Source organism: Polypterus senegalus, chromosome 1 (genome assembly GCF_016835505.1).
Source record: "Polypterus senegalus isolate Bchr_013 chromosome 1, ASM1683550v1, whole genome shotgun sequence".
Taxonomy (NCBI): domain Eukaryota; kingdom Metazoa; phylum Chordata; class Cladistia; order Polypteriformes; family Polypteridae; genus Polypterus; species Polypterus senegalus.
The window spans coordinates 320985757-321050570 of record NC_053154.1 but is presented as its reverse complement, the minus strand read 5'-3'; the positions used below and the strand labels follow the sequence as shown (position 1 = coordinate 321050570).

General features: G+C 42.7%; 1 protein-coding gene across 1 annotated transcript; it reads right to left on the bottom strand.

Moving 5' to 3' along the window:
* Nucleotides 1–14982: 14982 nt before the first annotated feature.
* Nucleotides 14983–50442, bottom strand: kcnk18 (potassium channel, subfamily K, member 18). Its single transcript, XM_039737081.1, has 3 exons — nucleotides 49809–50442; nucleotides 45252–45398; nucleotides 14983–19430 (listed from the first exon to the last, which is right to left on the bottom strand). Exons 1-3 carry the CDS (start codon nucleotides 50032–50034, stop codon nucleotides 18628–18630), a joined length of 1176 nt encoding a protein of 391 aa, XP_039593015.1. The 5' UTR covers nucleotides 50035–50442; the 3' UTR covers nucleotides 14983–18627.
* Between the last annotated feature and the right edge of the window lie 14372 nt (nucleotides 50443–64814).

The following is a 64814-nucleotide window of genomic DNA, read 5'->3' as shown; positions in this document are numbered from 1 at the left end:
GCATTTAGCTGGATTTGAGCAGACAGTATGTCTCTGAACACCTCAGAATTCATTCGGCTGCTTCTGTCCTGTGTCACATCATCAATAAACACTAGTGTCCCAGTGCCACTGGCAGCCATGCATGCCCAAGCCATCACACTGCCTGACTCCACCGTGTTTTACAGATGATGTGCTATGCTTTGGATAATGAGCTGTTCCGCGTCTTCTCCATACTTTTTTCTTGCCTTTATCATTCTGGTAGAGGTTGATCTTGGTTTCATCTGTCCAAAGAATGTTTTTCCAGAACTGTGCTGGCTTTTTTAGATGTTCTTTAGCAAAGTCCAATCTAGCCTTTCTATTCTTGAGGCTTATGAGTGGCTTGCACCTTGCAGTGCACCCTCTGTATTTACTTTCATGCAGTCTTCTTTATGGTAGATTTGGATATCGATATGCCTACTCCCTGGAGAGTGTTGTTCACTTGGTTGGCTGTTGTGAAGGGGTTTCTCTTCACCATGGAAATGATTCGGCGATCATCCACCACTGTTGTCTTCCGTGGACGTCCAGGTCTTTTTGTGTTGCTGAGTTCACCAGTGCTTGCTTTCTTTCTCAGGATGTACCAAACTGTAGATTTTGCCACTCGTAATATTGTAGCAATTTCTCGGAAGGGTTTTTTCTGTTTTTGCAGCTTAAGGATGGCTTCTTTCACCTGCATGGAGAGCTCCTTTGACCGCATGTTGTCTGTTCACAGCAAAATCTTCCACATGCAACCACCACACCTCAAATCAACTCCATGCCTTTTATCTGCTTAATTGATAATGACATAACAACGGACTTGAACACACCTGCCCATGAAATAGCCTTTGAGTCAATTGTCCAATTACGTCTGAGCCCCTGAAATGAAGGGGTTGTGTTAAAAAATGCTTTAGTTGCCTCACATTTTTATGCAATCGTTTTGTTCAACCAACTGAATTAAAGCTGAAAGTCTGCACTTCAACTGCATCTGAGTTGTTTCATTTAAAATTCATTGTGGTAATGTACAGAACCAAAATTAGAAAATTTGTCTCTGTCCAAATATTTATGGACCTAACTGTAATTGCAGGGTGAATTGCAGAGGTCTTGAAAAAGAAAGAAGGGCCAACTCTGCAAATATGGACACTCTGTGCATAAACTTCATGTCATTGTCAACAAAAGCCTTTGAAACTTATGAAATGCTTGTAATTCTACTTCAGTGTACCACAGAAACATCTGACTAAAAGATCTGAAAACACTGAAGCAGCAAACTTTGTGAAAACCAATACTTGTGTCACTTTCAAAACTTTTGGCCAGGACTATAGTCTTGCTGCTTACTAAAGTCATTTTCGTTCATTTTTATCCCTCCTCAAACAGCACTTAACACTCCAAAATGACAAAGTGAAAACAGGATGTTAGGAATTTTTGCAAATTTATTCAAAATACACAACAGTAATATCCCATTGACACAAGTAAATAGACTCGTTACTCAGTACTTGATTGAAGTGAAGTGTCTTTGTTGGCAGTTCCAGCATGGAGCATCAGACTCTTAGATATGCTGATCTTCTGTCCTTCTTCTAAGCAAACTCTGTCAAGCTGGAAAGAGACCATCGGTGGACAACTATTTTTATATCTTTCCAGAGATGGGCCACTAAAGAACATTCACCGAGTTGGCCACTCCTGTGTTGTGTTAGCTTTGTCCAGATAGGAGGTGAATCTTCAGCCAAGTCTGTGGTCCTGAGTGCTCCGGAGCAAGTTTACATTAAGGATATGTCCATACTTTGGTCAGTTCAGTTTTCTCTCAACTCTGACCAGTCTCTCAGCTGCTAATGCTGACAACACCATGCTACCCATTGTGATGGTATGACACTGGTGATGAGTAGTGCCAGGTTTCCTCCAGATGTGACAACAACAACATTTATCTCTAAAGCACGTCTTCATACAGATGATGTAGCTCAAAGTGCATTACAACATGAAGAAAGAGAAAAAAGACAAAATATATAAGAAATAAAATTAGGCAATGCTAATTAACAAAGAATAAAGTAAGGTCTGATGGCCAGAAGGACAGAAAAAACAAACAAAAAACTTGAGAGTCCTGGAGAAAAAAATACAATTCTAGGGGTTCCGAGGCCACAAGACCACCCAGCACCCACAACATAAATGATCTCAATCAGTCCTCATGGTTTTCAGGTTTCACGTGATAGAATTAGATCACAATGGTCGTGTGGACCTCTAACTTTCAATCCATCAATGTAAGGACTGCATGGTGCCCTGATCAGGAGGTGGTGGCTCAGATCATCACCACAGAAAACCGGAAAAAGAACAGCAGAGAAACTAGGGGTTAGTAAGGATTGTGGAGCCATGATAAAAACAATAATTCAATGCATATCCAGAATATCAGGGTTACACTAAAATGAAGCTGTGAGAAAGCCATGTTACAATAACAGATTTTTAAGTATTTTTCAATGTGCTCCACCGTATTACCCTGGCAAATTTCTCTCGGTAAACTATTCCAGATTTTAGGTGCATAACAGCAGAGGGCCGGCTCACCAGTTCTTTTAAGTTTAGTTCTTGGAATTTAAGCAGACCCTCATTTGAAGATCTGAGGTTACGATTTGGAGTGTAAGGTGACAGGCATTCTGAAATATAAGATGGAGTGAGATTATTTAAAGCTTTGTACACCATAAGCAGGATTTTAAAGTCAATTCTGAATGGCACAGGTAACCAGTGTAGTGACATCAGAACTGGGGTGATGTGCTTGGAATTTTCTTTTCCTAGTGTGAACGATAGGGGGCGCTCTCGCTCCCTTGAACCCCTGTCCACGACTCCAGACACCAGGTAAAAGTCCAAATGTTGACTTTATTTTTCTTCCACAGTGCACAAAGCACACTTTCCACCACAATACTCAAATAAATCACAATAATAACAAATAACCAATCCTCCAGCTCCCCGACGCGTTGCCACTCTTCCACCCAGCTCAGCTCATTGTCTGGGAGTTCCCATAGTCCTTTTATACTCCCTGACCCGGAGGTGTTTCTGCCCAACAGTCCACAAGTCCTTCCGGGTCAGGGTAAATAGTCCTTTTCTTCAACCCGGAAGTCCGTCGCTCTTCCTATGACGAACCTCCGGGTCACAGGGCACGAAGAAGCCCTCGGTCCTCCCTGCAGCTCCCTCCTGTGGCCCACACGGCATCCAGCAGGGCTTTGCATAAAAACTCCATTGTCCATGAAGCCCTGCTGGTCTTCTGGGGACCTCCATGCTGCAAGGAGGGCTCCACCTGGTGGCTTGGGGGTATTGGCCGGGATAAATGGCCGGCCATCCTTCACACTAGTTAAGATTCTGGCAGCTGCATTCTGCACTCGTTGTAACCGATTGATGTCTTTTTTGGGTGGTCCTGAGAAGAGTGCGTTACAGTAATCTAGTCTACTGAAAACAAAAGCGTGGACTCATTTTTCAGTATCTTGCAAAGTTATATGGGGTCTAACTTTTGTTATATTTCTTAAGTGAAAAAAATGCCGTCCTTATAATGTGATTAATACGTAATTTAAAATTTAGGTTAGAGTCAATAATTACCCCTAAATTCTTTACCTCTTTTTTGACGTTTAAGCCTAATGGATCAAGTTCATGTCTAATACCCTCATTATATCCATTTTTGCCAATCATTAAGATTTCTGTTTTCTCCTTATTTAGTTTGAGAAAATGACCACTCATCCATTCAGAAACACACGTAAGATATCATCAGGCGCTATTGATAAATACAGTTGGGTGTCATCAGCATAGCTGTGGTAGCTCACGCTATGTCTTGAAATAATTTGACCTGATGGAAGCATGGAGATCGAAAAGAGCAGCGGGTCCAGGAGAGATCCTTGTGGACCACCATATAGAATATCAGGGGTCTTTGAAGTATAATCACCACAATTAACAAAGAATTTTCTACCTGTTAAGTAAGACTCAAACCAATTTAAGATGGTGCCAGAGAGGCCCACCCATTGACTAAGGTGATTTCTAAGAATATTGTGATCAATGGTATCAAATGCGGCACGCAGATCTAAGAGGATGAGAACAGATCAACGGCCTCTGTCCGCATTTACCTGCAAGTCATTTACTACTTTAACGAGTGCAGTTTCCGTGCTGTGATTTGTTCGAAAACCCGACTGAAACTTGTCAAGAATAGAAGGTTTATTCAGGTGATCATTTAGCTGCGTGATGACTACCTTTTTTATGGTTTTACTTAAGAATGGCAGGTTAGAAATGGGTCTAAAATTTTCAAAAACAGAGGAGTCTGGATTATTTGTTTTGAGCAGGGGTTTAACAACAGCAGCCTTAAGACAGTCTGGGAAGACCCCCATATCTAATGATGAGTTTACTATGTCCAGAACACTATCATTTAGCACGTCAGATATTTCTTTGAAAAGACTTGTTGGTATTGGGTCAAGGACACAGGTGGATGGTCTCGGTTGAAATTTTTTTTTTATATTGATCAGGTAAATGTATCCTGTTGAATGAATTTAATTCGCTTAAAATGGAATACTGGGGATCAATGGGATCAGCATTGGGTGAATGTACTATATTATTTCTAATATCATTCATTTTGTGATTAAAAAATATAGCAAAAGCCTCACAAGTGTTACAGGAAGTTTTTTGGAGGTATTCCATTGACTGAATTGGGTTCAGCAAGCGATCAATAGTAGAAAATAAAATTCTTGGATTCCTAGCATTGTTATTTATAATTTTAGAGAAATAGCACCGCCTCTCAAGACGGACAGTGTCGTCGTATTCTTTTATTGACGATTAGAATTGAAGCAAAAGAGTTCAATCTTGGTTTCATCGGACCAGAGAATCTCGTTTCCCAAAGTCTGAAAGTCCTTTAGGTGTATTTTTTCACACTCCAAGTGGGATCTCATATGTTCTCTGGCTACTCTGCCTTAACGCCCAGATTAGTGGAGTGTTGCGGTGATGGTTGCCCTTCTGGACGTTTGTTTCATCTCCACACTGGTTCTCAGGAGCTCGGCCAGAGTGACTATTGAGTTGTCCGTCACCTCTCTTACCAAGGCCCTTCTTCTCTAATTGCTCATTTTGACTGGGTAGCCAGCTCCTGGAAATGTCGTGGCTGCTCCAAACGTTTTCCATTTAAGAATTATGGAGGCCACTGAGCTATTGGGAGCTTTTGTAGCCTTTGCCCAATCTGTGTCCTAACATAATCCTGTCTCTAATCTCTGCAGGTAATTCCTTCCACCCGATGACTTGGATTTTGCTCAGCTCTGGGGTCTTCTATTGGACAGCGGTGTGCTTTTCCTAATCTTGTCCAGTCAATTGAATTGACCACAGATGGACTCCAAACAAGGTGCAGAAACATCTCAATGATGATCAATAGAATGGGATGGACCCGAGCTACATGTCAAGTGTCATATCAAAGGGTCTGAAAACTTCTGTCAAAGGCATATTTTGTGTTTTTTCTTTTTAATAAATTTGGAAAAAAATTCTAAAATCCTGTCTTTATGTCGCCATTCTAGGGTACTGAGTGTTATTTCATGGGGGGGAGGAAATTAAATGATTTTAACACGGGGTTTCAGTGTAACACAATGTGAAAAGCGTAAAGGGATATAAACATTTTCTGATGGCGCTGTATCTAACTACAGGAAGCCTAATGGAGAACCTCACGTTTTGGAAGTACAGTTGAATTTATTTGTATAATCTAGGGGTGTGCAATTGGCTGAATCTATGAGTCCAAGCAGACCCCGTATGAACGACTGTGGCCAGGACCACCATCCAGACCAGGGTCAGTTTCTGCTTTGCATCACACACTAGCTCAGTAGATTCTGATTCACTATAAGAAACAAATGAGTTGACAGTTCATGGAGCTTTACGTTACAATCTGGCAGATGTCAACCAGAGTGGAGCAGATGATATTATTTATCTGGGCGTTCAGAAAGCATTTGATAAGGTGCCACATGAGAGGGTGGGCATCAAACTAAAAAACAGTGGGAGTTCAGGGTGATGTTGTTAGATGGGTGCAAAATTGGCTCAGACACGGGAAGTAGAGGGTGATGGTGTGAGGAACCTCATCAGAATTGAGTGATGTTAAGAGAGGTGACCAGCAGGGGGCAGTGCTAGGGGCCGCTGCTATTGTTAATAAATATAAATGACTAGCAAAATACCTGCGCTTCGCAGCGGAGAAGTAGTATGTTAAAGGAGTTATGAAAAAGAAAAGGAAACATTTTAAAAATAACGTAACATGATTGTCAATGTAATTGTTTTGTCAATGTTATGAGTGTTGCTGTCATCAAGGATTTGATTATCATTATTTCTTTCAATCAGGTTCGTATTTGGAGGACATGTTGTGTTCAAGTTACATTCCGTGTTTGTCAACCATCGTAAAGATGACAGGTTTCATTCATCGAAGTGTTCACTACCCAAATCGCTATGCGAGTATTTAGCAACAGCGTCTCTATTAAGTTGTGGATTTGCCTGCGAGTATTTGGCGGCAGCGTCAAAGTTGTTTTCGTCAAGCTGCATAAGAAAATGTACCGCGATGTCTGACACGCCTCCTTTTTACTGTTTTCTCACAGCTTGGATTAATGTTCATCTTGTATAATCACTGTTTAATAAGTTATAGAATACATTTTATTTTTTTCCCTTGCACTCAGTGAATGAAGCCAATGGGTAATCATATATATATATATACAGTGGTGTGAAAAGCTATTTGCCCCCTTCCTGATTTCTTATTCTTTTGCCTGTTTGTCACACAAAATGTTTCTGATCATCAAACACATTTAACCATTAGTCAAATATAACACAAGTAAACACAAAATGCAGTTTTTAAATGATGGTTTTATTATTTAGGAGAAAAAATCCAAACCTACATGGCCCTGTGTGAAAAAGTAATTGCCCCCTTGTTCAAAAATCACCTTACTGTGGTGTATCACACCTGAGTTCAATTTCCTGATTACTGCCACACCTGTTTCAATCAAGAAATCACTTAAATAGGAGCTGCCTGACACAGAGAAGTAGACCAAAAGCACCTCAAAAGCTAGACATCATGCCAAGATCCAAAGAAATTCAGGAACAAATGAGAACAGAAGTAACTGAGATCTATCAGTCTGGTAAAGGTTATAAAGCCATTTCTAAAGCTTTGGGACTCCAGCGAACCACAGTGAGAGCCATTATCCACAAATGGCAAAAACATGGAACAGTGGTGAACCTTCCCAGGAGTGGCCGGCCGACCAAAATTACCCCAAGAGCGCAGAGACGACTCATCCAAGAGGTCACAAAAGAACCCAGGACAACGTCTAAAGAACTGCAGGCCTCACTTGCCTCCATTAGGGCCAGTGTTCACGACTCCACCATAAGAAAGAGACTGGGCAAAAATGGCCTGCATGGCAGATTTCCAAGACGCAAACCACTGTTAAGCTAAAAGAACATTAGGGCTCGTCTCAATTTTGCTAAGAAACATCTCAATGATTGCTAAGACTTTTGGGAAAATACCTTGTGGACTGATGAGACAAAAGTTGAACTTTTGGAAGGCAAATGTCCGTTACATCTGGCGTAAAAGGAACACAGCATTTCAGAAAAAGAACATCATACCAACAGTAAAATATGGTGGTGGTAGTATGATGGTCTGGGGTTGTTTTGCTGCTTCAGGACCTGGAAGGCTTGCTGTGATAGATGGAACCATGAATTCTACTGTCTACCAAAAATTCCTGAAGGAGAATGTCCGGCCATCTGTTTGTCAACTCAAGCTGAAGCGATCTTGGGTGCTGCAACAGGACAATGACCCAAAACACACCAGCAAATCCACCTCTGAATGGCTGAAGAAAAACAAAATGAAGACTTTGGAGTGGCCTAGTCAAAGTCCTGACCTGAATCCAATTGAGATGCTATGGCATGACCTTAAAAAGCCGGTTCATGCTAGAAAACCCTCAAATAAAGCTGAATTACAACAATTCTGCAAAGATGAGTGGGCCAAAATTCCTCCAGAGAGCTGTAAAAGACTCATTGCAAGTTATCGCAAACGCTTGATTGCAGTTATTGCTGCTAAGGGTGGCCCAACCAGTTATTAGATTTAGGGGGCAATTACTTTTTCACACAGGGCCATGTAGGTTTGGATATTTTTTTCTCCCTAAATAATAAAAACCATCATTTAAAAACTTCTTTTTGTGTTTACTTGTGTTATATTTGACTAATGGTTAAATGTGTTTGATGATCAGAAACATTTTGTGTGACAAACACGCAAAAGAATAAGAAATCAGGAAGGGGGCAAATAGTTTTTCACACCACTGTATATATATATGATTACCCATTGGCTTCATTCACTGAGTGCAAGGGAAAAAAATCTAAGAGGGTCCACCAGCAGCAAAGGTCTACTGACAGAAAGAGACAGAAAGGTCAACTGTAACATAAATAACCTTATTGTTATATGTGGTGCTGTGTTTTATACAAAACGCGGAAGTGGGATGCCTGAAGCTCCTCCAACCAACGAGTAATTTGACACACCGGATCTTTGGGACACTGATGGACACTTGTATTATACTGTTGTGGTGGATGGCTGGGGTTCTTGTCCCGCTGGGACGCCTGGAGGATGGAAGGACCGGGAGAGAGTCAATACCTCCGCCAAAACAAGAGAGTGTAGCCACCCTGGTTTGCATCGTGTCTTGGAAGCTCAACTCTGTTGGGACACATGGCCACAGCCAGGGGGCACTTGGACGATTCCAGACCCATGGACTGAAGCACTTCCGCCACACCAGGAAGTGCTGCAGGAAGATCATCAAGGAGGACCTGTAGCACATACGGGTGCAAAATAAAAGGGGCCGCCTCACTCCATTCTGAGAGCCGGAGTCGAGAGGTGGAGGACAGAGCTGGCAAAGGGAGGAGTGGAGGTGGGAGAAGAATAGAGAAAAAAAAGAAAGAGAGAGAGAAAAGGAGAGCAACTGCTGTGAGCAGTTGTAGTGATTTGTGTGGCGCTGTAAAGCCTTAAAGTAGAAATTAAAAGTGTGTGCTTTCAGGACTTGTGAGTTGGTATCTGTCTGTGTCGAGGCTCTTTCACACTGTGCAACCATTAGAAAGTTTCCATTCAAACAAAGACAGAAGGTGAAAGAGACCAAGAAGTGAGGTGGACAGGAGGAGGACTGCAGGGACTTTCACAACTCAACTTGATGTAAATTTTGGGGAAATTAGGTGAATACACCAGAAGAAAAATTCCTGCAAAAAACACGTTACATTGCTGTTGGCCCTTGCAATTTGCAGATCTGTCTGTTTGCGGGTAATGATAGATAGATAGATAGATAGATAGATAGATAGATAGATAGATAGATAGATAGATAGATAGATAGATAGATAGATAGATAGATAGATAGATAGATAGATAGATAGATAGATAGACTTTATTAATCCAAAGGGGAAATTCACATACTCCAGCAGCAGTATACTGATAAAAAACAATATTAAAGAGCAATAAAAGCACAGTGCAAGTTAAAAAATGCAAGGAGAGAGTGTGAGGCAGGTATAACAGACAATAACTTTGTATAATGTTAACGTTTACCCCCCCAGGTGGAACTGAAGAGTCACAAAGTGTGGCGGAGGAACGATCTCCTCAGTCTGTCAGTGGAGCAGGATGGTGACAGCAGTCTGACGTGAAGCTGCTCCTCTGTCTGGAGATGATCCTGTTCAGTGGATTCTCCTTAATTGACAGTAGTCTGCTCAGCGCCCGTCGCTCTGCCATGGATGTCAAACTGTCCAGCTCCGTGTCTACAATAGAGCCTGCCTTCCTCACCAGTTTGTCCAGGCGTGAGGCGTCCTTCTTTATGCTGCCTCCCCAGCACACCACCGCGTAGAAGAGGGCGCTCGCCACAACCGTCTGGTAGAACATCTGCAGCATCTTATTGCATATGTTGAAAGATGCCAGCCTTCTAAGGAAGTATAGTCATAAGTATAAAGTTAAAGTAAAATAAAGTATAAAGGAAGTATACAATTATCATTTTACTTTAGTGTTTTATACATATGGTGTATATATACTATACAATATAAAGACTGCACTGCATTGTCCAGAATGTGTTAATAACGTTTATGCTCAACAGATTTAAGAGATGAGGTGTGGTGCCCACTTATTCAAGGATTTCCACATTAGGGGTTAGGGGCGCAGGGTAAGTGTATCGCAATGGATTACTATTAGTCAAAACACAGTAATACAATAAAAGGGTAAAACAATTATTTTTAAATGTCAAATACACCTACACTCATGTTTAAGCAGTGGTTTAGCTGTTAATATTAATTGTTTCAATGCATTGCTGTACAGTCACCATAGAACGGAATTCTGAATTTGATCTGAACTAGTGTGTTGCTGAGGTGTCACCCGTTGCATGGCTGCACTCAGGTCCTAATCTGGGATCCTGAGTTCGATTGTCTTGCGGTGGGTGCGGCAATGCGCTGTATCAGCGCATGCTCCTAACCTCTCTCTCATTCTCTCTCTCTCTCGAGCATATTTGCATAAGGAACGCCCACTTTGCAACAACGCCTTAAATCGCTCCTGACGGCCCCTGTGCCTTTGGGGCAACAAAAACTTATAGATGGCAAAATAAAAAAGTTTTCTTTTGTTTGCTGAAGGTGTTTTGAGGTTATGAAAGCTGATTTACTTATGTATTTGATAAACTGGTGAACCTGCAGCACACCCTATAGTACAAAAGCAACCTTTCCTTCTTCATCGCAGAGCATGACACAACTTTACTAAACACAGAAATTAGATTAATATATAAAAGTGTAAAAATCAGTTAGTTTGTGTTTTAAATAAGTTTTGTTGGTTAAATGATTGGCAAGTGCATTAATAGACATTTAACTGTTAGTTTACAGACAAGTTTATTTTTTACAGTTTTTGTACAGTTCAGTACATGAACATACACTACTAGGCTGAAGAACATTTTCAATAAGGACGTTTTAGTAAAGTTACAGTTAAAGTACTGGCTACGGTGTTAAAGTTCTATTTAGTGATGGGTATTTTTATTTAAATTTACTTAACCGATTATTTCGACCTAACCGTTTAAAGTGAATCAGCTTTTGTGTTTCATTTGATTCATTTTTAAGAACAGCTTATACTGTACCTGGTGGATATGTGTGTGTATTGGGTCCCCTCTGATCGCATCACAAATTAATAATTTTCTAATTCGTACATTACGTTCATGTATATGTGTGTACATAAATATAAAATTAATGTTATGGCTTGTTAATTTATATTTAATTCATTATCTATAAATATGATTACTTATATAGAAATATATAACATATATTGCGGTGGGCTGGCGCCTTGCCCAGGGGGGTTTATTTCCTGCCTTGTGCCCTGTGTTGGCTGGGATTGGCTCCAGCAGAGCCCCGTAACACTGTAGTTAGGATATAACGGGTTGGATAATGGATGGATATATAACATATATTTAACATAGTAAGTAATACGCCATTGCCCTGTTTCCATAAACAAAGCATGAAAAACATATTTCAGATACATAATTAAAATAAGCTGTCATATTACAGAATCACATGTGAATAAGAAATATGCCAATCGTAATGATTTGTTCATGAATCAAATTATGGAATCGTTATACTAACTCTCGGGTAGTGACTCGTTCGCAAATCTACAGGGTGGTCCAGATCTAATTATGCTGATCCAGATCGTCTGGATGACTTTGCTTTATGCGGGGACGATTCCAGTTCGGCGCGAAGACGATTCTTCATGTCGTCAGTTCGCACACTTCTCGATGGTCCGGGATTTTTTGGGTCATTTTCTATGTAATAAACTTAATAAGTTATAGCGTAATGAAAATTGCATAATTAGATCAGGACCATCCTATAATGAGTCGAGACTCGAGAATCGCGCGGTTCTTGCGCATGCGTTTTACACTTTCGACGGCGGGCAGCGGCAGTGAAACGGAAGACGATGACGCCGTCACGCAGGACACGCATGCGCTTTAACGCCTGTAGACCTGTTGAGCTCCACTAAATCGATGCGTTCGTGCTCACGAACTGATTCATGTGATTCACTGAAAAGAAACGTTCAAAAAAAGAGTGAGTCGTTCACGAATCTCCCGTAGATTACTACAGCTGACATGTAAAAAAATCACGAAATGAATGTAAAGTATTTTGCAAATGTGTAATAAATGTAATTTGACAGGAGTATGCTGCTATATCGCATTAGTTTTGTGGCCCAGTTTACAGGGAAGTCGTCGAACGCTATTGTTTTTATTCTAATATAAAGTAATATGATACAATAACATACTGTGAAAGTAATGCAACTAGTAGCCAGTGATATACTGTAAATGTACAGTCAAAGTTTGTTACAGATTTTTTTTCATTAAGTTCTTTTTTCCCCTTTAACACATCAGTGAGCTCATTAAGGCGACGATATTCTCATATCGTTTAATGTCTTCTGTTCACATTTCTTCTGACGAGTGGTCACAATTGGCAAAGTTCTGCAGTCATTTCAAAATGTATAACATAATAAAAATCTCAAAGCCGCCTAATACAATTCAGACCCATTGGTGACGGCAGCACTGAGCTCAAGGCGGAGACCAACCCTGGACGGGATGCCAACTCATCACAGAGCTCAGGGTGAATTACTAATCAAATAAACAGAACACGGCATCACGCATGTTAAAAACGGCAAAATCATTGGCTTTGAAGCATTGCTAGAGTTTTGAACGTACTCGGATATAGCACGTTTCACAATGACGATGAAGTTGCTTTGCCATTCCAGATATGAGCCTCTTCATTACAGTCAGTCCTTTGTCTGATTTACAGCAATGTTCGATTCGTTTATTTGGTCCTGTTTTTAAATGCTTCCTTGTATTAACGTAACTCCCATATGATACATTTGTAGGTTAGTTTGGTTTTCCAGTATTTCTGGTGTTGTTTATTCTCCTGTGAAATCTTGTTTGAAGCTAAGTGGCTTTCCATAATGTGCCCACCGATCAATCTTTATTTTATTTAGCGCCTTTAAGAGCATGCACCGCTACTGGGCTAATAGGATTACAATAGAATGTCAATTATTAGCAGTTGAACATCCGCCCCTCTTAGTTCAAGTCATGATCAGGGTTACAATTGAATAGTGCGATAAAAAATAAAGAAAAGGTAGAATAATATCTTTGTTAGACGGAAATGGCATAAATTGCCTGGCACATACAAGAATGACTCCGTTTTGAAACACTTTTATGAATGGACTCCCCGTGATGGACTGCTTACATTTAGCGCAGTGTGGCCCCCTAGTGGTGTCGATACGGAACTTTGAAATACAATGGCTCTACCTCGGTTTACCTCTTTGAACCTAGAATGACACATCCAACCTTCCAGTGCTCAGACTGTAGAATTTTTCAGATATTAAAAGTGAAGTATCTTCAAATAATGGTGAGTAGAAAGACCCCTGTATGAATGGCATTGTGTCACGTCACCTACGATATCCGAAAACAGAAGTAGTGGCGAAGCAAGTGCTTTTAACCTGGGTGGGCATCAAGCTTGTTAGTGAGTAATTCTTAGTGACCTGACTCCCTCATTTAAATGCACACCCACTACACAACTCACAAAAAAATCTCAAGGATTTAACATCTGATTGAAAAGGATGGGCGTCTGATGTTAGGACTTACGCAGATCGGTTGTTTTCTTGAATGTTAAGCCTGAACGTTGCAAATCGTGAAAGGCCACTGAGATGTCGTCACTTTTACTTTTTCCATTGTCATCTGTCACTCAATACTGAAGTTTTTCTTCCCATCTGTCCGTGTTATTTTTGTAGTCGCGTCCTTCATCGGGTGATCCCCCTTGATCGGATGTCCCCCTTGTCAACTTGTTCTTTTTTGAAGCAAAAACGTGCAGTAGACTTGAAGTAAAGGGATCTCTTTCTCGCTATTTTGTGTATTCGTTTGTACCAGACACACGTGGAGCAGTAATCCTGACATAAATAAATACATGCATACATACATACATAAATGGAATGACCCATCCTGGGTCCAGACACGCCAGAGATAACGCTCCTCAGTTGGCCGAGGGTCGTCCGAGTGGGCGGGGATACCTAGAGAAGCTGGCCAATTAAAGCAGCTGTAGGGCGAAAGGCGGGTTTTCTGTTGCCGTGGCGCGGACGCAGCACATGTAGAAACACTCTCTCCAAAAAATGACATTACTGTATTTTATGGTTCACCGACAAAAGCGCGATGTATTTTATATGTTACTTACCTCTTGCGTTTTTACTGTGACGTCCATAAATAATTTCTAATCTCATATTTTCATGGGGCGGTATGGTGGCGCAGTGGGTAGCGCTGCTGCCTCACAGGAGACCTGGGTTCGCTTCCAGGGTCCTCCCTGCGTGGAGTTTGCATGTTCTCCCCGTGTCTGCGTGGGTTTCCTCCCACAGTCCAAAGACATGCAGGTTAGGCGCATTGGCGATCCTAAATTGTCCCTAGTGTGTGCCCTGCGGTGGGCTGGCACCCTGCCTGGGGTTTGTTCCTGCCTTGTGCCCTGTGTTGCCTGGGATTGGCTCCAGCGTGACCCTGTAGTTAGGATATAGCGGGTTGGATAATGGATGGATATTTTCATGGAGAACAAAGATAAAAAAAATGTATAATGTTGTAGTGCCCCAGGGTCCTGACTTGAAAGGGGCACACTCCTGTTGTGAATACCTAAGCTTGCTATTAAACAGTCCCATGAGTAGTAGGTGGGCGAGGGGTGTGTGTGCTTAGAGAGCACTTCTTATACATCCCCAGGATGTTAAGTCCATCAGCCAGGATGTGGACCCTGGGCATGGGTTGGCTCACGGAGAGATGGAACAGTATGGCATACGGGTTGCCTCTGAACCCCAGTGAAGTAAGATGGAGCCGTGTGGGATGTATAACAGCTGGAAGCACTTGTCACCACCAAAGATCTGAGTGGCATGGTGGAAGGGGTGCTGAAGGCGCCAGCAGTTCCTTTCATAGCCACTCATTAGTAGTTAATTCCATTCCCTTGTCTCCTGCACTGTTACACTGGTGGCAAAAGTGGGATTTGCCTCTTTTTCAATGCATGGCCACCTGCAAGCCTTAGATGAGTTGGGAGACTGTGTGGCAGAAGGCTTGTCTCTCACCCTGGCAGAGTGGAATGATGTAATGCTGTTGGCATAATGTGCGGGCACAAGGCGCAGCATACATGGAGCCACAAAAGACCTCTGTGGTGGGGAGGAGCAGTTGAGGAAGGCAGTAGTGGGTCCCCGAGCTCTAAAAACTATTATTCAGAACTAACTACCACAATCTTTCAACAAAGTGCTAAATCGAGTCCTCTGTCCCCAGTATACCCTGGTCATTACGGTATTGGAAAATGTGCCAATTAATAAATAAGAAAAACAGTTATATGCGAGCATAAATAATTACATTTTTTTTTTCTTGCTATGTACTTATTTAGTTGTTCCTTCGTGTTTTTATTTCAATGACACCGCATGCAACATGAAATCCACAGTGAAATGAAAACTGCCACCTTCACTCGTCAAAGTTGAGTGGGCGGGCTCTAGCCAGTTCAGGGTTTTTATTTATTTCAATATTTATTAAATTATGTCTGAAATATTCCTCAACAGGATGCGTGTTTAGCCATTTTCTCAACAGGCAGCATGTATGGCAGTAGTTTTGTGGCGATTAACATGTGCCCTTTTAAAACTTTAGAGCTGCATTATTTATTATATATTTTAATATTATTATTTTTTTGTTATTTATACGAGGCTTTATATTAGGGTGCACGAGAATGATGTTAAATATTTTTTTTGTCCTGTCTGTAAGACCCCATTAGGACTTGAGCTGGGAGAACAGCATGGCAGAAGGTTGTTGAGAGGAAGGACGTAATACTGGTGGCATAATGTGGGTGTGGCCAAAGGTTAACGCCCTCCCTGCTCTCCTGCTGACTCCGCCCCTGAGCAGAAATATGCAACCAAATGTCCTGTGCCTATAAAATAAAAACGTTACAGTGTTAGTCTCTATTACTGAACTCCTGTATGTCCGCGAGTGTGACACATCTATGCCTGTGAAACGTTATGAGAGGCACTATATGAAAATCACAAAATTGTCAGTTCGCTCCCTAGTACTGAATTTGTATGTCGTCTTCTATCTGCTGTGGTTCAGGTATGGAAAATGCAAATATAAACCATGTTGGTGTAGTGGTCACCATGAAAGGCGCTATATAAAGGCACAATGCCACTTTTGAGTGCACCCATTAAACAAATTAATACTGAACTAGTAGACCTGTGATGGTCGGTCTTTATTTGCACTGCTCTGATCAAATGGTAGACTGCCACCCCATTTTGACAGCCCCCTGCTTTATGCCCATTCTTGCTAGTTCACAATTAGGCCTTCTGTGACCTTTAAAAAGTGCAAACTCTGAAAATGAATTTATTTTAATTAAAAAAAAAATATGGATAAAAGGGAATTTAAAATATTAACACAGAAATCTCACACTAGTAAGACTGGAGTATGAGGTGCAAAGCAGGATCCAATATGGGAACTGGCATCATAGTGACCATTGCTAGACTCGTATGCAGCAGTCAGGGGGGCACTGAGCTCTGAGAGAAAAGGACGTGAAGATATTTAGGGGCGTACATGCAAATTCCACACAAAAACCTACTTGAATCATAAACACATCCACCCAGCCATCTACCTGCAGACCCCCCTAGTCACTGTGGATTATCCCGACAGCATCATCAGGTAGTAAACATGGATGCCAGTCCACTGGAGGGTCTTCTCATGAAACACGCACTCAAACAGGGCCAGTTTTCAGTCTCCAGTTACCTTAACCTGCAGATCCTTGGGTTGGGGGGCAAGGGGAACTGTAGTACCCTTAGAAAATGCTTACAGATACAGTTAGAACATGCATAGTCCATACAGACAATATCTGGGCATAGAATTTCAATCCAGGATGCTGAATTTGTGAGGCACCTTAAATAATTATGTTTTAATTATATAGCTCCTTTCATTTTTGACACTTTGTTAAGCTAACAATCCATTGATTTTTCTACAGCCTGTTTCATTCAGGGAGCCAGGGTGCAGGAGCAAGTCAGGGACTCATCCAGAAGGTGGTACCAAGCCCATCACAGGGCACCAACCAACCCACACTCACTCACTCACCCCCAGAGAGTTTAGAATGACCCAATATTAGGGTAATGTCGGGCAGCCGTGGGAAACCAGGTCAACATGGGGAGAACGTGTGACGTCGACACACAAGGGATGGACGCTGACACAGAAGCCACGTGTGGCAAAGTTAAGGCGAGTAAACCATTATGGAGGTGCGTAGCTCTGAATGGGAAAAGGCAAGGTGCTCTATAAATTCACCAACATCAGTTCCCATTATGGCACTTTGTGTTCTCCTGTGGGAATGTTCTAGTATTGTCTCCATTGGTGCCAACTTAACTTCGTACTTTTTCCCTGAAGGTGCCACTTGCAGATACAGATGGGCAAGGTAACCTAGTAACTGGCATTCCTAACCCAAGGGCTCTGGGCTCAACTCATAGCCCACTTATTATCAGTATTGGAAAGAATGGTACAGTGGTGTGTGCTTCAACCCTTTAACACTAGAGACATGGATTCAATTCATAGCCTACTCAGAGTTTTTATGGGGTAGTGTGGCATGGCAGCATAGTGGCGAGCACTTCGAGAGACCTGAGTTATAGCCTACTCTGGAGAAGTGTACCTTGATTAGCATGGCTTTCTGCTAACTCCAGGGTTCTTAGTTTAATTTATAGCCCATTTAATGTCTGTTTAAGGAAGGGTGGCAAAGTGGCAGTTGCCCCCGATTCCCAAATCCTAAGTTGTGGGTTCAATTCATGGCCTACTGAAGCTTTGTATTTGTGATGTAAGGCATAGTGGTTAGCACCACCAGCAGGTAACACCAGGGATGTGGGCTCTATTCCTGTCCCACTCATTGTCAGCAATGGTAGGATGGCATAGTGGTTCTCCCCTGTGCCTCCTAATGCTAGAGACTTGGGTTCAATTCATGGCCTACTCACTCTTTGTATGGGGATGTGTGCCTTGGTGGCATAGCAGGTAGCACTCCTGCCTCCCAAATTCCAGACATCTGAGTTCTAATCCTGGCCCACTCACAGTATGGAGAGAGTGGCATGGTAGTTAAGCTCATAACTCTCCAGACCTTGAGTCTTTACAAACGCCTCAAGTCATAGGTGGGTTTCCTCCTCCATCTCTGTTTTCAACCCTCCATCCAAAAGACAAGCTTTTAAACTGTGAGTAAATGTGTGAGTGTGCCCTGTGAGTGACTGGCATCCTGTCTATGGCTGGTGTCCTGCCGTGCTCCTGTCAACCCCTAGTAATGAAAGACTGTGTTCAGGATAGAACTGAGATATGCATCTGTCGCCCCCTAAAGGCCAGATTTGGTATCACAAATATCATACACTCAATAAACAGCAGCTCAAGAAAACTCATCCTGCCATCCCAGGATGCTGGCACAAGACTAATAGGACGCCCCATTCGTATGCGTCTGTCTGCCATGCTTGCTTCATTCAGATCCCTGAGGTCATTTTTGTCACTCGCTCGGCCACATGCGCTGCGTCACTCCACAAACAGCTGACCGTGCAGCAAGCAGTGAACAGTCATCCATGGAAGTCGATGTGCAGAAGCTGAGAAAACACAAAACTCGCCCGTTGCATTGATGTTACTCAGGGTTCTTCACCTTTCCACCGCTGATGAGTTGAATCAGCTTCCTGTAGCAGCTGACTATTCTGGACTGGCCCAGTTTGAACGCCATGGACATGATGGCCATGCCGACAATGATGAAAAAGGAGGTGACCATGAAGTAGTTGGGATGGTTGGGCACAATGTCTCCAAAACCAATTGTGGTCAATGTGATAAAACAAAAGTAAAAGGCACTAAAGAAGGTCCACTGATCTTCCCAGAGACGGAGAATACTCGCCTCCAGAAAAATGTACGTGAGGATGACCACCACGATGAGGGTCACCGGCACATCCAACTTGTCCAGCTCCTCTCCTATTCCTGTAAAATCCCACATAGAAAAGGGAGAAGGCTTATGCAGGCGGTCCAGCTCGGGGCAGGAAGTGCTCCTCATCAGCTTGCCCACCGGAATGTTCTCCCTGGCGATGATCTTGTCAAAGATCTCGGCATTCTTCAGCTGCAGAGACTTCCTCTTGATGGTAGACTGCGTGCTCAGGACCTGCGTGATGCTCATCGGCTCCTTGATGGCCACCATGTCCCTGGTGAAGCAGTATGCACGGGACGGCATGTTCTCTTGAGGCTTTTGTTGGGATGGACACAGCTTTGGGAGTAAGGGCTTGTTCTTCGAGTAAAGCTTCCTGAGGCGGTTGTAGGATCGGGAGAAGATGACCGCCAGCACGTCTCCGACGTCTGCGATGACAAAGAGCATGAGCGGGATACCGATCATGGCGTACACCATGCAGGCCACTTTCCCAGCTCCTGTGATTGGGTAGATATGGCCGTAACCTGGTGAGAAACATGGAAGGGCATTAGTTATTGGACATGTGGCACAGATACAATAAAAGACAGTGACCGAGGGCCATCATGCTGAATGTTAACAAGCATTGGTTCCACATTGACTAATGTCAAACTGATTTAGAATTATCTCATTACAACCTCTGATCTCTTGATCAAACAAATAAACCTTATTTTATATGGCGCCTTTTCACCATCCCAAGAACACAGGCCTACTACAATAGCCTTTGTACAATTATCAGATTTAATAGGCCACCCCATAACCCTGAGGTGGATACTGGACTGGGAGCCTTGTGGTCTGAAGTCTGGTCCTTAGGCACTAAGCCACGTGGTCGGACCACACAGGACGGTTTGCATTTCGATATCCTGCCAGGCCCAAAGCCGCTTTCAACCCTTTTTTTTTTTTCTGGAAAGTGGCCCCACCCCTGTTGCCTAGCAACAGCTACCACAACACAGTCACAGCACCGGCTGATCTGAACCTCGTTTGGAGTCCAAGATATTGTTGGTTGTCTTCAAGACATTCCTCAGGTTGCTTTCATGTTCTGTGTTTCTCAGACGGGCACAATGGGTACTGCTGCTGTTCTTCCGGGATCAAATCATGACTTGGGCACTGCCTGCGTGTGATGATGTGGGTCTTGCTCCATGCTCCCATCTCACTTTTGGGAGCCTCTTGAAGCCAACACTGTCTGTAATGTAACTGGATGAGCTGGACAATGAGGACACCAAACGGAGCAAGGGGAAGGTATACATAAAACCAAACAAAGAGTCCAAATAAATAGTGCAGTTTTTCCAAAGTCAATAAATAAGCAATCCATAAAAAACAGGCAAAATCCAGACAAGGCTAGAACGAGACTAAAACCTACAGCAGACATTTGGGGTCACACCAGCCAAGCACAGCACCTTCCCAGACTCTCCAGCTCACCCAAGGTTTACTCAACGGGAGAAACTTCAGCTGCCGCGGTCCTCACACTACCGACCCCCATCTTGGCTGAATAGGGCGGACTCCTCCATGATCAAACCCACTCTTCTATAGTCAATGGGCACGATCCGTCCCTGTAGCGCTTATCCTTCCCTCGACGTGGGACCCTTGACCATGCCAACCTCTTTCAACAACTAGCTGGCTCGTCCACTCACTTTCATTGCCCCAATGCCTTTCTCTCTCTCTTTCTGTTATTTACGTCTCTTTTTTTCCTCTTCTGTTCTCTTGTGCCGGCCCGTTCTTATACGGCTCTGTGGGCACAGTACGTCAATCACGCACCGCAGGGAGCCGATTGAGAAATTGAGAACGATTGCACCCTCACATGCAGGTGTGACTCGCCCCAATTACCTCAACAACTCCCCGCGGCTGCACGATCGCGCCCACAGAGACTGACGTGGCCAAATGGATTATTTAAAAAGCCACCATTCTTTCATAGCCACGGACCCGCTACACTCTGTGGATTTCTCTATGCACTCCCAAATTGGTTTCTTACCGGTCAGTTTGGGTGTGTATATGGACTGGCCCTATGACAGACTGGCACCCCTTTCAGGTTAGGTCAACTGCCACCTCTACAGTTGAAGTCAGAGGTTTCCATCCACTTAGGGCGAATTCTTTAAAACTCACTTTATAACCCTTCCAGAGATTTTATGCTAACAAACTATAAATTTGGCATATCCTTTAAGATATCACCTGTCCTGTTGCTGGTCCTGTTTGTGTTAGTGAGTGTGGGTGCATGTATGACAAGGCTGTGTGGTAGACTGGCACCCAATCAACATCACGTTAACTGACAATCTACGTAAATGAGCCCATAGGTGTGGGTGTTACAGGGCCCGGTGATGGACTGGTACCCCATCTAGGTTAGGTTAACTGGCAGTTCTAAATGAAAAATTGTCCATAGGTGAGTGAGCGGACCCTTCAGTGGATTGGAACCCCACCAGTTAGGCTAAATGGTGACTCTAAACCAGGGGTCTCAAACACCGGTCCTGGAGGGTCCCAGTGGCTGCAAGTTTTCATTCTAACCGTTTTCTTAATTAGTGACCTGTTTTTGCTGCTAATTAACTTCTTTTGAATTCATTTTAATTGACCTGTTTTTTAACAGTTTGTTCCCTTGAATGTCTTCATCGTTCCTCTGAATTGCTTCATTTCTTTCTTTAAATGGTACCCAAACAGAAATGAAATGTGACGTGAGTGAGCCGACGAAAGACCAACTAAATCAGGGCCTCAAACTCCAACCAATTTCACTCCAACCAGTTGCTTAATTAGGCTCTGATTCTTGTTGTTAATTAAACCCGTTCTTTAATTCCATGGCTTATTGTGCAATAGCAGACATTTCTGAAATTATTGATTTTCTCTTTTCTACGTGAACTGTTGGCTAACTAAAAAGATTACAGTATGCAAGCTTTCGAGGCAACTCAGGCCCCTTCTTCAGGCAAGATGTAATCCTACATCTTGCCTGAAGAAGGGGCCTGAGTTGCCTCGAAAACTTGCATACTGTAATCTTTTTAGTTAGCCAATAAAAGGTGTCATTTTGCTTGGCTTTTCTCTACATTCATAATGGCTAACACGGTACAACAACCTAGTACTACGTGAACTGTTAAAATGTTTTAGGGACCTGAGCACATCAACATTCCCGAGACCTTCATTCTTCTTTATTTTCAGATATTGTATGATGGACACAGTTTGCTCCGCCTCATCTCTGCGTGGCCGGCAACTTCATTTATGTTGGCCAACCCGGAGGTACTTCTGCTCTTCTGCCAACATGGTCTCTAAGCACTTCCAGGTAAGGCAGAAATCTCATGATATATAGCTCCTCAGTCCTTGCAGCACACTCTGGAGGCACCCACGGTACCCAACAGGGCTGAGGTAAAGAACTCCAAGTCCCATGATGCCCTGTGGGAATCCAGAGTACAGCTGAAACTGCTATCGAGCATTCTTCTCGGGCAGTGCCCTAAAGAAGATGCCTTCCCCCATCCTCCCACTTCTTGGGCATCCCAGGCAGATTGGGCTGCCAGCCGTCCCTCCCACGGTAGGCTGAAATAGTATGGACATGCGATGAGGAGAGACAATGAATATGTGGGCAAAAGAGTGATGGGAATGAAGTCCAGGGTAAGAGAAATTAAGGGTGGATGGACAGAAGAAAACAGGCAAGAAGGCACAGGACCAAGCTCTATGGAGAAGGCCAATCAAGCACATCAACCCCACATAGAAGTGTGAAAAGATGAAGAGGAAAAAGAAGACAAAAATCACAATTTCATTAAAAATAGCCCAAAATGAAGGGTCACATCCAAACCAATTTTTCACAGATAAAGGATTTAAAAATAACCTAACTGGGCATGAAACCAACCAAACTGGAAACTACTGTACATCGTCCTGTACATCGTGCTGTATTGCGCCTGCACCAAATCAAAATCCCTGCCATCTTTGTAACACGTGTTCTAGGGCTGATTTCTTCTTTGGGACAAAGCCAGTATGTACAGATGTGGACAAATGTGTTGGTCCCCTTACCTCTCATTATAAAAGTGACGTATGCCCCCAGAAAAAGTGATGTAATGAAAAGCCATTGTCCCCTGTGTACCTGTATGCCTTTGATATGTCACGGAGTAAAGCAGAGCAAGTGTGACAAGAGATCAAGTTTTGCTTATTCTACAAAGAGATTCTAAAATGGCCTGGTCACTTGTGTTGAGACTCCGAGAAAAGATCACAAATAATTGGACTGGAGTAATTTTTCAAAATAGCTGTTTTCTTGAATTCGTATTCCAGAAGTCTCCAATTGTGCAATCAGTCATTCAGCCTATTTAAATGGAGAAAAGCCGTCACTCTGCCTTTTGCTGTCATTGTGTGTCCCACACTGAGCATAGACCAGAGAAAGCAAAGGAGAGAGTCGTCTGAGCAAAGCTAACTAACTGTGTCAGAAGAAAAGCGGAGACATTTGGTCACCTTCACGTGGCCAGCCTGCAGATCTGAATGTAAAGTTGAATATGAAGAAAGCTGATAGACAGCAAAGTCCTAGTCAGCACTCGGGGGGCACAAATGAGCTATTTATAACGAGATCAGATAAAAATGAACTGCAAAAAGGATGAGGCTTCAGCCTCAATTATATTTAGAACTCTACTGACTAACAGCTGTGTCTTGGTCAGAACATAACACGTGCCTTCTGATGTTGTTTTAACCCAGGCCTTGATCACAGAGGAGCACAAGAATTTTTATTTTTATTTTGAGCTCCTTACACTCTTGGATTTCTGGGATAAAGTCCATCTGCCCTGGAGAAGCTGGTTATGAGGATAGATAGATGGATGGATGGTGTGACTTGAATTTTTAATTTGCTTTTTTAGCAGTGGGGCGTTGTACCTTGTTAGCCTTTATGGATGCAATGAGAAGTCAAGCAAAATGACACCTTTTATTGGCCAACTGAACAGATTACAATATGCAGGCTTTAGAGTCCCCTTCTTCAGACAAGATGTTGTACTTGCTAATCTTTATCTGAACTGCCTCTGAGATGATGGTTTGCCTGTCAAAGTTATTCTAGAATGAATTCATCCATTATACAGACGTGGACAGTTGGTAGTACCGCTCCATGACAAAAGAAGTCTCTGAAATAACTCAAAACTTGACAAAAGTCATCGGCCCCCATCATTGTTTATTCAACAGAAAGCAGGCTTTGTTTTAGAGCTTCGATTCAACAGAATGTTTCAAATAAGAACACAACTGAAAATGGCATGGATAAAAATGATGGGACCGTTCACCTAATTATTTTGTTGCATATCCTTTAAAGTTTGCAGTCCTTGCACACAAGTGAGCTCTCCATGAGACTCCTGTCCACAGGTCGTTTTGCCCACTCGTCCTGAACAAACTGCTCCAGCCGTGTCAGGTTTGAAGGGGGTCTTCTCCAGATTCTTCATGTTTCAGTTCTTTCCTTAGGTGATCGATGGATTCAAATCAGGGTTCATATAGAAGGCCACGTCAGAGTAGTCCAATGTTTCGTTCTTCACCATTCTTGGTTGCTTTCAGCTGTGTGTTTTGGCTCATTATTCTGTTGGAGGATCCATGACCTGCAACTGACAAAGAGCCTTCTGACCCTGGGCAGGATGTTTTGTAGCAGAATGTCTTGATGGTCTTGCAATTTCATCGTTCCATGCACAGACTCAATGCACCCCATGCCAGATGGAGCAAAGCAGCCCCAAAACATCACAGAGCCTCCACCACATTTCATAGTCGGTCTGGTATTCTTTTCTTTGAAAGCTTCATTTTATTGACTGTGGTCACAGAGCTGATGTGACTTCCCAAAAACCTCCAGTTTGGTCTCATCTTTCCAAAAGACATTCTCCCAGAAGCATTGTGGTTTGCCAATCTGGCCTTTTTATGTTTTTCTTTCTATAGTGGGCCCTCCTGGGTTTTCTTCCATTCAGCCCACTGTCTCTCAAAAAGAGGGAGATGGTGTGATCAGACACAGATGGATCTCAACCTTGGAGCTCAGCTGGTATCTCTTTGGGAGTTGTCCTTGGCTTTTTTTCTACCATTCTCACTTATCCGTCTGCCCATTCTGGGGTTGATTTTCCTCTTGCGGCCACATCCAGGGAGGTTGGCTACAGTCTGATGGACCTTAAACGTCTTCTTAATATTTGCAACTGTTGTCACAGGAACATCAAACTGCTTGAAGATGGTCTTTTATCCTTTGGCTGTAAAGCTTGCCTCTCATTTTCGTTCTGCTCTCCTCAGACGTCTCTCTCCTTTGCTTTCTCTGGTCCATGCTCAGTGTGGGATACATGATGACACCAAACAGCAGAGTGATGACTTGTCTTCATTTAAATTGGCTGAATGACTGACTGCATAATTGGAGACTTCTGGAATAGAACGTCAAGAAAACAACGAATCTGAAAAATCGCTCAAATCCCATTATTTGTGATCTTTTCTAAGGGTACCAACAAATGTGTCCAGGCCATTTAAGAATCTCTTTGTGGAAGAAGCAATCCTTGATCTCTTGTAACACTTGCTTTGCTTTACTCTATGACACATCAAAGGCACAGGGGACAATCGCTTTTCATTTAATTACTTTTCAGGAGGCATTCGGCACTTTGTCAATGAGCTGGGGGGAACAACTAATTTGTCCACGTCTGTATACAAGGTTTAATGATCAGGATTCAGAAGTTAGCCTGCAGAGAGAGATATTGAAAAGAGTGGAGGAGTTTAAATATCTCAGATCAGTGGTAGCTCTACATAGCAAATTGGATGCCGAGATAATCAATAGAGTGCAGTGTGGATGGAAAAAGATATCAGGGGTTTTGTGTGATTGAAGAATTAACAGGGACTAAAGGTGAGGTTTTAAGACAGTGAGAAGACCAGCAGTGATGTATGGAGTGGAGACACGGTCAGGGAGTGCAGGAGAAGAAGTTAGAGGTGGCAGAAATGAGAACATTGAGATGAATGACAAAAAAAGGGCAGAATAAGAAATGAGACCATCAGAGGTGCAACAAAAGTGGGAGCGATACCTAAGAAAGTACAGGAAAGCAAGCTGAGGTGGCATGGACATGTGACGAGGAGAAACAATCAATATGAGGTCAAAAGAATGATGGGAATGGAAGTCCAGGAAAGAGAAAGTGAGGGAGGCCGAAGAGAGGTGTATAGATAAAGTAAAAGAAGATTTGTAAGAAAACAGCCTGACAGTGGAGGAGATACAGGACTGAACTGTATGGAGAAGGCTGATCAGGCACATTGACCCTACATGGAAGTAGGAAAAGATGAAGGAGAAGAAGAAGAAGATTAATCACAATTAAATGTTTTAATCAAACAGCAGCCCTAATTTTATATATACTGTGATAGGGTACCAGGTGAGCATGAAGAAGGTAGCATGAGGTTTCATCATGCCAGTAAAAGTGGAAAGCTACATTCAATAATGCGACATGTTTGCTAAAAGGAACAGTCCACCTAAAGGTGATATTTTTTATGTTACTTATTGAGAGTTTGCATTGATGGCAGAGATAATTTTTTTATCTCGTGTTTTCATCAAGACAGGACTTAACAAAGTTTCTGATAGTACTGGACCCAAATGGTGAACAACAACATACAATATCAAAAACATCCATGAAAATATCTCACATCACTCATGTTGCATAATCCACACATCAAGTCATCCAGTTGTATGCTCACATAGGCCAAACGTACGCAATTATCGCTAAAATATTGTGTAATAAATAACTCCAGAAAATGACAGCAGTCCACAAAGAGTAGCTCCTGCACACAGGGCCATACTTTTGAGGATTCTTGACCAATGAATGAGGTGGCTCTTCAGTATCAAGAGCGCTCTATCCAGAATGGCTACAGTTTGTATATCCAAACAAGTCAATGACTAAAAATTGGTGGTCCTGTGAATGGAACTGCTTGGCTGTGCTTGAACCCTAGTTTACTCATCCTCTTAACATCCTGGTGGATGTGACTAAATTGACCTGTGTGAGATGAGTGAGCCCTGGGATGGACTGTCATCCCATCTTAAAGAGGTTCCTGCTGCTGAGATAAGCGCCAGTGACCCATCAGCTTACAAGGATGCAAATCAATTAATTTGGGAATTAGGTGCAGCCACAAGTCATTAGTAATCTGTCGTAATTGTTAATCGCACTTAATCCAATAGAGTTATGGGTAGCGGGAGCGTGTCTTAGCAGCATCAGGTGCAAACCCAGTAAAACTCTAATACGCCTACACAATCCCTACTTATACAGAGTCAAAGCTGGAAGAAAAACAGATGGACATGAGAAGAAGATGTATAGTCTGCACAAACTTGGTGAAGGATTCAAGTCCAGAAATTCAGATTCATGAGGCAGCAGCCTGGGCCATTGTGGGCCACTTATAATGCACACGTGATGGTAAATTCATCAGAACCCAAAATGACCCTGCAAAACTGCCTACAAAACCCGTAACACCACCTAGATCAGAATGTTGGGTGTCTGGAATTCATCATACAATTAAGAAGCATCCTCTTTATTTTTCATCCCCCTGCCACCAAACATGCACCGTGCACTGCATCCCACCCAAACATTTGTGGAATTCTTGCCTATTCTTAGCTTCTGCCTGTCACACAGCTGTGTGGCACCTCATGTTGGGTAAACGGCTTTATGCTACAACAGCTGCTGCCGCGCTCTCCATCCCAAAATGAACTCCTTCTTCTGTGTTTAGTAACTATTTTTAGGTCTTTGTTTTCCCAGCTTGAAGTTCAGGTTTTGTTTGTTTAATCTGTCGATCACAGTCCTTCATTCATTCATAGTGGTAAAGTGAGTAAGGGGTCCGTGGCTCCATGTTTGAGTGCAGTCATGAAGCTCTAGGGTGTTTAAAGGGGAGGTCAGGGTTAATTACACTTGATTGTGAGTCTGCGGTTGGTTCTGGTGTTCCTCATTGACTCTCCATTTACCGCCCACACGGGAGTATAAAGGAGCCTGGGTTGGCTAGAAAGCAGAGGGTGAAACAAATCAAGTGTCTAGAAGAGCACAATCAGGAGTGTGAGCCTGCGTGAGTTGGTGAAGAGGCAGGGGGCCAGTGGACCCGTGAAGGGACAAAGGGAGCGGCCCTGCAGGTTGAGCACTATGGAGGAGCCATAAGCAATCAGGATGGTGGTTGGGATGAGAGCCAGAGAAAGCGACCGTAGTTGTCACCGTTTCAGCCCGGTTGCAAGAAACCGACAGGTGAGCTGGGGAGACTGAGGATGAGGATGAAGCCCTCGACCCTCTGCAGTTTGCATACCAGGAGAAGGTGAGAGTGGAGGATGCCATCTTCTATATGCTACACCGATCCCTCTCCCATTTGGACAGAGGCAGTGGTGCTGTAAGAATTATGGTTCTGGACTTCTCTAGCGCCTTCAACACCATCCAACCTCTGCTCCTTAGGGACAAGTTGACAGAGATAGGAGTAGATTTATATCTGGTGGCATGGATCGTGGACTCTCTTACAGACAGGCATCAGTATGTGCGTCTCGGGAACTGCAGGTCTGACATTGTGGTCAGCAGCACAGGAGCGCCGCAGGGGACTGTATTTTCTCCGGTCCAGTTCAGCCAACATACATCAGACTTCCAATACAACTCAAAGTCCTGCCACGTGCAAAAGTTCGCTGATGACACTGCTATTGTGGGCTGCATCAGGAGTGGGGAGGAAGAGGAGTATAGGAAGCTAATCAAGGACTTTGTTAAATGGTGCGACTCAAACCACTTACACCTGAACACCACCAAGGAACTGGTGGTGGATTTTAGGAGGCCCAGGCCCCTCATGGACCCCGTGATCATCAGAGGTGACTGTGTGCAGAGGGTACAGACCTATAAATACCTGGGAGTGCAGCTGGATGATAAATTGGACTGGACTGCCAATACTGATGCTCTGCGTAAGAAAGGTCAGAGCTGACTATATTTCCTTAGAAGGCTGCCGTCCTTCAACATCTGCAATAAGATGCTGCAGATGTTCTACCAGACGGTTGTGGCGAGTGCCCTCTTCTATGCGGTGGTGTGCTGGGGAGGCAGCATAAAGAAGAGGGACACCTCACACCTGGACAAACTTGTGAGGAAGGCAGGCTGTATTGTAGGCACGGAGTTGGACAGTTTGACATCCGTGGCAGAGTGACGGGCGCTGAGCAGGCTCCTGTCAATCCACTGCATCCACTGAACAGGATCATCTCCAGACAGAGGAGTAGCTTCAGCGACAGACTGCTGTCACCGTCCTGCTCCACTGACGGACTGAGGAGATCGTTCCTCCCCCACACTATGCGACTCTTCAGTTCCTACCGGGGGGGTAAATGTTAACATTATACAAAGTTATTGTCTGTTATACCTGCATTGTTATCACTCTTTAATTTAATATTGTTCTTTATCAGTATGCTGCTGCTGGAGTATGTGAATTTCCCCTTGGGATTAATAAAGTATCTATCTAATGTTAACCATCTTGTAGCATCACTGATGTACTGTATAATGCAAAGCTGAAACCTCCTCAATGGAGTAGAGCTCTGGATGTCCACAGTTTGACACTGTTGGTGTTATTGCTGCTTCATGCATCATCAAATGAACATCGTTGGCAGTCACCTGTTGTGAACATTTCCATTTAACCAGCAAAGAGCTGACTTCAGGTCAAAACCAGTCAGGAGCTCAGAAAAGAGCCTATGCTGCACTCACAAGTCTGTTTATAAATCTAAATGTGTCTGACTTCCAGTAAACTTCTTAACATTACATCAGCTGCTACTACACAAAAGCTAGCGGTCTACTGGAGTAACACTGGAGTAGCGTTATGTGTAACAGAGTGTCACACGCATGCAGCATGGGAAACAGCTTGAAGGCTTGGGTGACGGTAATTCTCTGTGGGACGGGTGTGGCACTGTATACTAACAATCTCTTCCCCATCTACAGAAAGGATGCTTGGCATCATTCCATCTGATGTCACTTCCAGGAGTTCGTCCACCTGGACCCAGCTCTTCTTCCCTGAACACCTTAAATGCAGTAGAGCTGAGTTCCTAGCCAGTCAACCTTAGGCGGAAGTTGGGACAACTTGTTTTGATGTTATAACACACGTTTTCTTTACATTTGCTGCTGTGAATTATATGGGGTTGGCTGCAAGGTGCCTGAAATGTCTGACCTTGCCCTGTTTTTGCTTTTATGATGTTATGGTGCCTAGCTGTCACATGTTTGAGGATTACTTACAAGCCTCAGAACCTCTACACGTTGTTAAAGGTTGTTAACATTAGTCAACATATGAGGTGCTCTGAGGACTGTTGCATTGAGAACATGTTTGTAATTTTCACCACACACAGGGGTCTCTTTGGCATGCTAATTAGTGACTGGCTGAACTGAGAAAAAGCCCCAGGCAGGCAACTTTGACATATAAATGCATAGGATCAGCCATTGTACAGGACCCCTGGGGCAATTTTAACCTGGAAATTGTGTGAGGGGCACTATACAATGGCTGGCCCTGTGCTCTGACCTCCCAAAGGTCATGCAAAAAGACAATTTACCCTCAGAGATTAAGAAAAATAGGTCAAAAATGAGCACATAGTGCAGAATAACTAATTGTTGGTTCAGTTTATAGGGAGCTTACATTAAGTTAACATTACATTAATGTCGTATTGGTATCTGCTGTTATTGGAAGGACAATATGAAGTTTAAATAAATTCAGAAGTGTGGGTGATACATTCACATATTCATTTTTTAAATATCTAAAAATTCAGCTTCATTTTGACCCAGTATTTACTGAAGTATACTTATTAAGCACATTCAGTAGATGTATCAGTACTTTTTCTTTTATTATTATCACTAGCAGAATACCCACGCTTCGCAGCGGAGAAGTAGTGTGTTAAAGAAGTTATGAAAAGAAAAGGAAAAATTTTTAAAATAACGTAACATGATTGTTAATTTGTTTTGTCATTGATATGAGTGTTGTTGTCATATCTATATATAGATAGATAGATAGATAGATAGATAGATAGATAGATAGATAGATAGATAGATAGATAGATAGATAGATAGATAGATAGATACTTTATTAATCCCAAGGGGAAATTCACAATATATATATAGCAAAATACCCGCGCTTCGCAGCGGAGAAGTAGTGTGTTAAAGAAGTAATGAAAAATTAAAGGAAACATTTTGAAAATAACGTAACATGATTGTCAATGTAATTGTTTTGTCACTGTTATGAGTGTTGCTGTCATATATATATATATATATATATATATATAAACTGCTCAAAAAAATTAAAGGAACACTTTGAAAACACATCAGATCTCAATGGGAAAAGAAATCCTCCTGGATATCTATACTGATATAGACTGGGTAATGTGTTAGGAACAAAAGGATGCCACATCGTTTGATGGAAATGAAAATGATCAACCTACAGAGCCCTGAATTCAAAGACACCCCAAAAATCAGAGTGAACAAATTATGTGGCAGGCTAGTCCATTTTGCCAAAATGTAATTGCAGCAACTCAAAATTGTACGCAGCACTTTGTATGGCCCCTGTGTTCTTGTATACATGCCTGACAACATCGGTGCATGCTTCTAATGAGATGACAGATGGTGTTGTGGGGGATCTCCTCCCAGATCTGGACCAGGGCATCACTGAGCTCCTGGACAGTCTGAGGTGCAACCTGGTGGCATTGGATGGACCAAAACATAATGTCCCAGAGGTGTTCTATTGGATTTAGGTCAGGAAAGTGTGGTGGCCAGTCAATGGTATCAATTCCTTCATCCTCCAGGAACTGCCTGCATACTCTCACCACATGAGGCCAGGAATTGTTGTGCACCAGGAGCCACTGTACCAGCATAGGGTCTGACAATGGGTCCAAGGATTTCATCCTGATACCTAATGGCAGCCAAGATGCCTTTGTCAAGCCTGTAGCGGTCTGTGTGACCCTCCATGGATATGCTTCCCCAGACAATCATTAACCCACCACCAAACTGCTCATGCTGAATGATGTTACAGGCAGCATAATGTTCTCTATGGCTTCTCCAGACCCTTTCACTTCTGTCACGTGCTCAGGGTGAACCTGCTCTCATCTGTAAAAAGCACAGGGCACCAGTGGTGCATCTGCCAATTCTGGTATTCTATGGCGAATGCCAATCGAGCTGCATGCTGCTGGGCAGTGAGCTCAGGGCCCATTAGAGGACATGGGGCCCTTGGGTCACCCTCATGAAGTCTTTCTGGTTGTTTGGTCAGAGACATTCACACCAGTGGCCTGCTGGAGGTCATTTTGTAGGGCTCTGGCAGTGCTCATCCTGTTCCTCCTTGCCCAAAGGAGCAGATACTGGTCCTGCTGATGGGTTATGGACCTTCTATGGCCCTCTCCAGCTCTCCTAGAGTAACTGCTTGTCTCCTAGAATCTCCTCCATGCCCTTGAGACTGTGCAGGGAGACACAGCAAACCTTCTGGCAATGACACGTATTGATGTGCCATCCTGGAGAAGTTGGACTACCTGTGCAACCTCTGTAGGGTCCAGGTATCGCCTCATGCTACCAGTAGTGACACTGACTGTAGCCAAATGCAAAACTAGTGAAGAAACAGTCAGAAAAGATGAGGAGGGAAAAATGTCAGTGGCCTCCACCTGTTAAACCATTCCTGTTTTGGGGTCATCTCATTGTTGCCCCTCTAGTGCATCTGTTGTTAATTTCATTAACACCACAGCAGCTGAAACTGATTAACAACCCCCTCTGCTACTTAACTGACCAGATTAATATACCATAAGTTTTATTGACTTTATGCTATACTCTGATTAAAAAGTGTTCCTTTAATTCTCTTGAGCAGTATATATATATACACACACACAACCATACATACACACACATTATATATACAGTATATATGTATATATATATACAGTATATATGTATATATATACAGTATATATATATATATATATATATATATATATATATATATATATCTAATATCATTCCAACCGTACCCGCATTAACATGTCTATCGAGGTGATCACCATTGATCAAAGAACTGTCACTTACCGAGTGGTTTCCATGCCCGGCGATGGCACCTATCTTTTCCATTCTCTGTGTTACATATTGCACGGCCATATCAGGTTCACTCTTGTATATAAAAAGGCGGTTCATGCTAGAAAACCCTCAAATAAAGCTGAATTACAACAATTCTGCAAAGATGAGTGGGCCAAAATTCCTCCAGAGCGCTGTAAAAGACTCATTGCAAGTTATCGCTAACGCTTGATTGCAGTTATTGCTGCTAAGGGTGGCCCAACCAGTTATTAGGTTCAGGGGCAATTACTTTTCACACAGGGCCATGTAGGTTTGGATTTTTTTCTCCCTAAATAATAAAACCATCATTTAAAACTGCATTTTGTGTTTACTTGTGTTATATTTGACTAATGGTTAAATGTGTTTGATGATCAGAAACATTTTGTGTGACAAACATGCAAAAGAATAAGAAATCAGGAAGGGTGCAAATAGTTTTTCACACCACTGTATATATATATATATATATATATATATATATATATATATATATATATATATATATATATATATATATATATATATATATATATATGACAGCAACACTCATAACAGTGACAAAACAATTACATTGACAATCATGTTACGTTATTTTCAAAATGTTTCCTTTAATTTTTCATTACTTCTTTAACACACTACTTCTCCGCTGCGAAGCGCGGGTATTCTGCTAGTTTTATATATTTTTAATAGTAGTAGTCATATTTTATATTATCTTTTTTATTAGGAGTAGTAGTAGTGGAAGTAGTGATAGTAGTAATATTTAAATTTTTATTTTGTTGTATAATTCTAATAATAATAATAATCATAATTATCCATCCATTATCAAACCTGCTATATCCTAACTACAAGGTTATGGGGGTCTGCTGGAGCCAATCCCAGCCAACACAGGGCGCAAGGCAGGAAACAAACCCCAGGCAGGACACCAGCCCATCGCAGGGCTCGTACACACACACCCACACACACTAGGCACAATTTTGAATTGCCAATGCACCTAACCTGCATGTCTTTGGACTGTGAGAGGAAACCCACACAGACACGGGAAGAACATGCAAACTTTACGCAGGGACGACCCGGGAAATGAACTCAGGTCTCCTTATTGTGAGGCAACAGCGATACCCACTGCACCACCGTGCCGCCCTTAATCATAATCATCATAATAATAATTCATATTTATATAGTGTTTTTCTCATTACTCAAAGTGGGGAGCCACTTCAGGCACCACTAATGTGTAGTATCCACCAGGATGATTTGGCGGCAGCCATTTTTGCACCAGTACACTCACTACACATTAGCTATTAGGTGGTGAAGTGGTGAGAGATAGTTAGCCAGTTAAAGACAGGGGATGATAAGGGGGGAGGAATGACTATGTCATGGAGGGCAATTTAGCCAGGACACTGGGGTACACCCTACTCTTTTTGAAGGATGCCCAGGGATCACTTTTACCCACAGAGAGTCAGGAACTCAGTTTTATATCTCATCCAAAGGATGGCTCCATTTTTACAGCACAGTGTCATCATCAATGCACTGGGACATTGGGATCCATAGCCAGACCACAGGGAAACTGCCCCCTACTGGCCTCACCAACACCTCTTCCAACAGCAATCAAAGCTTTTCCTAGATGGTCACCCATCCAAGTATTGGCCAGGCCCAAACATGCTTAGCTTCAGGTGGATGACCTTTTTAGAAGTGCATGTGGTATGGCTGTAAGACTTGATTTGTACTGATAAACATGATTTTCACCATTTTATTAAACAATATATTGATTATACTAAATGACTTCTGTCCTTGCTATTAGCCTTTTCCTTTAGCACTCTTAGAAAGTATTTTAATTAAAGCCTCTTGATCTGTGACCCAGTCCTGCTGCTACCTCTGTGCAAGGTCAAATACTGATAAGACAGCTGGTACAATCGAGAGTAGCAGAATTCTGACTCCAATGGTCCGTTTATCAGTAACTTGCAAGGACATGAGTACTTCTGTTATTATCTGTGTATTTTAAGAAGAGCAATCAACAGCTGCAATTCAGCCATTTCTTTCATGGCACTGTGGTGACTCAATGCAGTGTGTCAAATAAAGTTCTTCTTCCAATCTTGAGCTGGTTTTGTAAATTTGACTTTGACAGTTGGCACTGTGAGCACATCCCACCTCTCCCACTCACCCACAATGCCAGATAAGGTAAGGCAGTATTTTCTGTCGATTTAATATGCTGACTTGGGAGGCTGGGGTCTGAATGCTGAAAACCTGAACATGTCCCTCCAGGAAGGGTAAGTGCCTGCCTGTTTTAGCCTCCAGTAGAAAAGGAAAGTATTCAAGGAGAAGTGGCTTGTGTAGATGCGAGACGTGGATTCAGAGGACAAGAGGCTGTCAACACCCCCCTTCCTTATGGTAAGTTCATGAATGAATTGAAGAAAATAAGCTGGCTCAATGATAAGTTTGGGAAAGGGTGACTGTTCAAGTTCCAGTTAAAGTCTGAACAAGGAAGAGGAGATAAAGTCTCCTCCGGAAAGGTTAAAGTTGCTTGTGAAAAAAGGACGAGTGGTTAAGGTTCTACCACGATGAATCTGACCTGACCAATATGAAGTGGCTGATCCAATTTTTGTTCTCAATAGGACATCAGAACTGAATATTGACTGATTTAATAACTCTGTGCTATAATTTGGTATATCACGTAACTTTTATTTTAGAATGTTCTATGTATGACACAATGCGTTTCAGTTAAAAGACTGGCAAATATGATTCCATCTGACTGGTTCAAGTAACTATAGACCATTTAGTTTTAATAACATCACAAGTAAATGAATGGAACGAATTACTACAGAAAAGATCAAGCAACACGTTAGAAGAATTTTGATGAAAATTTATCCCAACTAAGAACGCCAATGATATCCATCTAGTTTCTCCAATACATCAAGTCAAGATCTAAAGGTCCCTAAAGCTCCAGTTTCTACCGCACTGAACAATATATGGAGATTATTATCAGTCCAGGCCAAATAAATTAATACTAATTGGCTTGTCAATTGATGAACATTGCACATAGTGCTTTTCATAAGTAATTACGTTTATCAGAAATCAAGTAAGAAAACATTCAAGATCGAATACAGTAGATTCAAGAGATATTCAAGCCCTCTTATTTTCTGCATACTTTATTGATTTAATTTTGAATGGAATATTTTCCATTTTAGTCTGTCATTCTAAACTCAGTTACCTATAATGAGAAAGAGGAAACGTAATCAGAAAGGTTTGCCCCTGTCTATTAAAAATTAAAAACTGAAATCTCTCATTAAGTACTTTGTAGAAGCCTCTTGGGCAGTGTTTACAGCTTCAAGCCTTCGTGGGTGAGTCTCTACAGGTTTTGCACACCTAGATTTGGGCAGTTTAACCCATTATTGTTGGCAGATCCTCCTAAGCTCCATTACACATTCATGGGAAGCGTTTGGAAACGGACCTCTTCAAGTCTCTCCACAGATGTTCTATGTGGTTTACCTGTGGGCCATACATGGACACTCACTGATGTGTCCAAAAGCCACTGCAGCATTGTCTTCTCTCTATGCTCTGGGTCACTGTCCATCACCCCTGTCTGAGATGGCATGCACTCTGGAGCAGGTTTTCTTCTAGGACCTCTCTGTATTTGGCTGCATTCATCTTTCCATCAATTCTGACCAGTCTCCCTGTTCCTTCACATCCTTGGCATGACGCTGCCACCACCAGGCTTCACCGTAGGGATGTTAATAGGCAAGGGATGAGCAGTGCTTGGTCTTCAACAGACACAGTTCTTGCACTTCTGCCCAAAGAGTTCTATCTTTCTCTAATCAGACCACAGAATCTTTATCCTCATGCCCTCCATAGTCCTTTAAATGCCATTCGGCAAACTCTAAGAGGGCATTAGCTACTCTGTCATAAATGCCTAATTGGATGAAGTGCAGCTGACAGAGCTGTCCCTCCAACAGGTTCTCCCATTTGAGCTGAGGACTTCAGAAGCTCTCTGTTTGAATGACCATTGGTTTTTTGGTTCAAGGATCTTCTTCCCGGGTTACTGAATTTGGCCAGATAGCCAACTCTAAGAAAAGCCCTGTTGGTTCCGAACCTTTTTTATTTCCCAAGTATTGAGGCTACTGTGTTTCTGTGAAAACTCAAAGCTTAATAAACAGTTTTATTCCCTTACCCTGATTTACTGTATCATCTTCTTCTTAATGTGCTGCATCTTGAATATGTGGGAATCCATTCTGGTCCACAAGATTTTGTTCACTGCTGTTCAGAACAAGGGGATCGATATCATTCCCATCCATTCTCTCAAGTTCCACAGTCAAGAAGCAACAACCCAGCAAGAACACAGCCAAAATAGGTCGGTTTCTTGTCTTTACTATCGGAGAGGATTTCTCTTACCTTGTTCATGCGTCTGAGTATTATACATTTGACACATGACCACAACAAGAGGACAGAATATTTTGATTTCAGTTTTTGATTTTTTTTAACAATTATGCAAACCTTTCTGACAATACACACAAAACTGAGTTCACAGCAAAACTTGGTGCTTCTGTTCATTAAGGAATTTGCTAAATAAATGGAGCTTTACGTCCAGCGGCATTATTGCCATTCACACCAGAAGAAAGGTGTTTACTTCCTGTCCCTTACAAAAAAGGGTCAGGACTGGACTTGGCGACCAGCTGTTTTACGCCACTGCAGAAAAGAACACAGGTAAATACGAAAATGTGAGCAAGTCTTTCGAGATTAGAATTCCACGTTTTACACCACCCAAAAAAAAAAATTATAACCCCAAAAAACTATCCTGTCAGTTTCCTGTTCTATGTTACAAAATCACCTTCAAAACGAACATTAGTGTCAGTTTCACAAATCTGCATGTGAATTGAAACTTGCCTGCTTTGTCATCACTAATGCTCCCCAACACTCCCTGGGGGCCTATCAAGACACCTGCAGTCATCCACCTATGGACAATGAAGGCAACACATTATTCAAGCCTCTGATGCCCATCCCACAAATGCTGAGCCCCCTCATGTTGCTACTTTCCTCTTTCTGGGTGTCAGTTTACAAATGGTTCTCTAGGGCTCCTCAGACCTAATTAGCCTCCATGACATGTAAAAAAAAATCGCCATCCCGCTCCATAAGGGGTACAAAATACCAGGACACCTCTAGCTCTGGACTATGAATGTTTTCAGACTTTGAGGTACAGTATATCTATTAGTAGTAAATCAGAAGTCAAGTAAAATGACCCCTTTTATTGGCTAATTAAAAAGGTTACAATATGCACACTTTCAAGGCAACTCAGGCCCCTTCTTCAGGCAAGACGTAATCAATTACATATGATTACATCTTGCCTGAAGAAGGAGCCCGAGTTGCCTCGAAAGCTTGCATATTGTAATCTTTTTCATTAGCCAATAAAAGGGGTCATTTTGCTTGACTTCTCACTACATTCATAATGGCTAACACGGTGCAACACCCTAGTACTGCAGTAAATCAGAAGAAAGTTGACTTTCTTGAAGACGTCTTGCCACTCTCCTGAGGGAGTAGTAGGGGAAATCACCCAGTGTTTAAACCGTTCTGGTTAATCCAATCATTACCATAATCTAGTCACCATGTGAACCATTAGAGGCAGGAGTTAAGTGGATTACATGACGGGAGGTGTGAACTGCTGTGAAACTGCCAGAGTGAAGGTGTTCAGACGGCATTGTATTGCCTGAGAGATGGTGTCAGATGGTGTCAGTGGACAAAGAGTCTGGTTTTTTTAAACAACCTTTCAAGTTGCCTGCCTTTAGCTTTCAGAAGCCGAAGTTCAGGCGTAAACCAGGGGGCAGAAAAGGAAAAAGAAACAGATCTGGTTTTTAGCGGAGCCAGAGAATTAAGAATACCATTCAGACAAGTGTCATAATATGAGACCAGTTCTATGGGAGAGGATAAATTATAACAGTCCATTTGCGAATCAATTCTAGAAGACAGCAAATTCAAGTTGATATTCTTAATGTTACGAAAGGCTATGAGACGTGGAAGCTTAGGAACAGAAAAGGTAAGTTTAGCGTTGAATGAGAGGAGAAAGTGGTCGGTTATAGTGAGTTCATCTGCTATAAGATCAAAAGGAACAACACCAGAGCAGCAAATCAGGTCCAAGATATGTCCTTTACAATGGGTAGGAACATCAGTGTGCTGCTGGTATCCAAAACTCTCCAGGCAAGATAAAAAGTCTCTAGTGAGAGGGCTATTGATATTGTCCAGATGTATGTTAAAATCACCCAGCAGAATTATATTTGGAGTAATTACAGATAGATTGGTAAGGAAGGTAGCAAGATCGTTCAAAAACTTGTTGTTACGACTCTAACCACTTATACCTGAACACCAGCAAAACCAAGGAGCTGGTGGTGGATTTTAGGAGGACCAGGCCCCTCATGGACCCCGTGATTATCAGAGGTGACTGTGCAGAAGGTACAGACCTATAAATACCAGGGAGTGCAGCTGGATGATAAATTGGACTTGACTGCCAATACTGATGCTCTGTGCAAGAGAGGACAGAGCCGACTATACTTCATTAGAAGGTTGGCGTCCTTCAACATCTGCAATAAGATGCTGCAGATGTTCTATCAGATGGTTGTGGCGAGCGCCCTCTTCTACGCGGTGGTGTGCTGGGGAGGCAGCATAAAGAAGAGGGACGTCTCACGCCTGAACAAACTGGTGAGGAAGGCAGGCTCTATTGTAGGCACAGAGCTGGATAGTTTGACATCCGTGGCAGAGCGACGGGCACTAAGCAAACTCCTGTCAATCATGAAGAATCCACTGCATCCACTGAACAGGATCATCTCCAGACAGAAGAGCAGCTTCAGCGACAGACTGCTGTCACCATCCTGCTCCACTGACAGACTGAGGAGATCGTTCCTCCGCCACACTATGCGACTCTTCATTTCCACCCGGGGGGTAAACGTTAAAGTGCCTTCATTCTGTCTATCATATAATGCCTTTCATACCTATCTATCTATGTTGCATTCCATTAGAAGTAGGAAGACAGTATTTCCTGGTCAGAATTTTCAATCAAAATGCCCCAACAAGTTGTATTTCCTACTTGGAAACTCAAGCCTGGTCTGTTGAGTCAGAGTTTATCCGACTTCCGGTTATCGAAAATGGCAACGTACCCTACAAACTTTTCTGAAAGCTGTAGCATGAAATTACAGTATTTATTAGTACTTCTGTCTATTTGTGCCTCATTAAATCAGTCGTACACACAGTATTGTCCAACATTTATCTGTAGACATGTCGGAATGGTGTTTGGATGTGTAAAATACGGCGTGATGCGTTGTTATCAACTTGTATAAAAATTTTTCCCTGATGTTTCTATATTGGTTTTCTGAATATTTGACTGGAACACAGTCAACTTGGGCGTGATGTCATTCTTAGCTCCGACATCCGACTGCCGAGGTATATGGAACACTGCAGCAGATGGCTTCATTTGCACTCCTTTTAAACAAGTCATCTTTTTGGTCCAAAACATGTCCCTCAAGCCAGCATTACGACTTCTAGTCGGAGGGGCTGTCAAATTTGACAACTGCTGTTGCTAATCTCTGCATCTAAGAATGTCAAATCACACAACTAAAAATTGCAGAGGATGACAATTTAGATGACTTCATGGACCCCTGGACAGCATATCATACATCCAAACACTGACCCACCTGCCTCTGCGTCTGGCCCTATGGCCTTCAGTCTGTTCATAAAAATTGTATTTCTTTGCATCTTGGCATGAGTTTCAGAGACAAAGCACTTTGAAAATAACAATCACTGCAGTCGGTCTGGAAAAGGTCGAGTCTGCTCTGATGCATTACAGGAAAAGCTGCGCATTTACAGAAGGCTGGGATAGCAGAGATGGTGAGGGGGCTTCATTCCCATAACAAAAGGATGGGCAAGCAAAAGGGATGATTTAAATTCCAAGGAGGAGCATTACTTGAGGACAAGAGTCATTACCCTGAATAGCGTTGGATGATCATGCTGGCGCTCAGCAGAAGTATATTATAAAATGCTTTGTGTGTGTGTGTGCACTGTGGACACGTCTGCCATTAGCCTTGCCTGTGGCCATTACTGCCGACAGCAGATGCCTGGCCAAAGCATTTATTGCCTGACTATTACAACATTGTGCATTAAGCCATTCACTCAACTTCCCCTGTGTAAAAGACTGCGGTCATTATTTTCAGATTAAATTGAGGAGTGATTGCAATTCTGTTGGGTGGTACAGTGGTGAGTGCTGCTGCCTAACAGCTTAAGGGGCCACATTTATAAAGATGGCGTATGCACAAACAGAGGCTTCAGATGTGCATGTAAAATTTCCCACGCAAATGTCGGGATTTATAGCACATAACCTGACAGGGGAACACGTGAATATTTACTTCAACTCTGACCCAGTAGTACAAAACGTTCTGGAGAAACCGAGAAATGACGACACTCTTAATCAAGCAGGGTAATGCAAACCAGATATATGATGTCATGCTTATAATAATTCATATCACTGAGCTGTTATTATAATGTGTGTTGATTTGATAAACATATTGCTCCTCAAAGTTTCCTCCCACAGTCCAAAGACATGCAGGTTAGGTACATTGGCGATTCTAAATTGTCTCTTGTGTGTGCTTGGTGGGTGTGTGTGTGCCCTGCGGTGGGCTGGCTCCCTGCCCGGGGTTTGTTTCCTGCCTTGTGCCCTGTGTTGGCTGGGATTGGCTCCAGCAGACCCCCCGTGACCCTGTAGTTAGGATATAGAAGGTTGGATAATGGATGGTTGGATGGATGGATTACTCCTCAAGTGTAATGAATATGATGCATAAACTGTATTTTAGTTCCCCTTTAAGATGACCAATGCTGTGTATTTGTGCTGAAGAACTTTTTTGGTTAATCGTCAGTTTATATTGGCTACCGGTTGTCACTTCTCTGGGAACTGGCTGACAGGTTAGGAATATCTCAGCCGAGTTCAGCTATGTTATGCCTGCTGTGCTGGAAGTAATCAACCAGCTGACGAGGCACTAAATGCAGTTTTCAAATGGAGTAGGTGCACATACATAAAACAGAACACGTTTTTGCCAACATAAAAAGACAATTTGCAGCCATGTTCAGTTTTCCTAATGTAATCGAAGCAATTAAATGCACTCATATTGCAATAAGGACACCTAGTGAGAATGAAGCTGTTTTTGTTAACTATGAGTACTAACCTTCCATAAACACACAAGTCATTTGTGATGCCAAGATATGGCTGACAGTGGTCTCAGTGGCCGGGTCAGCCCATGATTCATTTATTTCAAAGCACAGTAGCATTGGCAGACATGATGGTGCTCTACACGATGGCTGGCTTATTGTGAATGTAACTGGCTGCACCCTCAGTGTTTCATGTGGCCTGCACTATTCATTCTAACAGCAACCACGTGATTACACGTGCCAGGTGACAGTGGCTACCCGCTCAGATGCTGGCACCGTATGCCTTTCCTGGACCCCCAGAGTGCAGATGAGAGGCACTATAATGCCACGTATGAATTTGTGCCCTAAGTTGTGAAGCACAGCCTGCCACTCTTAGAGGCAGGGGGCGGGGCGTGGATGTGTAATGTGGGATAGGCCGCTCTACCAGCCAATAAAGTTCTGCAGCATTGTGATTGCATATATATGAGGTTAATTAGCATGCTCCTTATATGGATGTTTTAGGGCGGTGGTTGAGGCACATTCATGTATGCACATTTACAAGGCGATTTAGATTTATCAAGTACAAATTTTGGCATATGTATTTTCCTGTTTTTTTTTGATGTGTGCATATTTTCACACTTGAATCCATGCAAAGTTTTATAATTGAGACCTCTGTACACTGGATTTAAATCCCAGTCCCATCGCTGTGTGCAGTATGCATGTTCTCTCTTGACCCCTTTGTATTTTTCTCCTGAAACTTTTGTTTGTCCTCATACTGCACATCTCAGAGCCATGTGTCTTAGTATTTGTGACTCTAACCTGGGCTGGTGTAAATGAGTTTACACTCCTGTGCTCCTGCCTTGTCAGGATGGACCCCAAAAGGCTGATGAATTAAACAAATTCTTTAAATGGATGAATTGCTGGAAAGACTTTCAAATACATTGCTGTGAAGGCTGGTTAGGGAGAACCTACTTGTTAAAATTTGCTTGGGTTGGCCCACTGACTGACAGTCCTCAAAGTCTGTGTCATGCACGTGCACTTAGGGGACGTTTTTTAGGGCTCTCACAAGGCAGGTAATACCACTCTGAGATAAGAGCGGGTACTGTCATGGTCATGGATTGAGATCATGTATGTTAGATAGAATGCCTAGAGGGGGTTGGGTGGTCTCGTGGCCTGGAACCCCTGCAGATTTTTTTTTTGCCGTCTGGAGTTTTTTTTTTTTTTCTGTCCTCCCTGGCCACCGGACCTTACTTTTATTCTATGTTAATTAGTGTTCCCTAATTTTATTTATTTTGTCTTTTTTCTCTTTCTTCATCATGTAAAGCACTTTGAGCTGCATTGTTTGTATGAAAATGTGCTATAGAAATAAATGTTGTAGTTGTTGTGGTTCACACGTTCTCCTTTTATATCTGCAGTTCAGAAGGACATCTGACCTCACTTCTTCACCTGTTCCAGAAGCCCCACCCCGTCTGGGAAGCCACTATATAACCGAGAATTGTCTTGCTGCACACCTCCAGGAGCTCCACAGTTCATAATAGCCAATCAGATTGCACGCTTATGTCACGTGGGTTACACAGTGGAAAATCAGAGAAGCCTGCAACACTAAATGGCAGTGTTGCTACCTGAGAGACAGTCGTACAACATGACACGCCCACTGCAAGACACGCCTACTCAACAGTCGTCATTGTTCATGAGTCAGGTCCCATAACCCTGATCTTAACAATAATGTTGGGAAGTGCAAGGTACACCTTCAAAATGGGTTTGTAGCAGTGCTACAGTGACTTCAGAACTTCAGTTTCCAGCAGACCATGCTGTGGCCCTGATTGGAATTCTGAGGGGAGCACAAGGGCTGCTGGGGACAAAGATCGGCCCGTGGGAGCTTTGAAAAGGGAAGTCAGCTATAGATTAAGGAGTTGTGTTTGAGTTCACCAGCCTGTCTTGTCAAAAATACCATCACCTTTGGATTATCATCTTTATCCTGCATTATTGAACCTATTATGGACTGTCTTGTGCCTGCCTGTCGTGTGATCGTTGTGCTTCGTCGGAGGGAGCACTCCCAAATCTCACCAACCCCTCGCCGCATCAAGAATACAGGTAGGACTGTTTATACGTTACTTACAACAAGCTGTTCCTTGGATCGTCATTTTTGCTCCTTCATTCCATTTCATTTGGACCGAGTTATGGACTTTGTTGTTAGTGTTTATCGTGCTTAATGCAGTTGTCATATTGACGTATTTTGAGATTGCCGATCGGGCGCTGGAGAGAGATTGTGTTATTTTTTTTATTTATTGTTTAGTTATATGTTATCTTCTATTTTTGCTTCATATATTCAGTTTGATTATTGGTTAATCCCGTTTGTTTCCATGTCTCTGTGTGTGAGTGGTGTGAGTCTGGCCAAGACTGGCTGCGTTCCTGGCAAAAAAAATAAATACATCACCATCCTTACTGCAGTGAGAATCTGAGCGGCACTGTGCCCGCTGCAGGTGTGTTGAAAAAGACGCCAATGATTGGCATATCATTTAACATCATTGATGTGTAATGCAGAGGATGCTAAACATCACAGGATGTGTGCCATCTGATTGACTCCTCAGCAGAACTCTGGAGGTCTTCAGCTGAACTCCAACCACCTTGGTGACCAGAAGTAGGCATCTGAACCTGCGCCAGGTTAGAAAACGGAACTCCATCTTAGAAGCATTGTGCTACACAGCAAAGCCATTCTTTTGCAATTTACTTTGTGCCTTTTTCGTTTTTCTTTATTATTATTATTATTATTCTTTTTATTAAAACGGGAGACACCAGGCTGGTACCCCAGCTCATTGTCCTGTCTGCCTTCATTTTATTACGCCGGTTATCATTGAAAGTAAGTATTTGAAAATGATCACCTGAGCAATGCTGATCCTTCTCCTCAAATTAGATCTACAAAAGCTCTACTTGAGAGTTCAACGATTGTTGGTGGACACTGGCAGGAATCTACGAGAATGGCGAGGGAATGCAACCTGCAAATAAAAAACACAAACCTCCGCTTGCAGTCCTCTTTGCATGCGCCATCCTTTAACCCCTTTTCTGACCCTGAGACACAGCCTATCACATAATTAACGTCAAGTAAAAGTGTCAAAGTGGACCTCATTACACACGCACACACTTACTGAACCCCCTCATCACCCCCACCCACCATCTAACCATCACGTTACTTACCAACTGTTGTAAAGACCGTGCAGCAAAAGAAAAGCGAGCCGAAAAAATTCCATTGTTCCGGTTTCTGAAGCCACTGCACATCGAAATCTTTGGAGATCCTAATCTTGGCGTCTTCCATGAACGCCTGTCGCCAAGCATCTTCATCATCTGCAAGGTAAGGGCAAAGAGAGCCGCGCAATGGCATCAATGGACAGGAAAGACAGCAAATAGGAGGCACGAACAGGAAATGGCAAACAAAAGGTGGAGATTTAAACAGGGGAACGTGCAAGGCAAGGGACAAACAAAAAGAGGAATGAGCAGGAGAGAGGATGTGCCGAGAGAAAGAAAGAGCAGCACAAGCAACACGGGGAGGAACAAAAGAAACCAAACTGGAGCAGCTGAAAAAAGATCAATAAAAGTTAACCAATCACACAAAAGCGAATTGTTACGAAAGACCGCAAAAAAGTGAAAGTAAAGAATTACAAAGTATTACAAACATCTCTATATACATAATGGGAAGTCTGTCTGTCTGTACGCTTCTCACGAGAGAACTTCTTAACGGATTTAGATCGGCTATTTTTTTTATAATTTTCTTGAACATTCCAGTTGATTTTACGACTTCTCTCATCGTGTTATTTCGCTTGGATATCGATATAGTTACGCTAATCCAAGACAGAGGCTGTGGGCTGATGGGGGGGGGTGGAGGGAAGCGTGACGTCAGGACTGGGAAGTCGGGCAGGGCCCTCCTCACTCACGCGCCAGCCTCCATTTGAGTCACTCTACCTCTCGCCACGTGCTAGAGTGTACCTTGCCTCCACTTAGCTAGAGATACCTGTTTGTTTATTGATTTTTAAAGTTTGTGCTGTTTCACTACTACGTGGGCGAAGACGTGGGGGCGGCTAGTATGAAATAAAATCAATTAACACATCTCATTGCTCCATCAATCTAATCCTTGGGTTTAGAAACTAATAACGGAAATTGCTACACAAAAAACATTTTGTTTTATGAAAATAAACCCAATTGATTGAAATCCTGAATAACTTAGATGGATACTTAAAGAAATTTCTGAAAAATTATATCTTAAGCATATCAAAAATAGAATATTCATCAATCCATTATCCAACCTGCTATATCCTAACTACAGGGACACGGGGGTCTGCTGGAGCCAATCCCAGCCAACACAGGGCACAAGGCAGGAAACAACCCCCAGGCAGGGCGTCAGCCCAACACAGACATAGTTAAATGGAAGAAAAAAAATTCAGACAGACAGACAGACAGACAGACAGATAGATAGATAGATAGATAGATAGAGAAAGGTACTATTAGATAGAGACAGACTATATAGATAGATAGACAGACAGATAAATATTGTAAATCAGGGGTCTCCAACCTTTTTTCCCCTGAGAGTTACTTTTACAAAATGGCCGAGAGCTACTCGTGTTTTCTAACATTTATTCTCATAGCTAATTTCAACCCAAACAAACTGAATAAGCTTGTGTTGCCTGAACATTTACAAAATGTTGGCGTCTACAACTCACATTTTGCATTAAAACACCACAAAAAATATTTAGTTCTCCTGAAAGTGTATTTTGTATGTCTGTATGCGTTTTCTAGTGTACTGTATCTCACACTATTGAATTAAAACATGAAGGCTGTCAAAACAAAACAATGCAATTCCAAATCGACAGATATGACTTATTCATTTGTCACTTTGTCACATGTCACTGTGTCACTTTACTCTCATGTCCAGTTGCATGTGTGATGTGTTGTTTAGTTTGTCAGATGACTGGCACTGTATGGAGTCAACAAGAGAGGCAGGTGTCGGGTGGAGTGGAGCCACTTGGGTTTGTTTGAATGTTCGTCTGTCAGTCTTGTTCTGAACTTTGATTTCATGACATTCACGTCAGACTCACAGACGTATGGAGATCCAAACAAAGCAGACATTTTCAGGGCTGCTTGGTGAAGATTCTTCTAGTTATCTGGCTCTACTAAGCTCCAGAAATGCTGTTGAGACTTTAACTGCACATTATTTTGAAGGTTTACGAATATATAAAATATAAAATCCAATGTCTGTCTGTCTGTCTGTCTGTCTGTCTGTTTTTCATGAAAGAACTACTTCTCGGATTTAGATCGGGTTTTTTTCTATAATTTACTTGAACATTCTGGTTGATTTTTCGACTTCTCTCATTTCACTATGTATCATATTTCGCTTGCGGTACCGATTTACTAGCACAAATCTGAGATTCACGCAACGGTTTTATTCCTTCCTCATTCACATTCCAGCCAAGCGTGTTCCTTAACTCCGCTTAGCTAGCAAATGAGAGAACAATTGAATTCAACTTTGTTTGATATTTAAAATAAAGTGCTACTTAGGTCTTGATGAGTCTGAGTCCGAATATTCTCTTAAGTGTATCCCACATTGAAACGATAGATTGCAATTCAGATTGTGGATCGTGATTCTGTGTTAAAAGGTTTGTGATATGATTTTTTGGAATGATCGTCCACCCCTAATTTGACTAATCAAGTTTTCAAATGTATGTAGGATTCATTAACCCTTTGGTGAGCTACTTGGAAAGGGGTTGCGAGATACCGGTAGCTCGCGAGTGACATGTTGGAGACCCCTGCTGTAGATAATATAGTAAAAATGTATAGTGTTCACTTCCATCATGGTCATTCTCTGAAGCCTACAGGTTGTGATGGAGCCCCCACCAGCTCCCTCATCTCTGCTGGCTGCTGTCATTCTCGCAAATAACTGAGTTCTTCTTTTTAAGGTCAAAAAAAAAAAAAAAAGAATCACGTTGGCGCCTCCATTTCATTTAAGTTTTCCTTTAACTTTGGTCTCTAACATTTGAGGCAGACCTTTCCTTTTAACTTCAAGCTTCTCCATTAGCTGTGTGTTTTGTGTCTAAATCAAAGCTACTGAGTCTCGGTTATATCAGCTTTCAATTCTTTCATCTCTGCAAACATTTGATAACATTTTCATTGTATTGTTGACATGATAATTTAATCTGAACCTTCCCAAAATCTCACCATTGTTGCAGGCTGGCAAAATTCCTTTTTAAAGGTTTCCATCCTTTCCAAAAAAAATGGAATATCTGCTTAAAATGTTGATCTTCATTTAAAAGAGAGTTAAAATGCCAATCTGAGCTGTCCACAACATACTGTAACTAAGCTGTGGTCAGAGAGAGACAGGCAGATAGAGTGATAATGAAAGGCACTATATAACATGACTAGACAAATCAAGCCCCTTCCCATATCACCCGCCAATTTTTTAATTCACTTTTTCAGTTTGATAGTCGACAGACGGGCGGCACGGTGGCGCAGTGGTAGCGCTGCTGCCTCGCAGTTAGGAGACCCGGGTTAGCTTCCCAGGTCCTCCCTGCGTGGAGTTTGCATGTTCTCCCCGTGTCTGCGTGGGTTTCCTCCGGGCGCTCCGGTTTCCTCCCACAATCCAAAGACATGCAGGTTAGGTGGATTGGCGATTCTAAATTGGGCTTGGTGTGTGGGTGTGTTTGTGTGTGTCCTGCGGTGGGTTGGCACCCTGCCCAGGATTGGTTCCTGCCCTGTGTTGGCTGGGATTGGCTCCAGCAGACCCCCGTGACCCTGTATTCGGATTCAGCGGGTTGGAAAATGGATGGATGGATAGTCGACAGACACATTTGGACACAAAGTAAGACGTAATGCCAAACCAGTCACACATACTTTGAAACTTTTTCTTCAGAATTTTGCCAAACAGGTGCCCCCTTGTACAATGAAGAACGTGCGAAGTAAACACGGGGCCCGGCCTTTGACTTGGAGTTTGTGGTACCTTCTTACGCCATTGTGTCGCCACCACCCGTCACCATCGCTGGTTTCAGTCGCCGGGGAACAATGCAAATGTCGCTATTGTAACCGCCACCCTATTTTAACAGTCGCAAAGCAAAACCGTCCTTCACGTTCTCAACCAACCCGCCGATCTATCTTCGAAGCTGACGAGAATGAATGAACTCTACCAAAATCTTAAGAAAAATGTTTCTCGTCACGTTGTTTTAATCTCCCTTCCGAAATTCATGAAAGGGGCTCGCTTTACCTCTCACGCCGGACTCCCAAAACCCATCCGTCTCCGGGACCCTATACGCCTAACATCAATAATCCGCCCTCCCAAGTGAGGATCCTTTCTTTAACCGAGAACTTCTAAGAGTCCACTCATTATCTACTTTGAAGCTAAAAGTAACTTTGATGCAAGCCGTGAAGACACGGGTTCAAGAAAGAAAGAAAGTGCCGTGTTTCTCTGATGACAATATTTTTTAGTACTAATGCATAAATTACACCACATACAGTGTTCCAAATAAATAATAATAATAATAGTAAACGCATATAGTGAAGCAATAAAATGATAAATGTAAATGCGCAAAAGTCTTGAAATGCATCAAATACATCGATTGAAAACACACTCACGAAGTTTATATGTTTGGCAAAATAACAAAGACATGCACATTAGCAAAAAAAAGGCAAACTTGTCATTGATAACCTAAAAAATCAGTGAATGAAACTAACGATGAAAGAGATGCAGCCGGACGAGCCAGGCGGGACACTCACCCGACGAGTGGTTCCTCGAGATGTTCCACAGTCTTGTAACAAACAAGTCGTAGCGGGGGTCCGGCGTGGTCAGGCCACCCTCGATGTGCCTGAAGAGCAGCGCTCCGAGGACGGCGTAACCCACCAGGGACAAGATGAGACAGAAGTGCGGGAGCAGCTGGCACGCGGCGGTGCAGCATCTCCGCTTAACTTGACAGTTACGCCCTGCTTCTTCGTCGGCGCACATCTTCAGTGCGGACGGCGTCTCTGGCGAAGCATAACCCGGGAGCGGAGGCGACTGCACAGGTGGAGGGTAGGGGTGACTGTCCACCGCTTACGCGCGTGCGCACTCAGGCAGCAACAGCCTGTGCGTCCGTGAGAAGAATGAACCGCGAGCAGCTCGTTGAAGTTGACTCACTGCAGAAATGAGACCAAGAAAGTGATGTGAGAATCGGCAGCCGTCCCCGCCCCGAGGAGGAAGGAGCCCGACCTCCCTCCCCCGAGAAGACGCAAGTCCATTGCTGGGCGTAGGCACACACGCCCTTTGTGCAACTGGGTATAAACTGGGCATTAACCGAAGATGCGCACACTGTAATAAAGGGGTCCTTGCTACTGAAGGGCTCGGTGACAGAGACAAAGATCAGGTGTCCCGGTTTAAACTGTGGCACCCTCGTGGAGAGAAAACAAACCCGCTTAGACATCAATGTCTGGAGCTTCTGAACACAAGTCTGAGGAGCTTGTTGGCTGCATTTTGCATTTTAGCTGAGATCTTGTCACAGCGCTCTGCGAAGAACTCGATACAAAACTGAACTGAAATGAATTAAATTATGGTTAGGGGCGCTACGATGATAAGCAACGTTTGCAAAGAGGGCTAGAAGTATACGGTGGTATTTGTTTGCTGCCTCGTCATATTTTGCAACCATTGGTGTGAAAAGCAAAATAAGCAAAGTGTGTCAGACGTGGCCGACAGGTTACGCTTATTTTCAGGGTGTGCAGACTTGACAGGCAGTAATGGCAAAATAGAAATATAAGGATAAAAAAACGGATTGAATGGTATGTTTGAAATGAGCACACGCAGAAGACACGTTTCAAAGAACTTTGAATTTGATTTATTTCTGTATTTAAGTATGGCATCTGTGAGAAATTGGGTGCGGCTCAAAATCCGGGCCGAGGATCCACTAAACGAAATTGGTGGCCGTATAGGCCGTCACTTGGGGGGGCTCCGGACAGTGAGTGAGCTCTGTTACCCGCTGGGCGCCGTTTATACAAGTAAAAACACGCATGCTCCGTACATAAAGGGGTGCGCGCTTCTGCTTAAAGTCTGCGGTATATACGCGAAGGGGCGCCGTTTGTGCTACTGAAGGGGCGCATCGACGGACAGACACTGGTCGTCGAAGTCTAATATTACCGACTATGGGCATCGAAAGGGCGACGTCCGTTCACCCCACTTAAGGCTCCAAATGGACTTAGACCGGCATTGCTCATAATGGTCACAGTTTGCAGCGCATGGGGTCAAGATTGACATACAGTAACAGTTGTGGTTAGTGACCACTTTACACAAGTAAATGCCATTCTGTTATCAGTTTTTTGTTTTTTCTTGTATTTAATTTTTCAGTGCAATAAGATAGGGTGGTAGATTTCACGCTTGCCCATTGTATTTTTCCTCCCTGGCGTTTACAGGTTTCTTATGGGATGAATAACTCTCCCATGTACACAGCTGATTGGTACTCACAGTTATTTATTTATTTATGTACTAATTCATTTATTTATTTCATTTGTAGGGTTATAAAATAGGTGGCGTCTTTCAGGCCCGGTCTTAGGTATTATGGGGCCCTAGGCGAAAGGGGGGTCCAGAGCCCCCCTGGAAGCTCTGCGAAATGCGTGAAAATTAGACCAAGGAGACGTTTTCTTGTAACGTTACGAGGTCATCACCCTGCGTCCCTTTTTTGCCCATTCGACCCATAGAAATCTTGACTCAAACCGCTCCGCTTTTATAGACAGCCGCCCACGTGGACACGCCCCCGCTGGCCCACGTGATTTAAACATGCGAGGGGAGGGACGGGCTAGGGGCCTGGCCGCCGTCGATCCGGGGCCCTAGGCGGTCGCCTACTTCGCCTATGCCTAAGGCCGGGCCTGCGTCTTTTGCACTTTAAATTATTTGCTCTAACCGTTTGTATTCATGCTGTGTCATTTTTACTTTTACTTTCTTGTATATGAAGTGGTCCAGATCTAATTATGCAGATCCAGATCGTCGGGATGACTTTGATTTATGGGGGGACGATTCCAGTTTGGTGCAAAGACGATTTTTCATGTCATCAGTTCACACACTTCTCGATGGTCCAGGATTTTCCGGATGATTTTCTATGTAATAAACCTAATAAGTTATAGCGTAATGAAAATTGCATAATTAAATCTGGACCACTCTATATAGGGAAAGTATTGGAATCCTCCAAAAAATTCCATTTCAAGATTTTGATGAATCTCGACATTTTTGACGTCCCTAACTATCTTATATACGAAGTATAGCTAAAGTATCGTAATCGTCCAAAGATTTGGTGTCGATGTTTTTATGGTAATAAGTAAAACTGGATCAGAGGTTAACTAACAGGAGAGAGAGAGAGTACTGATAAAAAGAGTAAGGGTCATCCGTGGAGTCCTTCATGGGTCTGTTATGGGAATGTTACTTTTTTTGACATATTAATGACACTGATTCTGGTATTGTTAGTAAACTTGTGAAATTTTAAGGTGATACTGAAATTGAGGGGGCAGAAGTGGTAGCGCTGCTGCCTCTCAGTTAGGAGACCCGGGTTCACTTCCCGGGTCCTCCATGTGTGGAGTTTGCATGTTCTCCCCTTCTCTGCGTGAGTTTCCTCTGGGTGCTCCGGTTTCCTCCCACAGTCCAAAGACATGCTGGTTAGGTGCATTGGTGATCCTAAATTGTCCCTTGTGTGTGCTTGGTGTGTGGGTGTGTGCCCTGTGGTGGCTGGCGCCCTGCCCGGGGTTTGTTTCCTGCCTTGCACCCTGTGTTGGCTGGGATTGGCTCCAGCAGACCCCAGTGACCCTGTGTTAGGATATAGTGGGTTGGAACACGACTGACTGACTGACTAACTGAAATTGAGGACACAGAGGAGGCTGCAAAAAGACCTGGACTGTCTTCAAAATTAGTCAAACACTTGGAAAATGAAGTCTAATGTAGAAAACTGGAAGGAGCTACATTTGGTCAAAAGGAACATCAGCTATAAATACAAGATGGGACACACCATCATACAGGAAGCTACTTCTGAAAAGGATTTAAGGGTTTATGTTGACACAACATTTTCATCGACTAAGCAATGTACAGAAGTGATTAAAAATGCAAATAAAATGTTAGGTTATATCATAAAACATTTTAATGTATCTACCGGGACATTTTGCTCAAACCATATACAGTAATGCACTAGTGAGACCACATCCGAAGTCCTGTGTGCAGTTCTGGTCACCACAATACATTAAAATCAGAGCAGCAATTGAAGCTGTGCAGAGGAGAGCAACCCAGTGCATCATGGGAGTAAAGGGCATGTCCTACTGGGACAGACTCGGAGGATTAAACCTGTTTAGTCTCAAGCAGAGGAGACAGCATGGGGACCTCATCCAGGTATTTAAAATCCTCAAAGGCATCAATAAAGTAGATCCAGCAGCATTCTTTCAACTTAAAGGTTGTCAAGCTTGGGTCACAAAGTTGCACAGGAGAGCACCGAAGGTTGTCCAAGAAGTAGAAACTTTATTGCTGTTCGGGCAGAAACAAACACAATTCTCTTTCAGAGGCGATCCGGCCTAGCTAGGAACAGCTGTCAAACCTGATGCTTCAGCTCTAATTCCTGCTCATAAAAACACAAAATCTTCTTCATCAAGGAGGTACAGTGGCTCGGTAGCAGCAGCTGGAGCAGAAGGAGTCTGGGGGAAGAGAGACAGGAGAATGAGAGTACAGGATGGCCGCGGCTCAGTTTTTTAAATGCCTGCTGATGATCCTGCAAAGAGGAGATGAAGAGTTTGTTTATTGTCCATTGAAACACAGGGTGGGATTTCTGAAGGGCGGCCACCTCCCCCTGCAGCAGCGTAGCAGTCACGTACTCGAGGACATCAGTGGAAATGAAGGGCAGCTGCTTTTAGGACTGAAGCCAGGAAGCTCTTCTTTAGGCAAATAGTTTTGGGACTCTGAAGCAAACTACAGAGTCATGGAGTTAAAGCAGAAACTTAACTATTAGCTAAACAAACAGGGCTGATGGTCTGAATGGTCTCCTCTTCGTTTGTCAAACTTTTTATGCTCTTGTATTTTGAATGGCTTATAAAATATCAGAAAGAATAAGCAGAAAATTAAGCTCCAAGAGTAATTCCAAATTGTGATCTGACTTTTGTTATGAAAAACGTTTAGAAACTTTTCCATAATAAAGATTAAATAAAACAACTGAGAAATATAAAAAAATAAGAAAAAAAATCCTGCACACAAAGTGCCCTCTTCCCTGAGAACACAGAAGAATGTCCAGATTAAAGTCTTAATTCACTCGTGCGACTCGGAAGAGTCGTTTCCTAACACATTTCATTTACTTGTGGCGCTGCATTGATTTTCTTGCTTAGCAGTGTACTGGCTATGTACAGAAAATAAATGTTTCGGTAGACACTTTTATAGCAGGATTAACTGTAAGCTTCAACGCACTGAAGTTTAATCTCTTGTGGAAGTATCTCACCATGTCTGAAAATGATTTGAAAAGAAAGCTTCTGTGATATACGCTGAAGAAAATGGCATGTCAGATTAAAATAAAAAAAAAATATGTACATCGGCTGCACATAATAAAATAGTTTTCATCAAAAATAATTATGCACTAAATGAATATATCCTGAAACAACATTATATTTTTATATAAAGTCAATGAAACTTTTTCATTCTCTGTTAAATTAATTATACAGGGCTATTCAAAATGAAAGAGCAGATTTCAAAAATGTATTTCAAACAAACTGTACAAGACAAACAAATTCTACACATCACTGAATTGAGGAAAGTTCAAAGTTTGGTCTTCAGGTCCTTGAGGTTGCATACACTCAACATGAGCACATCAAAACGGCAGACCATTTCTTGCCACACACAAGTCAACTGGTCCTTAGTTACTGAATTCACAGCTTCCTCAATTCGATGTCGCAAATCTTGAAGATTAGCGGGCATAGGTGGAACAAACACTCTTTCTTTAATGTGCCCCCATAGATGAAAATCGCAGTGGGTAAGGTCTGGAGACCTGGCATGCCATAGACCAGAGGTGTCAAACTCCAGGCCTGGAGGGCCGCAGTGGCTGCTGGTTTTCATTCTAACCCTTTTCCTAATCGGTGACCAGTTTTCACTGCTAATTAACTTCCTATTCCCTTCATTTTTAAAAGCCCTGTTTTTAAGGATTCAGTTCTCTCAGTTGTTTCATTTCTTCATTAAATGAGAGCCAAACAGAAATGAGACGTGAAATGACCCAACAGATGATCAGAAAAACTGGGGCTGCAGACTCCAACCAATTTCACTCCAATCACTTTCTTAATGAGAAGCCGATTCTTGCTGCTAATTAAACTCATTATTTAATTCCACGGCTTGCTGTTACTCTCATTCTGCCACAGCACCGTCAAAATATTTTGGTGACCTGAGAGATCAGCCTCACTGAGATGTTGTGTGATGGGCACAGGTGAACTTGGTGATGTAGCAGCTTGTTTTGTGTCTCACTATCATTTGGCTGCTAATTAAGGTAAAAAGAAACAACAAAGGGGTCCGAGTCAACTTAATTAAAATTAAGACAAATAAGTTAATTAGCAGCAAAAACTGTTCACTAATGAAAAAGACAGTTAGAATGAAAACCTGCAGCCACTGCGGCCCTCCAGGACCGGAGTTCAACACCTGTGCCATAGACGATGAGCAAGATCTTGTTGTCCACCTCTTCCAGTTCATCTTCCTGGAATGGTGTCGTTCAGGTAATGCCGGACCTTCATGCAAATTTCACTTGGCCCTAGTTTATTCACTGCCCTAAGTGAAGTTGATAATATCATGGAAAAATGGCAGTCTTGAAGGTAATTGCTTTACACCTTTTGAACAGAATAGCTGCCCCATTGATGTTTTGATTTTGATGTTATACAGATATTAGATGAAAGAATGGGGGGTTCATTTGGAGTTGACAAAAAGCTGTCCACACAGCCCCAAAACCCCAGCATTGCTGCCCAGAGTGACTGCCAATTTTGTCTATATGATATTGTTGGCACTGACTCTTGCCTTTAGACTTCTATTTTGCAAACAATTTCATTTCCAAGGCAATTCTTTACATGGCCGTCTTAATCCAAATGTTCTTGGGTCCTCTTCTTTTATTCTTTCCTTTCTTTCACCCCTTCTAGGATAGGCACTATAAATAAATAATTAAAGAGGGGGCATGGTAGTGTGGTCGGAGCGGTTCCAGGGTGCGATGTGTGGGATCGCCCGTGTCCGTAATTGATGTCGGGTGCTGCTAATCGCCACACCTGTGCCACCTCCCCATTAAAAATAGAAGGAGAGCGGAGGTTAATAGAAAGAGTGAGGTGAAGAAAGCAGGAGGCAAAGAAGCGATGTTGGAGCGATTGAGCGAGACTCGTAATAGTAATGGCAGGCAGCTGGGAAGTGAGCCCTAGCTGGGTGTTCGGTCGGCACTTGGGGACGGATGGATGGGGTCACTCCTACTGAGTTTTTCAGAGGAGCAGAAGTGACCAGGACCAAGCTCATCTCACCGTGGAAGGCAGTGGGAGTCAGTGAGGCTTGGGAGAGTGAGCTCCAGTGTGAGCGCCCTGGTCGCTGGGGAGCCTGAGTCTCAGTCTGGAGGACGCTGTACGAAACCGGGGCTCGGAAAGCTAGCAGACCAGTGGAGAAGATAGCAGCACCTGCAGGTAGGGGCGACTCACCTGTTGTAGGACCCGGGCGGAAGAAGCAGGGGAGCCGCCAGCTAAAAGGAGGCACCGGGCTTTTAAAAGCCGGCTTCCAGCCATTGTTTTTTATAAATCTTGCTTTAACTGGATTTGTTTCTTGAAATTTTTAAACCTCCACATTACACCTGATTTTATGGAATACTAGGGAGCTTTGCCCCCTGCTCGCTTCACTCGCCAACCCTCGGGCCTGCGCTTCACGCTAGCCTCTTTGCAGTTTTGCCGCTCATGTATGGGGATGAGGATGTACAATTTAAACAGACTTTTATTTTCATGGGAATTGTTACATATACATAATAGACCTAACTATTTTACATTACAGCGAGTAATTCACCATATTAAAAAATTGTAAAATGTAATAATTTGAAAGTAAATTATGTTTCATGTTGCATTAGAGTTATTCGTTGCATAATATTATTTTCTTCTGTTTGGCTTTAAAATTGACACGCACATACTTTTTAAACTTACACTTTTACTGTAAAACTTCAGAAAAAACATTTTTTTAATTACATTTTTCTCAATATTGCATTGAATTTTGATTCTGTGATTGGATTTTCATCGTGACAACACAATATATAACTGCCCGTGAGTGAATATCGTTTCTTTCTCTCTATTAAATTAAACAGCTTTTTTGAATGTTTGGCTCTGAGATTTGTTAATTGTCTTTGCAAAAGCTATTCTAACGGGAAACTGTTAACGTTTTAATATGAATGGCATATCAAGATCTCCTTTGGTGTCTAATGTTATCCCCTGAAGATGTACTGCCTTACGCTTCTTGGATACATTCTTCATTCTACAGTAATTCAGCTGGTAGAAGACTGGACATTGTTAACGTTTGTAGATATTTTACTGGATATTGTAAGTTGATGTTTTCATCTTCCACTTGATCGCCACCAACTGTTTCAGCATAGTCTAGTGATACGCATTTAACCAATTTGCCATGTAACTGATCGCCATTTTTGGCGTTAATTTGTTTGACTTCATTGTTTTTCGGTGCTAGGATTGCCTGTGTACTCATTTTTTCTGTCGTTTTATCCCTTCAGGATGAAATTCTTCAATAAGATCAAATCTCAAGGACGCATGATATCCGATATGGTGTTCCACAAGGCTCTATCCTGGGTCTGCTGCTCTTCTCAATCTACATGCTTCCGTTAGGTCAGATTATCTCAGGTTACAACGTGAGTTACCACAGCTATGCTGATGACACACAGCTGTACTTATCAGTAGCACCTGATGACTCCGACTCTCTTGATACACTAACACAATGTCTTACTGGTATTTCTGAATGGATGAATAGTAATTTTCTCAAACTAAATAAAGAGAAAACTGAAATTTTAGTAATTGGCAATAATGGATTCAGTGAGGTTATCAGAAATAAACTTGATGCACTAGGATTTAAACGTTAAGACGGAAGTAAAAAATTTAGGGGTAACCGTTGACTGTAATCTGAATTTTAAATCGCATATAGACCACTAGGACAGCATTTTTTCACTTAAGAAACATAGCTAAAGTTAGACCTCTTATATCATTGAAAGATGCGGAGAAATTAATTCACGCTTTTGTTTTCAGTCGACTAGATTACTGTAACGCACTCCTCTCAGGACTACCCAAAAAAGACATCAATCATTTGCAACGAGTGCAGAATGCAGCTGCTAGAATCCTAACTGGGAAAAGAAAATCCGAACACATTTCTCCAGTTTTGATGTCACTACACTGGTTGCCTGTGTCATTCAGGATTGACTTTAAAATTCTGCTTATGGTTTATAAAGCCTTAAATAATCTGCTCCATCTTATATATCGGAATGCCTGACACATTATATTCCAAATCGTAACCTTAGATCCTCAAATGAGTGTCTCCTTACAATTCCAAAAGCTAAACTTAAAAGAAGTGGTGAGGTGGCCTTCTGCTGTTATGCACCTAAAATCTGGAATAGCCTGCCAATAGGAATTCGCCAGGCAAATACAGTAGAGCACTTTAAAACACTGCTGAAAACACATTACTTTAACATGGCCTTTTTATAACTTCACTTTAACTTAATACCGATACTCTGTATGTTCAATTCTTCATAATAACTATTCATGGTGGCTCAAAAATCCATACTGACCCCTACTCTCTCTTCTGTTTCTTTTACCGGTTTCTTTGTGGTGACGGCCTGCGCCACCACCACCTACTCAAAGCATCATGATGCTCCAACATTGATGGACTGAAAGCCAGAAGTCTACGTGACCATCATCATCAGGTCCTTCCATGAAAACGCTAAATACAAAGAGGACTGTTTGATTTATGTTAGGTAGAATGCCCAGAGGGGACTGGGCGGTCTCTTGGTCTGGAACCCCTACAGATTTTATTTTTTCTCCAGCCTTTGGAGTTTTTTTGTTTTTCTGTCCACCCTGGCCATCGGACCTTACTCTTATTCTATGTTAATTAATGTTGACTTATGTTTCTCTTTTATTGTGTCTTCTATTTCTCTATTCATTTTGTAAAGCACTTTGAGCTACATTTTTTTGTATGAATATGTGCTATATAAATAAATGTTGATTGATTGATTGAAGATTTGGACATAATATGTGTTCTTTAATTGGGAACTTAAAGTGAGGAGCATTCACACAAAAGAGAGGTGAGAGGGCCGTGTGTGCAGTTGAAAATGATTGAGTGGAGGGCGGGACTTGAAAAAATCTCATGGCCAAAGTCTCATCTCGTGGGGCTTGAAAAAATCTCTTGAAAAAAGTCTCATCTCGTTCCAGGATTTTTTTTTTTTTTATATATAATAGAGAGTTTAGAGAGTTTTTGGTTTTGACTGTTTTAAATAAAAGCACTTTTGCACTTTGCACCTTCCCCTTGCTTTCATGTTCTTATTGTCCAGCTCATCCGTTTACATTAGCGATGGTGTCGGGTTCAAGAGGCTCCTTAAAGAGGGAAGGGAGCATGGAAGCAGGACCTGCATTGTCACAGCGTCATCTTTTATTTAAGTACTGCCCTGATGACTTTAATGATGAGGATTTTGTAATGGAAATGTAATTGTTTTTTGTCTCGTTATATACGGCAAGGGCGGCATGGTGGCGCACTGGGTATCGCTGCTGCCTCGCAGTTAGGAGACCAGGGTTCTCTTCCCAGGTCCTCCCTGCGTGGAGTTTGCATGTTCTCCCCGTGTCTGCGTGGGTTTCCTCCCACAGTCCAAAGACATGCAGGTTAGGTTCATTGGCGATCCTAAATTGTCCCTGGTGTGTGTACCCTGCAGTGGGCTGGCACCCTGCCCGGGGTTTGTTTCCTGCCTTGTGCCCTGTGCTGGCTGAGATTGGCTCCAGCAGACCCCTGTGACCCTGTAGTTAGGATATAGCGGGTTTGATGATGGATGGATAATTATGATTATTATCATTATACAACAAAACAAAAATTGAAATATTACTACTATAACTACTTCCACTACTAAAATATTATTGATAATATGATAATGGATGGGTGGATGGATTATATACAGCAAATTTTGGTAATGCATACTTAAAAGCCAATAGTGCTGTTAAACATGTCATGTCATTTTCCAGTAGGGGGTGCTGGAGCCTATCCCAGCCTACAAAAAAAAACACACACATACACAGACGGGACTTCGTGTCGCCAATCCACCTAACCTGCGTGTCTTTATACTGTGGGAGCACCCAAAGGAATCCCACGCAGACACTGGGAGAGCATGCAAACTCCACACTGGGAGGACATGAACCCGGGTCTTCTTACTGCAAGGGGAGCAGCGCTATCACTGCACCACCAAGCCGCCGACGTTGTTGAACATATTAATGAAATGCAGTCTCAGTGACTCAGTGACCTGTTTCCCAATGTTTATGTGAGCTTACGAATACTTTGAACAATTCCAGTAACAGCAGCGTCTCATTTAGGAAACTCAAGCTGATTGAGAATTTTTTAACATCCTACTGTAACTCAAGAGCGTCTTCTGGATTTGGCCGGACTGAGTATTAAATCAAGCACTGCCAGAACAATTCATTTTGATGCTGTCATTAGAGAATTTTCACAAAAAAGGCAAGGAAAGCTCATTTTTTAAGTAAATACTAAGCCTATTTTTTTACATTTGATTTATCATTCTTTCATCGTGTAAACATTGTCGAATTTGTAGTATAAATAAAGGATGTTTAAATGTCAGGTTTGTTTTCTCCTGATCTTCATTGTAGCCTATAACGATGTTGAAATGCGTATTCTTCCCTATGACCTACTCCATGGGCGGCACGGTGGTGCAGTGGTAGCGCTGCTGCCTCGCAGTTAGGAGACCCCGGGTCCTCCCTGCGTGGAGTTTGCATGTTCTCCCCGTGTGTGCGTGGGTTTCCTCCGGGTGCTCCGGTTTCTTCCCACAATCCAAAGACATGCAGGTTAGGTGGATTGGCGATTCTAAATTGGCCCTAGTGTGTGCTTGGTGTGTGGGTGTGTTTGTGTGTGTCCTGCGGTGGGTTGGCACCCTGCCCAGGATTGGTTCCTGCCTTGTGCCCTGTGTTGGCTGGGATTGGCTCCAGCAGACCCTCGTGACCCTGTATTCGGATTCAGCGGGTTAGAAAATGGATAGATGGATCAACCTGCTCCATATCACGTAGGAGGGAGTATAGGGACAGAAGGATTCAAATGCAGAAAATCAACGGAGTGCTCTCTTCCACCTTCTATACCCTGCACTTAAAAAAGTAATGGACTAAAATACAGTGACTAATAGAGCAGGATAGGAGTCCTGGAAATATTTAAAATTCCTGTAAGAAGTCCTGGTTATCCTCCTAAAACCAGGCAAAGATAGGAACATCCCTCAAAACTACAGGCCCAAAAGTCTGATCCACACCCTAAGGAGAAGGTGTTGAGAAGTTCATCCTTGTTCACCTCCTCAAATAAAAATCCCAGAATGATAGAATTAGTATTAGGAAAAGAGAGCCAGAACATACACCACAGAGCTTGGGCTACATGTGTCATCTTCCTGGATGTTTCTAAAGCCTTTTCATAAAGTATGGCATGAGAAGGTAATCCACAAACTGTTCCTCAAAGGCTTTGCTCACTATCAAAACCAAATGATCTCCTGCTGCCTCCAACGCAGAGCATTCCTAGCCAAAATGGAAGGGTACTTCTCCTTAGAAACGAAAGTCACAGCCGGGGTACCACAAAGATCCTCCTTCTCTCATCTCCCCTTCAACACACATGTCAGTGACCTACCCAAATCAAAGACAGGAGGAACCTTGATGGTTTAATATACAGTTGAGACAGCAATCCATTACAAACCTAGAAAACCCTGGGTTATCACTAAAAGACTTCAGCGGGCCATCAATGCCTTAGATACCTGGCTCTGGACTTTGCTGCATTGAGGTCAATCCACACTAGCACTCATCAAAGCTACAGAGCAAAAGACTGCTGTCTCCAGCACATAAAGTCATCATTACTCTGGGAAAACGTGGAGTGATCATGGACGAGCGCCTGTTCTCAGAAACAACACACCAAGTCCATCATTCCCAAAGCCACAAAAAACCTGCAATCAGATCCACCTTGTCCTCAACAGAATGAGAACAGAACAATGAGCATCAAAAATAAAATCTTACCTTACAAATCTACTATTCATGCCCAAATGACATAGGCAGCACCTGTTTGAGGTCATGCAGCAAATTGTCACATCCAAGCCGCGAAAAGAGAACAGAAGAAAGCATTAGGCCTTGCTGTGGAAGATCTCGATCTGTGATAAGAACAGCCCATTACATTTAATAGGCTAATCACTCCAATTCATCTAGATGGTCTGCATTAATTCTTTTCATTTATCTATTTTTTTAAAACTAGCCAACCCGCGGCGTACCATATGCCGCATAATCAGGCCGATTTTTTAACGATTTTTAAGCACAGGGAGAAAATTAACATTTGAAAAATTGGTAATGTAATAAATCAGCAAGAAAAGAAACATTGTAACAATGCACAGAACGAACCGACACACAATCGTCTGTGACTGAAAACTGGTGGGCTAGTCTGCTGATTTCTCGTTCAGTATGCACCGCCCGCTCAGGTGCCCACTTCCAACTTGTCACTTGAGTCGTTGTCGTCTTTACACAGTCCAGATGCACCTGTGACTCACGTAGACGTTTCATTGCTCTGTGCGGTTTTGGCTGCTTTTCTTATATATAATCCACCAAGACACCCAACCACGGTAGTAGCGAGGTGAGAGGGGGGTGTGCACAAAGGGTAGGGACGCAACCAGTGGGAGCGTATGAGTCGCACTTAGTGGGAATTCCACGGTTTGTAGTCCGAATGGGGTTCAACGGTTTACCCACGCCTCTCTGCACCGGGTAGACACACGCTCAATCTCATGCATAATTATTTATTGAATGGTAAACGCTTCTGGAAAGACACGGTTGTCTAAAACAGGTTGGTGTGAGAATACAACAGTAAGTGAATGAAAAGATGGAACTCTGGAGAGAGCAAAATACAACACAATAGTGAAGCCGCGGCATAACAAACGCCGCATAATTATTTATTGATGGTTGAACACTTCTGGAAAGACACAGTTGTTCAAAAGGGGAGGGTTTGAGGATACAACAGAAAGTGAATGAAAAGATGGAACTCTGGAGAGAGCATCATATAATTGTCTGTGAGTGAAGAAGACGCATGTTTGTCGCGGATGAAAATTGCTGTATGTAGCGTGTAAAACAGTTTGCTATGGTGCACGCGGTCGTGCGTCGTAACCAAAAACTTGGTTTTTAAAGACTGCTTACTTCATTGTGTTTTAACCTCAGCTGTAAAGGATTGTTTTAAGGATCCCATGGGACACCTCTCGCAAACCGTTTTACACGCTGCATATGGCGATTCACCTCCGCGAGAAACATGCCTCTATTAACAGTCAACGTAGCTCAGAGGTGCCAGGAGTTGGTGGGCGTGGCTCCTTCCTGCGTGCGCCATAGGTGTCTTACTTGTCGGCGGCTCAGTGAATCCACGCCCCTTCCGGCGTGCTTTCCATGGTTGTCTTGCCTTAGTGAATTATATATATAGATTTTATTCAATTTATTAAACGCAAGTAACATTCCATACAAACAAGTCAAATGTGGCAAAAATATGTTCAAATCAACCTCCACCTATGAGAAAGAGAAGAAGGCCAAACAGACAGAGTAAAACTTTAAGAGTAGTAGAGAGAGAAATGCTTATATATAGAAAAGCTCAATATAAATGGTTATTCTAAAATGTTATTGTTTTGAACAGAAACCTCTAAGAAAGAATTAGATATTTTTTCCAGTTTCAAATAGTATATAGCATCAGATACCCATTGACTTAAAAGAGGTATATAACAGCCAAACCTTGTGGTAACCCTTTTGATTCAGAATGCCAGAGCGTCACATTTCCTCCTCCATATTTGACAGTTGTTGTCACACACCGAGGAACCTTTCACTGACTTGATGGCGTACAAACACCCTGTGTGATGAACCCAAGTTTTCAAATTTTTGATTCCTCAATCCATAAGACTTTCTTCCAGTGTGCAGTAGTCCACAACTGAGTTTTCAAGTTCCTATTCTGTCCTTTAAGGAATGGCTTTCTTCCTGCCACTCGCCCTGCCATACCTGCAGCACAAGGTATCCTCTTCACAGTACACACCGCCACTTGCTTTGTTTGACCTGCAAACATTTTCTTGCCATTATACAGTGTGTTATTGTCAAAGTCGTACTTCAGAGGGTGCAGTAACACCGTCTGTTCCAACTCTGCTTTAAGACACACAGAGGAGTTTTTTAAGTAATCAACAGAAATTGGGACACCTGTGCAAGTTGTTTGCTTCACCTTACAAGGCTTCAGTTACTTTAATTGTTGCAGAACATCTGTAGGCTGTAACCTATGAGTTGCTTCCTGAAGAAGACCTATTTGTAATATTCTGATATTTTCCTTTTTATACTGTGCAGCAGGTTAGGGCGAAAAAGGATAAAGTTGGAAACGTACTCACAAGCGAGGAGAGTGTGTTAAGTAGATGGAAAGAGTACTTTGAGAGGCTGATGAATGAAGAGAACGAGAGAGAGAAGAGGTTGGATGATGTGGAGATAGTGAATCAGGAAGTGCAACGGATTAGGAGTAAGGACAGC

What these genes read in the sequence shown, in the direction of transcription:
- kcnk18 (XM_039737081.1), bottom strand. Translation starts at nt 50,034, where the DNA reads ATGTGCGCCGACGAAGAAGCAGGGCGTAACTGTCAAGTTAAGCGGAGA. An exon ending in CTCGAGGAACCACTCGTCGG is followed by an intron (nt 45,399 to 49,808) that starts GTGAGTGTCCCG and finishes CTTACCTTGCAG; the next exon opens with ATGATGAAGATGCTTGGCGA. An exon ending in CACGGTCTTTACAACAGTTG is followed by an intron (nt 19,431 to 45,251) that starts GTAAGTAACGTG and finishes GTTTCTCACCAG; the next exon opens with GTTACGGCCATATCTACCCA.